The sequence below is a fragment of the Anser anser genome, assembly GCF_964211835.1.
Source record: "Anser anser genome assembly, chromosome: Z".
In the NCBI taxonomy this organism is placed as follows: Eukaryota; Metazoa; Chordata; class Aves; order Anseriformes; family Anatidae; genus Anser; species Anser anser.
Window position 1 is genome coordinate 31,303,688 of NC_139723.1, and position 60,948 is coordinate 31,364,635.

The window sequence follows — 60,948 nt, forward strand, 5'->3', positions numbered from 1 at the left end:
GAGAAATATAAGTGGTTTACGGTAATTGATTTAAAAGATGCCTTCTTCTGCATACCCATTGACAAGGATAGTAGAAAACTCTTTGCTTTTGAATGGAAAATCCACGGAACGGACGAAAGATGCAACTGACCTGGACAAGATTGCCTCAAGGATTCAAGAATAGCCCGACCCTCTTCGGCGGTCAAGTAGCTAAAGAAATAGAAGATTGGATTAACCAAGGACAGATTCAGGTACCAAAGGATCGATATCTGCTGTTACAATATGTGGACGATATATTAATAGCTACCGAAGGAGAGTCAGAATGTATTCAGGTAACTATTGATATTTTGAATCAATTAGGACTAAATGGGTACAAGGTTTCTAAACAAAAGGCACAAATCGCGTGCACAACAGTAATTTATTTGGGATGTGAAATTTCTCAAGGACAAAGAAAATTGGGAGTTAACCGAATACAAGCTATTTGTGAAATCCCCGAGCCGCGAAATTTGCATGAACTACGGGCTTTCCTAGGTATGGCCGGGTGGTGCAGACTGTGGGTAATGGACTATGGACTCATAGCAAAGCCCCTCTATGAAACCCAAAAGGCCTGTACATTTACCTGGGGAAAGCCACAACAAGAGGCCTTTAAGAAATTAAAGGAAGCCCTGATAAAGGCGCCTGCCTTGGGCTTGCCGGACTTATCAAAGGACTTCCAGCTGTTTGTGCATGAGAGACAACAATTGGCATTAGGAGTACTGACCCAGCGACTTGGGAGCTGGAAAAGACCTGTGGGGTATTTTTCTAAACAATTGGATGCGGTAAGCGCTGGATGGCCCTCGTGTTTAAGGGCCGTGGCAGCCACAGTCCTTTTAATACAGGAAGCCAGGAAGCTCACATTAGGGAAACGAATTGAGGTGTTCGTGCCACATATGGTGACTACGGTATTGGAGCAAAAGGGGGGCCATTGGCTATCGCCCAGCCGAATGATGAAATATCAAGCTATACTAACTGAGCAAGATGATGTAATCTTAAGAACTACTAACTTATTGAACCCAGCAGTGTTTCTAGGAACAACTACGGAGGAAGGAGACCTCAGTCATGATTGCGTGGAGATCATCGAACATACCTATGCCAGCAGAACAGACTTAAAGGATCAGCCTCTGGAGAGACCGGATTGGGAACTTTTCACGGATGGAAGCAGCTTTGTGGAAAATGGGACTCGTTATGCAGGATACGCGGTAACTAAATCAAAGGTAGTGATTGAGGCAAATTCCCTACCTCCGGGAACTTCAGCCCAACGAGCAGAAATAATTGCCCTGACACGAGCCCTGGAACTAAGCGAGGGTAAGAACGTGAATATTTGGACAGATTCAAAATATGCATTCGGGGTAGTTCATGTACATGGGGCATTATGGAAAGAAAGGGGAATGCTATCCTCACAAGGGACTAATATAAAATACCAGGAAGAAATATTGAAATTAATAACAGCTGTACAGAAATCCCAACAGGTGACCATAATGCATTGTAAAGCCCATCAAGGAGGGGTGTCAGAGATTGCAGAAGGTAACAGACTGGCAGATTTGACGGCCCGGAAGGTTGCGCGTGAAGTATGGAAAGTAATGGCTCTAATTCCATCAAAGGTAGGCCTCTCTTGTTTTAAATTACCTAAAGACCCAAAGTATTCGGCAGAAGATGAGAGACTTGCAAATTTGATGAAGGCCCAGAAGAATCCTGACAGATGGTATGTGACTACGACAGGACAACTCATAGTGCCTCCTATAGTAATGCGAGAAATCTTACAAATAAAACATAATGAATGTCACTGGGGTGCAGGAGCAACGGTGACCTATTTGAAACGAGGTGTCATCTCGGTACACATGTTAACAATGGCAAAGTCAGTAATGTCAAAATGTGAGCTTTGCTTAAAGAATAATCCAGTAGCGAGGAAACATGCTGAGATGGGAAGAACTAGGGCTGGTATAGAGCCTGGAGATTACTGGCAAACAGACTTCGTGGAACTGCCTAAAGCAAGAGGTTATAAATACCTATTGGTAGGGGTTGATACTTTTTCAGGATGGCCGGAGGCCCTTCACTGTCGCACCAACCAAGCAAAGGAAACGGTAAAATGGTTACTACGGGAAATAATCCCTAGATTTGGTGTACCATTGGGTATTTCTTCAGACAGGGGACCACATTTCATTGCCAATGTGGTTAAGGAGGTTAGTAGGTTACTGGGAATTACCTGGAACTTACATACCCCATGGAGGCCTCAATCTAGTGGTCAGGTAGAGAGGATGAACCAAACTTTAAAAGGACAATTAAGCAAAATCTGTCAGGAAGCTAAGATACAGTGGCCACAGGCCTTACCAATAGCCTTGCTAAGAATTAGAATAAAGCCAAGAAGTGGGATGTCAGTAAGTCCCTATGAAATCATGTATGGAAAACCTTATGAGTCTCCTGAACCGAACCCGAATATGCATGTTATCGGTAAACAGGATGTATATAATTATGTTTTATCCCTTGGTAAGACTTTAGCTCAACTACGCGGCGTTCTGGTGTGGAACCGACCCCTGGCCTTGGAGAATCCAGTGCATGATATACAGCCAGGAGACAGAGTCTACATCAAAAATTGGAATGAGGAACCCTTGAAGGAATGGTGGGATGGACCTTACCAAGTTCTACTGGTAACCTTCACCGCTGTTAAGGTAGAAGGGGTAGATGCTTGGATACATTATACTCGGGTGAAACGAGTACCGAGACTTTGGGAGGCACAGCCACTGGGCCCTACGAAATTAAAGATCCAGAGTATTTGATATGATTGTTTATCAAATTTTGGGAGTGTTTTGGGGTTGGTGGGTACTATAGTATTATAGTGAGACAAATGCTGCTTCTCTGAAAATACCTCAGAAGAAAGAGAATAAGACCGTATATGTCGGAAATAATGCCACTCTGATCTGCAGGGTCAAAAGTGATTCCCCGATAGATCTGTCGAAAGCCCGGATTGTACAGGAAAAGATTCGAGACCCCCCGCAAGACCCCAATACAATTTACAACAACAAGGGCGGGCATGAGGGATTATGGGAACGCTGGAAAAAGAAAAGGTGGGTAAATGAAAAATGTCAAGGGAAAGAAGGAAGTGTAGAGCTGCACCCCCGGAACCTGACTCTCGAAGACCAAGGAAAGTATAGGTGCTTGGTAAGAACTGGCGAGAATTTGAGAGGAAAAGAGGGCTATGGAATTAGGCCTGGTCATTGTTGTAGGTTACAGGGTAACAGTAGAGCCAATACCAGCTGGACAAGGAACAACGATCCAGTTGAGGAGGATGAGAAACACAAGACAGATACAGGATTGGGAGGCCAGATGACCCTAACAATTAGAGGAGTTACCAGGGAGAACTTAGAAGAATATCAATGTTCGTATAATAACGGAACTGCTGGAGGATTTAGTAAGATTACAGTCTCCAAAACCAGAAGGAAAAGATCAATTCAGCCTACAACACCAGGAATGCAATGGGTAGTAAAGAATCGAGAAGAAAATCTGATGATAGGTTTGATTAGGGATTTTGCAAAAATGCAGAATGTGAATCAAGTAACTGCTTGTTTACCTATACCCAAGTCAGCAGGGGACCCTATACCACGGGGCATAATAACATCTTCATTGCCCCAAATTGAGCGGAATAAAACAATTCAATGTAAAGCAGAAAAGACTGTGGAAACGGAAAAGATCGAGGGATATTATAGGGAAAAGATAATTGCCTACTACTCACAATGCGAAAAGAAAAGAAACTATCAATTCACGAATTTAAACACCATGAGCAGATGACTAGGATGGTGTGAGTATGATGAGCAACGTACAAAATCACGGGAGAAAGTTAAATGGGAATGCGAGGAAGTAAGTGAATCAGGAGAATTAGAAGGCTGGGATAGCGCATGGACCATGAGCATACTGCAGAGATATCAATATGGAGGAAATACTCCCTGGTGCATACAGTGGACTGGTAAGACAAATGATAGCCAAAGGGACCAAGAATATATGGCAGATCAGAGGGAAACTAGTAGTCGAGAACGAGTGAAGGCAGTCCCATGGTGGAACTGCACCCAGATCCTGAATTGCGATACGGACCTGAAAACCATACCTTTACTCCCAGTAAAAATAGCTTTAGCGACCGGATGTGCATGTAGGGGACTGCGAGTCAACGGAAATATAACCAGTCAGAAGAGCAACAAGAGAATCAAGGTAAATTGCAAATATTCAACAATACGGAGTATGGGACACTTCGTATGGGCTGCTAATGATGGAACTTGGACAACACACCTGGAACTAGATGGTCCAGCGAAAGAAATAACACTAGGCTTGCCCACCTTGTGTCCGCTCTGGAAGAAATCTCCTTTTAAAGGGAGTTCGACAAACTTGCGAACTAGAATAAGAAGGGAGGTAGACCAAGATGATGACTGGCAAGACCCCTCAACTGCAATCAGGATAGGATGGGTGATAGAATCACTATTTGCCCCAATAGCAACATACCAGAATAGGGAAATAATATATAGCTTAATGGGCCAAGTAAACAGGTTGGCAAAGGTAACCAAGAAGGGGTTCAAAGATTTAAACTTACAATTACAGGCCACAACCAAAATGACCCTGCAAAACAGAATGGCTCTGGACATGCTTTTGTTAAAAGAGCATGGGGTGTGTGGATATTTGAAAGGCAGACTTGATCATTGCTGTGTACATATTCCAAATGTAACTACAGATGTGGAAAATGACATATCCCAACTAGCTCATGTGGAACGTGAGCTAGAGGAAGAAAAGCAAGAAGCTGAGCAAAATTGGTTGGGAGCAACTTTTGAGGGACTAGGCCTTCATCTGGAAGGATGGCTCAAGTCCCTCCTACAAAGCATTGTGCTGCTGCTAATTGTATTCGCTGCAATGGGAGTAATGTTCTCGTGTGTGAAAGGAGAAATAGTTAGGAGTAGTGCATGGAATCGCCGAATAATAAGAGTCCTTACTGGGAATCACCCAGAACACCCTATCCCACTTACTCCACCCCCATCCTATAGTACTAGCGTTAACAAGCAGGCATAGAGGAATCAATAAGATAGTAGACTAACGAAGATGCGTTAAGATTATACTTACTAATCTCTATATCAAGTTATACTCACTAACCTCTACTAACCTGATTCAACCTAATAGTAATGAAAATACTTGCTCTTGGTATGAGTGAAGTATTTTCAAAGGGGGGAAATGTTAGTGTTGGGGAGAATCGAATGGATGTTTTATTAATGTCTCTTATGTGATGGGTCATACAGTATAATTAAGCATTGCCAAATGTACTTACATTATCAATTAATTTATGTATACTGGGAAGTTTAGGGAGTATATTATCAAATAATCTATGTATACTGGGAAACTTAGGGAGTATACTGAACAGTCAAATGAATCTTTGAAGGGGAACCCTGGGAGGGAACAGATACAACCTGACCTTGGATAAGGGCCTGGAAGTGCTGAAATGAGTTGAAGCAGAACCAAGGAGCGGAGGGAGCATGCGTCGAGTGAGAAAGGTGAAAAGTTTAGCAGAGAGGAAGACTCCTTACTTCATCTGGACGACCACCTGGACGACCACCAGAGAGCACCACGCATGTGCAAATGGGAGGAAAGCTAATTAGAATGGAATGCGAGGCTGATGTTGCAACCTGTAATGAATATGTATGCCTTACGTAATGTTGAATGTATAAATAATGGCTGGGAAGTAACGGGACTTGAAGCCAGATTTGGGCACCTGCCCCGGCTTCCAGCGCTGAATAAAGCACCTTCATATAATCACTTGGTGGTTATGTGGTTGCTACGCTAACAAACACAGTGCTCCAGGTGGGGTCTCATGAGAGCAGAGCAGAGGGGGAGAATCACCCCCAGCAAACAGCTTTCGGGTCTTTTTTTTTTTTTTTTTTTAAAAAAAAAAGCTTGATAAAGTAAACTAATGTAGTTATTGTCTGAAGACTCATTTATGTACAGGTCACTTACGCATGTGCAAAGACTTCATCTGCTGATACTATGACAGTTTTTAGGGGATCATGCTACATAGGATTTACAATAACATCTAGGCTGGTTTTGGACACTCTTAAGTGGTGGTGCATTTAGCATTCTTCGTGATCTTCCTCCGTGGCTCCTTAGTATTATTTAAAACCACACATAACATTTCGAACTGGAAGTTGTGAGGACCCATCAGAGGTCAAACTGCCCACTGCTAAGCATGCTAACCACATATACTTCTTTGAAAATGACAGAAGGTGGTCCTCTGCCTTTCCCTAGGCAGGCTTGGGGAAAGCAAGGTGGCTCAGTACCAGGCAGCCGTAGTGCCCTATCTGAAGGGACTACTGATGGGCAAGACACCAGAGGCTGTCTGTGGAGAGAGAGAGACAGATGTCACCAGCCTCAGGGCCATAAATTGCACAGCCTAGGGTGCTGCCCTAAACCATCCGGGGTAAATGGGATTCTTTCTGAAATACAAACATAGTTATCGTATTTATGAAAGCACATAAAGATTCCTCAGTAGGTGGTATATTTGAACTGTAATGTAAGAAGCAAATTTTGAGAGCCCTCAGAAACATTGCTGGGCATTTTCACATTAACTGGTGTAGACAGACTTAACCTTGATAACATATATCAAAAAAACAGCCTCTGTGAGCAACGTCACACTGCAAGTTAGACATGATTTGGTTCCAAGTATTGCCACCTAACAACACACAGATGGAATAGCTGCAGCTGTATTTCCACCTCATTAGGTCCCAGTATTACTTATGACAATAACAGGATTCCTCAGCAAAGGCCGCACTTCACGGCCTGTGTCCGCCGCCGGGATTCGAACCGGCGGCTCCTGGAGCTCGAGCACGCAGCTCCCGGAACTCGAAACGATCCGCACCCACTCCCCTCTGCCTGCGCACTGAGCGGGGTTGCCAGGCGCAGGCGCACTGGAAGCCTCCCCCCACACAGCCCCACGGCTGTGGCCGGGCGCCGCGCAGGCGCAGTTGCAGCCGGGGGCAGTTCTCTCGATGGTTCGTGCCGTGGGTGGTGTTCCCACTGCAGTCGGTCTGGGCAGATGCACACGCAATGCAATTAACTCCTTTAGAATAGAGCGAGGGGTTAAGCCATCACCAAGGGGTAGAGGCTTATTCTCTCTCGATTTTGAGCAGCTAGTGACCTCGTTACCAGCTCCGTGTGCGAAGATCCATCCGAGGACACGCGTCTATATGCAGCTGCCAGGACCCAAAACGGGCTCCGCCCGTCCGGGCGGAGCAGAGGGCGAATGGGAAGGGGGATGCGCATGCGCGGTGTGTCCGCGTGAGGCCCGTCAGGCTTGCGCTGAGGGTGCGGGTGCGGCCGCCATGGGGAAGCTGAACGTGGCCGTGCTGCGGTACCTGAGCGGGCAGCACTTCAGGGTGCTCACCGCGGTGAGGACGGGACGGGAAGGGACGGGAAGGGAAGGGACGGGACGGGAAGGGAAGGGAAGGGAAGGGAAGGGAAGGGAAGGGAAGGGAAGGGAAGGGAAGGGAAGGGAAGGGAAGGCCCCGGGGGGAGGTGATAAGCTCAGTCTCTGGGGTGATCTGGCGCTGTGCCACCCGCGAGCTCCCCTCCTGAGGTAACGGATCCGTTGTTCGCTTGCCCTGCTAGGTGGAAATGGGCATGAAGAACCACGAGATAGTTCCTGCCAGCTTGGTTGCGCCCATCGCCAGCCTGAAGCACGGCGGCTGTAACAAGATTCTGAGAGAGCTAGTGAAGCACAAGTTCCTGGCTTACGAACGGACTAAAAGTGAGTTTGTTTTTTTGCGTTGGGATCCTTCTCTTGTTCCTCCCAGTTTTTCAGCACCGTTGCTTGGCGGAGGTATTATATCTTATCTTGGTACGTTCAAGTATCCAGAGCATTTGCTAGCCTCATCTTGTCTTGGGCCTAGCTTGGGAATGTGAATTCTTTCAGCAACAAATGGCGTTGCTGATTTCTGAACTGCTGGTGCCAATAAAGATGCCAAGCCAAAAAGAAATGAACAGTTAAGGATTTTTTGCTCAGTCAACAAATTAATAGAAAAAAATAAATAATTGTTAGCTAATATAATATTCAAGTTCATGTAGGAATCAACCCAAATGTGTCTTCTAGCAGACAAACTGGAACAGACTGCAAAAGCTTTATACCTTCACCCAGTCAGAAACAATCACTAAATTAGTACTTATTCTGTCCCATTGTGTTAGTAGCGTTGGATTTCCTTCAGTCTTGCACTTCCATCTGGCTTTGCAAGCATAATGTGGGAGTGTTCATGAGATTCATCTCCTTTTAGTCCCCATTTTTCAGAGCATTAAGGCTTGGTGTAGGTCTTTAAAACAATTCTGAATCCTTGCAGTGTCTCTGAAGTAATCATCCTTCAGAGTAATCCCATGCTATTTGAAGTACTGTCATTGCTTGCGTTAGCAAGGAGTTAACAAAATGTCTACCTTTTATCCAGTTAATTTTCGTAAGGCATGCAGGAATTTAAACTTACTGTCAAGTTGTGTTGATACTAGCCGACAGTAAAAATACTATTTGGGTGTTGTGTAGCAGAAGCAGAAAAAAGAAGAGAGACCAAGATGAGAAGTTCTTTTAAAAGAAATGTATCCATAATATGGAATTAAATGTTGTGTCATTTATTTTTATCTAGCAGTCCAGGGCTATCGGTTAACTAATGCAGGATACGATTACCTTGCCTTGAGAACTCTGTCTTCCCGGCAAGTCATCAGTTCTGTTGGAAACCAGATGGGTGTTGGCAAAGAATCAGGTAATTAAAAAAATGTTTTCAGTATTTAATTTTTTTAGAGGAAACATGTCTGTATTTTTGCTAATGTTTTGTTGGAAACTTGGTGAATTTCCCTTTGGATAATCATATCAGTTAATCTGTCAAACACCAAAATTTATGGGTCGCTTGGAGTTCTGTGCGAGTCTTTTGACTGCATTTGAATTTTTCCACAAGTGTTGTTCTACTCTGACTATTTCGTACAATTCTTGGATGATTCCTTAAAAGGTATTTTGCAGACAGGTGACAGTTGTCTCATGCCTTGCGAAGAATTGTGAAGCCTTCCGTCAAAAAGATTAACATCAGATTTTTCATCCCACCAAAAAAAAAAAAAGTAATATGCAGTACAAACTATTGGAGTGCTATCTTGTTTTCTCGTGCTCATATGTTGATTGTGATTTGGCACAGCATGTCTTTTCTCATTAAAGAATGAGCAGAGGATTACTGAGGACAAATAGTAGGAATGAAACATTAGCTAATTGCTAACACTGCTTGAAGTAAGAGGTCCTTTGAGTTTTCTGTCCAGTCAAAAGAAAGAAGTCTTTTCCAGTGTGTTATTAAAACCACTGGAGTTCAGCATTTGCCCTGTGTTTCACTTCTGGGGGAGCTTTTATTTGGTCTGGGCTTTACAGGTAGTCTGGAGAAATACCGGTCTATCCTGAGTATAGGAATGGTAAGTCGGAGAATTTGAATCATCTCAGTTCTTCATTTCAGTTAGTTCTTATCTCGTAGTCTGAAAGACGTTTCAGATCGGATTGATATTTCTACTAATGGAGCAGCATATCTTCAACAATAATTTCTTCTTGTTTGGATCTTTAATGTATAATATACAAGTTTAGTTGTCTTTTCTGTTAGAAGAAGTGTAGTTGCCATTCCAGAAATAGCAGTTATGAGAAGTCAAGTAAGATTTCTCACTGCACTGTTTCATTATATACCTGTCAGATACCATTTATTTATCAGATCTATGCTGCTGTTTTCTCTCGTAGATATTTATATTGTTGCAAATGAAGACGAGCAGCAGTTTGCAATGAAACTGCACAGGCTTGGAAGAACTTCCTTTCGCAGCCTGAAAAATAAGCGTGACTACCATAAGCACAGACACAAAATGTCATGGCTGTATTTATCCCGGCTAGCAGCCATGAAGGAGTTTGCCTACATGAAGGTAGGTAGTTGTTTGCACCATATTAACAAGGATGTGATAGACTGGAACGTAGTTCTCAGATTATCTTCTCATCACTTCGTATTTGCACTAGTAGGATTTATGCTTTTTTTTTTTTCTAGTGGACTTAAATTATGCATTTCAGAGAATGACAGTGCTAATGTATCTTGTATACTTTCAAGTGATAAAATCAAACTTTGCCATGGAAGTCATAGGGAACTGAAGCAATTTCCATGAAATTTCAGGTGAAGCTGTCCAGTCATCTGAGTCTTAATAAAGGCAGTGAATAAACTGGCGTCATTTCACTTAACCTTGTCTTAGAAAAGCAGTGAAGAACATTCCTATATGTTAGGGAAAATTCGTGAAATATCTAGCGGTATTTTAGTCTTGTCAATTTAGATTACTTCCACAAACATAATTACAGAGTATTTGTTAGGGCTGTAAGCAGTGAGTTTCAAACTGGGAGGAGAGCTCACTGAGAGCAGCCCTGCAGAGAAGGACTTGGGAGTTCTGGTGGATGAGAAGCTCGACGTGAGCCAGCAGTGTGTGCTTGCAGCCCAGAAGGCCAACTGCATCCTGAGCTGCGTCAGCAGAGGTGTGGCCAGCAGTTGGAGGGAGGGGATTGTCTCCCTCTGCTCTGCCCTTGTGAGGCCCCACTTGGAGTGCTGCATCCAGGTCTGGGGCCCCCAGCACAAGAAGCACGTGGGGCTGTTGGAGCAGGTCCAGAGGAGGGCTACAAGGATGATCAGAGAGGTGGAGCACCTCACCTGTGAAAAAAGGCTGAGAGTTGGGGTTATTTAGCTTGGAGAAGAGAAGGCTTAAGGGAATGCTAATAGCGGCCTGCAGTACTTAAAGGGGGCCTTCTGGAAAGCTGGGGAAGGGACTCTTTTTCAGGGAGTGTTGTGATAGGACAAGGAGTAACAGTTTTAAACTAAAATAATGGTAGATTTAGATTAGATATTAGGAGGAAATTATTTGCTCAGGGTGGTGAGGCACTGGCACAGGCTGCCCAGAGAAGCTGTGGATGCCCCAGCCTTGGAGGTGTTCACGGCCAGGTTGGATGGGGCTTTAAGCAGCCTGGTCTAGGGGAGGTGTCCCTGCCCATGGTAGAAGGGGTGGAACGAGGTGGTCTTCAAGGTTACTTCCAACCTGAGCCATTCTATGAATCAAGTGAATGATTTGGTAAATATGGTTAGAGCAAGCTAACAGAGCTACAAAATACTATGGCCTACCTTTAGTTAATCTTTAATGTAGTGTAATACTGGATATTAATATTTAAGAAGAAACTTCCGCCTTACTGAAGCTGAGTGTGGATTACCTGACCAGGCCAAACTGTATTTACAAGAACTGTGGAACCTTTTTCTAACACCCTATTCCCAGTTATCTGCTGGTGGTTTCTTAAGCTAACAGACCAGATATGATTCTGCTGTTTTTCTATTCCATTGTGTTTTCCTGCCACATGCAGGATAACTAAACTCTGGAAAATACAGAAGCATATTTAGTAGTGAAAGTTCAGATTGCTCTTCCTTCTTAAGCACATGATTTGATTTTTACAGTTAGCACTTGAATGATCCGTAGGATGCTGCTTCCACAATGATACTGCTTATCTTAGATTTGTAGTTTGTCACGTATGTAATGTTTTCTTAAGGGTTATCTTTTATTTTTTCAATATGTTGTCTTTTTCCAGGCTTTGTATGACAGAGAATTTCCTGTTCCAAAACCTGTAGACTACAACAGGCATGCAGTTATTATGGAACTCCTTGATGGCTACCCTTTGTAAGTTTAGAAGCTTGAAGTCTCTGTTTTACAGAAACCCTAGCAATGATAGGTTCAGTAAGGCAGCAGGGATGGCATTTTTCCTTACCGTATGAGTCAATTGTGACCATGCTGAGTAAAGCTGTCAGGCCCACAATGGCTAGGGTTCTGCCTCATTATATTTGGAGAAACTGGTGAGAGAAGGAAAACTAAAATGATATTTTCTTTGTCCAAAGAGACTGGTGAGATAGACTTAATTTTTTTAAGTACGAATACGTAGAGAAGAGCAATGGGATATAGAGGTTAGTGCTACAACCATTTTCTACACAGACATTGTATGTTCTATATGTTAGTGGTGATATTCAGTATTGACTTGTATATCCTTCATGTTCTGACCCCAGTTCATGATCCATGATGTGGTAAAGATTCAGGAAAGATTAGAACTTGCAATTCTAGAACTTCTGTGTTGTTTTTTTTTTTAATTTATTTGTGTGCATTGAACACCATGTACACTCTGTGTTTTGTTCAAGGAAGATTACTTTTCTTCAGTTGTTCAACACCCAGAAACATGAAAAAACATTGAATTTTATATGTGAATGAATGGCTTGTTTTGTTTCCATAGCAGAATGCAAAATACCTATTTGATACTCTATATCATGTACAATAACAAAGGTTCAGTGTAATTAATCCCAAAGTATACAGTTGAAGAGTTACATTGGAGAAGTGCCTTTTAAGACTTTATCCTGTTTCCCCACCTTTGTTTGTTAAGTAGTTCCACATCTGTCCTGTAGACAGAAAGCTTTAAAGTTACATGTGGGCATCTGCAGGGGAGGTTTGCCATGCTCTCCCTGTTCTGCAGTTTTAACCTGAAGGAGATGCTGTACTAGATGAGAATTATCTCAGATGATCAACATCTCAGAAGATACCAGTTTAGATCACTTCCAAATTCAAAGAAGAAGTGATATAGTTTATGATACAGACCTCTGGCTATAAGAAATGTCACCAATTAATTTTGCTATCAATATGAAAATATCAACAGCAGCCTATTACAGAGCTGCTAGAATTCCCTTGTGCTTTCTGTTAGTATGTGCAACTGATATATTCTCATAACACTACAGTGTTGCATTCAGGCCAAAACATACCACAGAATAGCTATAAATGATGGCTTCTTCTTGACAGTTCCTAGTATAATGAGACAGCTGCCTATTTACTCTGCTTGTGATGTGTAGGTGTGATAAGGTGATGTGTATTTTGCCCACTTCTGGGGCAAAATATATACTTTGCTTTTACTGGTGTATATTCTGGAGTGCTTTAAGCTTTTTTTTTTTTTTGGCTTTTCCTCACCACCAACTTAGTCTTGAAAATATGTTTTTTGTGAGGTATTTGAATACAGGAAGACCTAAGTTACCTAGAACAATCCAGACATAAAAATTTGTGGATCTATTATTTAAATTAGGCAGCATAACCATCATGCATGGTAGGAGGACAAGAGACAAAGGGCTTTAGTTAAAATGAGAGATTTAGCCTGGAGATAGGAGAAGGTTTCTCCCCATGAGGACAGTGAGGCAGTGTGGCGGAGGTTGCACAGTATGTCTCCATCCCTGGAAACTTTTGAGCCCTCATTGGGAATGCTCTGATTAGTCTCGTCTAATCTCAGAATTGACCCAGCTGCGAGCAGAGCATTGGACTAGTAACTTCTGGAGATCCCTTATGACTCAAATTACCCTGTCATTCTGTCAGATGTAACTCATATGCCTTGTCTATATTTTTAAATTAATTCCTTCAGGGTTCAGGACATTTTCTTCTTTATTTAACTTTCCAGATGCCAAGTACACCAAATAGAAGACCCTGCTGCTGTCTACAGTGAATTAATGGATCTAATTGTAAAACTTGGCAATCATGGTTTGATTCATGGGGATTTCAATGAATTTAATCTCATACTGGATAATGATGATCATGTCACTATGATTGATTTCCCTCAGATGGTATCAACATCGCATCCAAATGCTGAATGGTACGTACAAAGTTAAGGATGTATGCAAAATGCAAAATAAATCAGTTAAGTGCTGATACCAACAAATAGTCAACCATGATGTGATTTCATACGCCTGCTTCAAATTGTAATGTTTTCACCATACATTACAAATGCTATTTGTTTTTATGAATGAGTGGAAAACTCCTTAGGATAAATTTGTAATTAATTGCTTCTCAGATAAAATTATTTCTTTCAGTTAAGAAATTAATAGAAATAATCTATATTTATGTATGTATACCTATACGTATGCTTTTTCACTTGGGATCACTGATGGTTGTTAATTTTCAAATAAAAGACAAGAAATGCAGAGTAAAAGTTTGTCATACCAGTAGACTTAATTACCTTGATTATTGCATTTGTACAATCCTGTATATTTTAAACAGGTATTTTGACAGAGATGTTAACTGCATTAAGGAGTTCTTTAAGAAACGCTTCAACTACGAGAGTGAGCTCTTTCCATCATTCCAAGATATCAGGTAAAAAATGCCAGCTGACTCTTAGTTCTCCCATGTTATGGTAGTTATGTTGGTTTTATGAGACAAATGGATGCCTCTGAGAGATGGTTTTAAGAGAAGTGAAGAGGGGGAAAAAGAGCCTAACTATGCAATTTGAAATATTTTTGTCATTCTTACAGTTAAAAGGATCCATATTGTCTTCATGTCTTCATTGGCAGTTACTAAAAGTGGTTTCCAAAGCCTGAAGCATGTCTTAAAATCTTCTGCTGTCTCCTTTGTCTTACCTCTTAGAGCTAAGTGAAGGAGATCCATCCAAAAGCCGTAAATGTTACGGTGACACAGAATTAGTTTCTCTCACTCTTAAAACCATATGTAACAGTCCTGGTGTATCAAGTATTAATTTAGTTTTCAATTTTAAATTTAATTTTCAAAATGCTAGTACATGTGGTGGCTGCCTCTTCAAATATTATCATCCTCAAAGTTCTCTTCCTAATGACATTTGTCCCTTTTGAAAAGCAAACTATTCTCATGTATTTTAAGAGCAAAGCTGCTTCAGTTAAAAGGGTTTTATACCACTCTGAGCCCTTTCTCAAAGGGGAATTGTCTGTGTGTGTGTCAACGTATCCTTCATTGTTCTGTATGCACAAGCATAATTTAAGTATTATATTTGTTAAAATCAAATTGTTTACTTTCAGTAAGTGCTGATTATGGAGATGGAATCATCTTGTATGAAAGTTTGGTTCTGTCAAGCCACATTCTGCTAACTACCCAAAGCCCTGCACTGTAATGTGTTGCCTGTGTTCCAATGGAGTATACTGTCTTTGTTAATAGCATGGTAATTATAGTCTAACTTGATAGTATTTTTAATCCAAAATCTAGCATAATGATTTGATATGTTAAAAGAAAGTTCACTTCTATTTCTCTCAGGAGAGAGAGTTCTCTTGACATAGAGATTGCTGCTAGTGGTTATACAAAAGAAATGCAGGAAGATGATGAACTGCTTTACCCAGTGGGTTCTGATGAGGATGATCATACAACAGAGGAGAGGGAATTTGTAGAAGATGCTGAAAGTAACGCCAGCATCCTCAGCCAAGATAAAGAAAACAATGCAGACTTCATATATGAAGTGGTTTCTGAAAGCAGAACCTCTGAAGACTTGTATCACAGTAAAGATGCTGAAGCCCCTGAAAGTAGTGAAAATTCACGAAGACTGAGTGTGTCAGAGTTGAGTTCAGCCTTAGAAAAGGTTGAAGGGCAGCCTGTGCTTTGGAAGTCCAGTGAAGATGCAGAGAGTTGTGCAATTGGATTTTCTGAGCACAAAAGAATACCTGAAAATGCTGCTGAAAATCAGATGGGTCCAGGAGAGGGCTGCAGTGGTAAGGACAACGAAGATGAATGCCCTGATCTGGTTGACTTGTCAACTTTAAATAAGGAATTGATGCCTTACAGGTAAATACTTATATTTACTGTCTAGGAGTGTGGTGAATTTTTCTTCCTTTATTTCTGGTAATAATGTGAGTAAAAGATTCGTTGATATTAAAATGCTGCTGCTGCTAAGTGACTTCTATGAATAAGTTTATAATTAGAATGCTCTTTCTCAGCCTCTGCTCCTCACTCATCTGAAAATAGCAAGAACAAACTCTTTGCAATATATTATTCAAATATATTTTCCTGAATGTCATACCATTTGGCTTTTAATGCCTTTACTGACACACTTGGAAATTCTTGCTTACCTTTAGGCTAACTCCTTTTTATATGAAATTCAAACTATTAGTTAGCAAGCTCCCCCATGTACCTGAATGCATATACAAAGTTCATACACCCTCTTTTCTTTTTGCATTTTTCCTTTTTCATGAAATTCTATGCCTAGGCAGTGTACAGAATCTGAATTAATCTTTTTAGTGTTCTGAAGCTTCTTTTTCTTACACTACTTTGTGTACTATATATGTGGCTATTGCACTATAATCCTTCCTGTCATAATAAGTGTTTTTTGAACTAGTGTTAATATTTCAAATGTAAATGTTGTGTAGTACTCAAATGTTCTGCTAGCAGTTTTGAGTATATCTCAAAAAATTGACTAAAACATGATGGTCATAAAGGGAAATGATGTTTATCTCACTAAATGGAATAAAACATTAATTTACGTATTTTAGAAATGAAGACAGTATGGTTCATATTGCGGAGCACAGAACAAGAACTAAAAGTACGTCAGCCAGCAGTGTTGGGAGCTGTTCAACCATTCCACCGGTAATTATTACCTAGTTTACTCTGATACCGTCCTGCCGTGTAGCTGTTAGTAGGTATTTGTAAAAATATCTTCTAGCAGTAACTGTGTACTGCGTACCTCTTTGGTTTGTAGTTCCTTGCTCACAGAAAAATAGGTCTGATACTTTCTAAGTGTTTACAAGTGAATTATATCCAGTGCTGTACTTCATGTGTTGCTCTTTGCTCTTTCACAAAAGCTCTACTCCAGCATTAGCAACTTTAATTTCGTTTTTGTTGCTAGAAATGAGTTCTGTTCCCCATAATTAATGTTTTTGTATTTTAAATGTGCGTGCTTGAGTAAAGATTTACCTTGGCCTTTTTTTGTCTGTCTTTTTAACGCATCTCTTAACATGTTTCTGAAACATATATATGAATTCATTGTAGTCCTAGTGTCTTTGGCAATATGAATTTGACTTTCAGCATTATATAAACCAATACTTTGTGGCAGAATTTTACATCTTTCTTCATCCCTACTCAGCATACTATCCAGTATGGCTACCTCTATCACATTTTAACAAGTGTATCTAAATTTTAAATGGAAGAAAGGCCAGTTTTATGTATAAATAAATGTGTTAGGGAACAGCATGTTTGCAAGTTGTGAAAGACATTTTTACAGGACTTCATGTGAAGGAAAGAGAGAGACTTTGTTAGTCATCCCTGTTCTCACTGTAGGACATGGCCTTGTATCTTCTTAAGGAGAAAAAGAATTAGCCTTGAATTATGAACTGAAGTAAAGAAGAGCTAGGATGACAGCTAGGAATTGCCTGGCTTCTGATCCACACAATATATATTTTTTCCCTTTCAGTTTGCTAACCTAAATGTGTAGGATTTCTTTTGGAATCTCCTATAGATCTCTATTTGAAATTATATTTCTGTACACCAGGAGGTGGTAGCAGTGGTCACTCACTGTAGAAACCTTCCTGATTGTTTAGCAAATGCGTGTTTTTTCTGTAGGCAGACACATCAAACGTGTTAAAATATTCAAATGGCATTTAAGTACCTAATATTCTGTTCTAAAAGAAAGATAAAAGCAGAAGCGACTTTTGAGAGATTCAGCCACATAAACATCCTGTGTCAATTTACTTTGTGTAATCTTTCCATTTACACGTTCTTACGCTAAGTAAAACGTTTCTGCCCATTGTTAAATCTTATTTGAAGTTTTCAATACTAGAACTAAAGGAAGGATATGCATGATGAGCTATTTGTAACATAAGAACGTGATTGCAAAACTAAAAATACAAAAGGCACTGCAGTAAGTCCCACTGAGCTGCTTAGAGCCAATGCCTCTTATTGCTTCTAGCACTTCTCTGTTGTTTATACAGCTTTCTCAATGGAGAAACATATTAAAACATAAGGAGGTTTCCAGATTAAACACACAGAAGGAATTCATATGGGCATGTATAAACAATAGTAGTAATAGCAGTAGGTGCAGTCATAGCTGGGTGACTGTGCCAGAAAGAAAGCCTTACGAGTTACAGACAATAAGCTATTCCAGACAAAATGAAATGTCTTGTTGTGCTTGTACAAATCTTTGTAGGGACTGCTGTAATTTAATTATAGGAAATAATGCGAATTATGCAAAAATTTAAATAATAAAAAAAAAATTGTATATTCATTTTGCTTACAGTCAGGCTTAGGATGATGGAGAAACTAGTGAGACTTGCATGCTGTGATTGAGCAGTAGCATTTTGTGAATTTACATTTTTACATAGTGAAAATATCTGGTATTTGTATTGCAAAATTTCTTCTAGCAAGCCTTGTATGAACTGTGAAGGAAGTCATCTGTCCACCAAAGTGGGAGAAGTAGAGAAGCCTTCTTTCAGAGCTCTGCCTGTAAAAAGCAGAGGATGACAGTTGTTTTACTAACAGAAGAAAAACATCAGTGGACCAGTTTAAACCAGTTCTTATCAGCTTTCTACAGGAATTTCTTCAGGAATATTTTTAAAGAGCATTCACAGATTTAATTTCCAAAATGCTGTTGGTTAAATACTGAGTTCTGCTAAATTTCCAAGGAAAGAAGGACAGATCATATACTACTCTTTTTATTCACATTTTTGATAGTCAACCTGCATGTGGTAAAGCTTAGGAAACTACTGTTCAGGTGAATACTATGTAATTACTACAGCATTCCTACTGAAATCAGGATTGGGTACCTGGATTTATTGACTACCTTGCATTTTCTTAATTTAGTTGTATTAGTCACAGCAATTTTTAAACAGTGTAACTTGCCAAAATAATTCTTTCTGGTTCCTGACTTAACTACCAAACTACTACTTCATGTGCTGCACTGAAGTTGAGCTGACACTATGATAAACTAAAAACAAGGCAACAGAAATTGGGGTAAATGCAAAAGAAATGTTACTAGATTGTGTGGTGATTTCGCACCGGTAGGTAACTTAGGTCCTCCATGCTTCTCTTAGCCCCATCCTCAGGTGGAAAAAGGGGGAGAAAACATGACGACATAAAAAATATTCATGGGTTGTGATAAGGACAAGGAGATCACTCCTTGTGCTGGAGCAAACTGCTCCAGCACGGGTCCCCCACGGGTGGGCGGTAGCTCCCCACAGACCCCCTGCTCCTGCATGGGCTCCTGTCCACGGGCTGCAGCTCCGGCCCGGGGCCTGCTCCTGCAGGGGCTCTCCATGGGCTGCAGGCGCCTCCTCCAGGCCACATCCACCTGCTCCACCGGGGGCTCCTCCACGGGGGGCTGCAGCGTGGAGATCTGCTCCGTGTGGGACCCATGGGCTGCAGGGGGACAGCCTGCTCCACCAGGGGCCTCTCCTTGCACAGGCCGCAGGGGAACTGCTGCTGCCTGTCTGGAGCACCTCCTGCCCTCCTGCTGCACTGAGCTCAGGGGCAGTCCTGACCTTAATGGGAGAGTGCCTCACAGCAGGTGAAAAGCAGAGGAGGGATTCCACATCACTGACTGCTGCTCTCTTAGCCGCACTTGTGATAGAGTTGTTTTCGGTTAGAATTGTACTCAGACCATTTGTAACCCAAGTATTGTAAAATCAAGGTGCTAAAAAAATGTAGCCACAAACCTGGTAATTATTGTAGGGCATAAAATACTCTCTTGGTCCTTTTTCTACGTACAAGATGTTTGTCAAATCTTCAAGCACAGGACATTATCATTTTTGTTGAAGGCATGTATTTTGCACTGAAAAGTACTAGTTCATTATGATTCCTGTAAGAAAGGCACTTAAACCCTGCAAGATATCACCTAAGATGCTTTTTATTAGAGCTAACACTAAAAGAAAGAAAATAGCACAGATGATCGTAAACCCCTTCAAATGCTGGAGCCCTGAACATGACTCCAAACCGCATACCAACAGTGCAGACCTTGTCTGTAGCAGAGGTTCTCCCCTTTCTCTCAGTTGAGATAATTATATGATTTTCTTACAAGGAAACAACTCTACTTCTACTGTCAAGCAGAGGTGATGTTCTCATGAGAACTTCTTGCTGCTCTGTTAAAGGCAAGACCACAGAGCAGTGGTAATCACTGGTACCAAGCGGAAGCTGCCTGCAGGCTCCTCTGTCACAAGGAGCTGGAAGGAGTTGACTGAGTTTGCTTCAGGCCAAGGGATTTGTGCAGCCCAGCACAGGCCTGCTGGCCACACAGTCTGAGCAGCACAGCACAGGGCAAGCCTGGGCAAACTTGAGTTAACCCTGGTGTGGATCACCAGCTGCTCAGTGCATGGTGGCCTTCTCGACAGGTTCACTACTACCACATGTTCATGTTAGTACTGATGATACAGTGTCATTATGATATGTCTTAGTACTAAATGATCTTCAAAAAGTTCTGATACTGAATTGTTTGTTTATTTGTAGGAACTGGTGAAAAGGAAGATAAAACGCCAGCTGACGAAACAGCAAAAGTCTGCTCTGAGGCGACGACTACAGAAAGGAGAGGCAAACGTTTATACCAAACAACGTCGAGAAAATATGCACAACATTAAGTCAAGCTTGGATGCAGCTAGTTTCTGGGGATAATTTATCATAGCTGCCACAGAACATGAGAAAACTCACAGTACATACAGCTGAAACAGTTACTTAATAACCAACAATCCTTTTATACAGTGGAGGAAAAGTTCTTTACAACACAATGTATTTCTGGAAATTAATAAACATCACTGTGGTTCCCCCGATTTTGTTTGCATGATTTTGTTTTGTGTTTCTAGTTAAAAATTATTGACTGTAATTTAAAATAAATTAGTAGCACTAGGTAAGATCATATAAATACAGTATTTCCAACAGTATCTTAAGTCAATTTTACTGTTTTTGTATAGATTAAGAATCTTCTACTGTGCAGAGGATCCCTCTTTAAAATTTTTCCTTTGTTCCTTAAACTATTTTTTGCAATGACATGAAATTTAAATTTGAATTCTGCCCTCGTGTTACAGATATTTGATTTAATTAAAAATCACAAGAAAATACAAACTGATAGCTTGTAGTACCCTATAAAATTTCTTTTGAACCTGTACGAGGATCATCAAACAATATAATACACATTCTTTGAACCAAGCAATTGTTATTTTTCCTTTCACTCCAAGATCTCGTATAGATCTTGTCCAGAAAGAAAAGAAATAAATAAGTGCTGTACAGATCTGGCAGTCACTCAGGTTTTGAATTTGCCTGTGCAGTTACCAATAAATTTAATTCATTTAACAATTTACATGAAGTGGTAAGCATTCTGAACTCTTTTAAAAAATATCACCATGTATTTTATTATGTTATGTCCTGGGTCTCTGAAGACCTAGAAAAACAAGTACCTTGATGTATCTGTGATTTAGGTGAAGTAAGAGCCTTCCTACCGATGTGTGACATGGTAAAGTTTGTCATCAGTCTATAGTTTGCAACGTTTTAAATCTTTTACTTGCTTGGGGAAATGAGGAAGTTTGGATTTTGAGGTTGATTTTATACTTACACCTGATACTATCTATTCTACTTTGCCCGAACTGAAAATCAGCTTTTAGTCTATTGAGGAGTCACAGCCTCTGTCCTGTCTTGCAGCATACTCTGCTTTGAAAGTTTTTAACTTCTGTCTTCTTGCTGTTACTGTAAAAAAACTAGTCTTAGCTAGCAGCAGTATACATTCTTAAAAGCATGGCAGGCCAGTGCAGAGATGCGATAGGTAAGTGTTTCTTTTAGCATCAAAGCTGCAGGAAAGTCTGGTGACAGAATTAAGGAAGTCCAACTAAATCTTACATGTAAGAGATTGTTATCTAGGTATGTAGGGCTGTTTCCTGATGCAGATAGCTCTTTTTAGCACGGGCAGAAAAGCAGCCTAAATGAATTTATTTCCATTTTAAATGTTAAGGGAAAAAACATCTTTTTATGTTTCTACACTCATCTGTTAAGAGGTTGTTTCAGTGACTGCTTAACAAGATTTCAGTTGCTGCTCTTTGCATAAGATGTGCACGCACTTTCTGGCTTCTAATTTAGAACTTTTCACAGTGAGTGAATTCTTTCTGGTGCATGACCTTAAGTCTGTCTTGGTAATGGGTTCCAAAAATATACAAAGCCTGTCCCATTTGATTGTGCTCCATGAGAATAGAAAGGATGGAATGATGGAAATCTATGCTGTTTATTTTCAAAATGTTCCTTTAAAGCATCCATTAACTCTTTTAAAGGTATTCTAATGGATAGCTGTAAGTTATCATTTTCATTTATTCTGCCAGACGAGACTTTTCAGAGAGTAGAGTTAGCGAGGGAGTTACAGCTTAATATATCTTTATTAAGCTTTTTTTTTTTTTCAAAGCAGCAGAATTCCTGAAATATCTGAAGTCATCAAAGGTCGCAACAAAGTTTACACATGGAATGAACTTTAGAGCTCTCTTCAGAGTGAACTTAGGAAAATGCAGAGGTTAAGACAATAGCATTATTGACTGTCTTAGCAAATTCACCTAGCAAGGAATGTATGGGTTATAACAAAATGGGTTTTACATATTTTAGTAAGTGTTAGTTCATTATTTGTTAGTTCATTATTTTGTAAACAAAACCTGAAGATAAAGAGCAGATACACATTGTACAATGCACACTCTATAGATGAAACAGTATGTATTGAAACTTGCAAGTGATGGAGGTACAAGGTTGTGTAGCAGTTTTCCACTGCTGCATCCTTAAAAATAATAATAATTATAATTATAAAATAATAATATAATTATAAAATAATAGTAATTATAAAATAATAATAATTATTATTATTATTATTACTGTTTGGGAAAGACTGCACAGTAATTAAAGAACACATCCTTGCTTTTGGATTTTTTCCAGATCAGGAAGACTTTACTGGAATTGAAATAAAAGTAATCTGAGCAAAACAACTAATTTGTACAGCTTATGCCTCTTAAGAGAAATGTGTATAACAGCAGTGTATTTGCATTCATGCTTCAAGCTTTTGCCAGTGCATCTGTGTCTGTCTTGATTGGAGTGCCTGTTCAGACCTCTGCACATCCCACAGGTCCTTTTATACATAAATAGTTTAATTCACTGGCATTTTATTACATTTACTGTATAGGGAGTGGGAAACTGCTTTTCAGTAAAACAGATTCAAGTTGGGTTAACCTAATACATCACAAGTTTAACTTTGCTAATTGGATTAATTTTCCATTTGCCGTTAATATCGTTCTTCTCCTGTTACATAGTTAAAGGAAGAAAAAAATCATACTTTTTATTGAATTTGTTTTTTTTAAACAAATCTGCACACTACCTTCATGCTATCGAGTTTAGTACAGCTTTACATCTTAATGAAGTATTTCCTTATATTTGCAATATTTTCGTACACTTTGAGAGTCTTGGTGAGCAAAGGAGTCTCTTTATTCACTTGGTATGAGCCAGAGCAGTCTTTGTGGCAGCACATTGTCAATAACCTGATGAAACAAACTTCTTTCTCGTCGTGATTAGCTTCTCTCCCTGGCCTGTAGGTGGGTGTGTTTAACAGAAGGAAGGAGTAGGAAAGAGCCTGTCAGTCTGCCTTTACAGCTAATTAGCTCAGCATACAGCAAAGATAAGCAGTCCGGGGAGGCGGACCCTCCGGAGGGTCGTGGAGGTTGGGGCAGTGCCTGATTGGGAGACGTGGGGAGATTCCTTAGGAATCCAGCGCATCAATGAGCTGCAGAAAGTTGGTACAGGACTTGCCTGACTCAGGCATGAGGGCAGCGTGTGGCTGCTTTCTGGAAAAGCAGAGCAGAGATGGACAGAACCTGGGAGTCTCTGCAACTTGTAATTGCCCACGTTCTGCCTCATCGAGACCCTGCCCTGGTATTTAAAGACTGTAAGTACTAAAGATAACTGTTTTACTTCCTTGATAGTGAATTTATTTAATTCAAATGTCTGTTGTAGCCAAAATATTAAGAGAGAGAAGTAATTAATTTGTTTGTATTTGTGTGCAAACCATGAACTATTTTTATTTTATCCTGCCTATTGAAGGCAGTGTTGCTGCTTATTTTTTAAGTTTGCATTTCAGAAAACTGATTCACAACCTTTTCTTAGGATATTTAATTACATTCTAGTAACATGGTAAAAACTTTACTGCTTGACAATTTTGGAAAACTGTATGCCAACTCCTTTTCTGTGGTTAGTTTGTCCTATAAATCTTTCTTAAGTGTCTTTCTTAACTGTAGAACTGCAAAACATCAAATATTACAATCTTTGTGTTTACACAGATACAGTGCAAAATGCTGCTTCTCAAGCATAAGATGTTTTCCTGCAAGTATTTGAAATGCGATTTACCTCCCAGCCCTGTACCAGACTTGACTATGGATGCACTTTTTAAACCTTGCCAAAACTCCTCACTTAATTATTCTCTTTCTCTCTCATTTTAAAAACTGTCCCTTGTGAAATGTTCTGAAGTACTTTTCAGTAGGTGGCACATAATAAACTGGCCTGATGTATCCCTTGAAACAGAGTTCAATGCAACTCACATCATGGAAATATGAGTATTTAAATGTGAATTTATGATTTGAGTTGGGCTATGCATGGAATGAAGTGCTATTTAATCAGCAATTTCTTAGAAAATACATCCACAGATTTCATACAACGGAAAAAAAAAACCAACTCTTCAACAGATCAAATGAAACAATAGTTAAATTCCATTGTTCTCACAGTTTTCTTCACAGGTGAATGAGATCTCTTAATCTCATGCCCCCAAATCCCATACTACATAAACATTTTGATTGTAAAATTAGTATTTTGCTGGGTGCCATTTCAGTCTGCATCACTTAGTCAATCATTTAACATGCAGACAATGCTGGAGCAATGTTAGATTTTTAGGAGGGAGTTTTATTTATTTATTTATTTGACATTCACTTCTAATTGTAATCTGCTCTGTGACCTAAGGTACACTGCAGAGACATTTATTTAATCTCCACTTCATTCATTTGTCAACAGCTCTGTTAGAGTTAATAAAATCAGTCTCATACAATCAACTGTTCCCTTTTAAACATGCTATAGAAGGAATAAAGACTTCAAGACATGGCTAGTGAGGGACCTAGGGGAAAAACCCATGTACATCTGCATTAAACAACTCCATTTGCCAGATTCTTATGCTCATAGCCACACTGAAAAGTCAGAGGCTGACCCAGTAGTTCCCTGGGACTAAGTTGGATTTACTATTGTAGAAGGATGCTACTCTTGTGTGGCTGTAGCATAAGGCTCTGTCCCAGAGTTTAAGAGTCTGACATCTGTTTCTCAGGCCACCCCACAGGAGGTTTTTATGCTGCTGGGTAGGTTTGTATTACTGTTGCAGTCTTGGGACCTCGTGGTGCAGTCTGTGAATGTACACACATCACAGGAACATAGAATTTGATCGGGGTGCAGTGTGGGGGGTGGGTTGGAGTAGAGGGGCATTCCCTTTCATAAGTTTCCACTGGTAACCAGTTCCTGCAGATCTACTGACAAGGCTTTTATTGAAAGTGTATGTACAAGCTGCTTGGACAATGTGTTTGTGACCACCCACAGATCTAAGGGAGGGAGAGATGATTAAATAGAAACAAAAGTGCAAGTGGCTTGGAGTAATTTTTTTTTTTCTCCTTTAGATTTTCTGAGGTATGAAAAGAATTTTGAAGGCATTCTAATATAAGTTTAGCCTATATAGGCTTGAAGTTGCTGTATGTGCCACCAATTCTGACTGGTGACAGACATTCATAGTGCTTTGTCTAGAAGTCAGATGAGAATTTACATGCATTCTTTTTATCTTCAGCAAAAAGCCATCTTTAGATTTAGATGGTGACCATCTCTGACTTTTAATCAGATTTAAAGGAAGCAAGCAAGTATTAGACTGGAAAGAAGATAAAGGCTCATGTTTCCCCATGGGACCACGTCCACATCTCTTACAAACACATTACTTTTAGACCTTATTGGAAAGAACAAAATAAGAATGAAAGCCATTCAGGATCTACTTTGCTGCAGCAGCATCTACCTTTTTCACAATGTGGTCTGACTCAGTATGTCAATAGGACTGAATTTTGCTAGGGCAAGATGTCAGAGCAAGTCTGCTTGTCACTGCTCAGCACCACATACACTTTTTGTTCCCATTCCAGCCAAGGGGTCTTTGCTTGCTCTGGCCCAATGTTTTGTTCTGTTGGGAATGCCTCCACAGAGGGCTTTCTTCAGCAGCAGCAGGGAGAGACAGGAGGTTCAAAAGTCCCTGTCCTCCTGGATGCAGCTTGCAGGAGCAAACACAGTGAGTGGTGCTGTGCCTGCTGCAGCAGTGCTCCTTCTGGGCTAGCATCTCCCCAGCAGAGGCAGAGATGATGGGATTTGGGAAAGACGAAAGACCATGGCTGTGTGCCTTGGCAACAAGACAGCAGGGACAGTTTGTTTCTCCCAAGTCCTCCATGCCATTAGAATGCTTCATCCTTATAGTGACAGGCAATCTTTGGGAGAAAAAAAAAAAAAAAGAGAGAGAGAGAAATTGAAAAAATTTGATCATCTTTCCTAGGTTATCCTGTCAATCTATAAAACAGAGAGGTGAGTAGGCAGTTGCCTTGCCTATTAAAATTTTGTTCTTACTGTCTGCACTGAGCCCGAGTGTTTGAACTGGTCATGTTCACACTGAAACTTCCAACTGGCACTAGATTAAAAAAAAAAAAATTACCTCAATTTAACAAATTATTCATCTCTCTTTGAAGAGCTGTAGTCCATGATTTTTGACAAGATCTTGTGGTTTACCAGCACAAGGGACCTTCTGTAAGAGGATGTGAGTTAACCACATTGCTGGTTTTGGAAAAATCTCAATTAGCACGTGTTGAGTGGAGACAATCCTCAGGTGTGAAATTCCTTTCCCTGATAACTGCCTGTCTGCAGGGAGAAACCGTGCCCTCGCAGTGTCTCTGGGCTGCTGTGAAGGAGCACGGTGGCTGCAGGGGCCCTCGTGTCCCTGCACAACCACGCAGTGGGCAGGGCCGCGGAGCCAATGGCGGAGAGCAGGGGTCTGGCCAAGGCCCTGGGGTGCAGGCCTGTCACCAGCCCACCCATGGGGGACAGCGAGCAACAGGCTGCAGAGGGGCTGGCAGCTCCAGCAAGAATGAGACAGGCAAAGACATGAAGGAGGAGGAGGCCAGAAGAAGGAACCCAATGCTCAACTCGTGCTACTGCAAGAGTTGTGTTTGCTTTTTTGTGCATTTCCCTGAACTGTGCTCTTTATGTAGCTCCCATCCCAGGTAACAGAAATCCTAAAGATAATGCCTTCTACCATGCAGTCCCTAATTAACCCCAGCACTGGTCTAACTCATATGCTGACCTTATTAAGGCTTTTTTTTCACATCAAAAAATATTCTGGTATCAGGTAGAAGTTACGATACAACTTGGGAAAAAGCTAAGTACTTCCAGAAAGTCTTTTTAACCCCTGACTTGAATTCATGGTTCCTAGCTGGATTGCTACTTGGTTGGTTTGTGAACATTTAGCAAAGTGATTTTGCATCAGCTGAACAGCACTGTCTCTCCATTTCTTTTTACTGGCAGCAACAAATTGTTTCCTTTGCACGTTTTACCAGCAGAGGTTTCAGGTCAGCAATAGACGGACAGGTTAGACTGTAGATGTTTTAATAAGAAAGGATGTTAACTTATGGGGATCTGTCCATAATTTTTAGTAGAATCAGCCCAGCTCACTTATCTTCATTTAACTTTGAAATAGATTTGTCAGTGGGTACCATGTTAGCTCTCTGATGCAAGCTTTTAAATTGAAGTGCAGCATAGCCAGAGTAAGTCAGTTGCCTTGGAGAAGTATTACAAGATTAAAAGTTTTATCCAACAGTCTTTTCCTTTCTAGATTACTGTTATTATTATTATACTGTTCCTGTGCAAGTCAGTTATACTTCTGATTATCACAAGAGATTGGTATAATTTCAATATCTGAAAATAGCAATAAATAATTATAAATTGGTCAAAATTTTTATCATTTTTCCCATGTAATGCTAAATAAGAATGTCGACCAAGCTAAGCTGCTCAGCAATGATTAACAGTTGTCTTCAGACTGTCAACTTGAAAACACCTGATTTTAGTACGCCTACTTATTCTGTTCCAAGTGATAACCTACTTACTCAATTCATAACACTGCAGGGATTGACTTTTTGCCTCAGTCCAATGGTGGTGTCAGTGAAACCCTCCCAGCCGCTACCCTTCCTTTCCCTAGCTGCATCTAAATCTGCTGTGACTATGAACATACCAATGTCACAAAACCTACACCATTCTCTGAGCTGCTTACTTCCAACACCTTCTTTCTTCCTTTACTTGGTAACACGTTCAGAATGGCTCAGGAGGCCATCCAGTTCATTTATTTAATTTTATTTTTTTCTTTTTCCAAATCCTTGAAGTCTAGGAACCGCCATTCAGTGCTGGATTTAAGGGATTCATTACCAATTAAAGATGTTGCTTCTCACAAATGGAGTCTCACCCCACAATCAGATCTTCTTTTCCTGAAATAACATCTTGCTACTTTTTGTGCCTTTTAAGGGTTTTAGACGAGACCATCTAGCAATCTGCTGTTAGATCAGCTCACTCATCTAGCACCCAAGTCCATTATGGAGAAGGAAGAAGGCCCCCAAAGTCCTCTCAGCATATTGTTGGTGTCCCAGTATGTGATATTTGTTAATGTTTTTATATATATTTAACAATATGCCTAATTTCATTCTGGTTTAGTAGGGATTTGGGGCTTTTTATTTTTGTACATATACATGGAGAACAGAAATTATAGCATACGGACCAGAATATCCTAATGAAATCACTGCTAACATGCTAATATATAACAAAATATGTATGATAAATGCATAATAAGATCATGGGAAAATTAATTGATATTGCCTACTCACATTTGTACCTCTTCTTCCTAAAGCTATTATTTATATGTTTAAAAATATGCAAAATGAATCAAAAGAGAAGCAATAAAACCTTCCCTCAAAACAGCTGGATCCCACTCCAATTGCTGTCCTTTTTTTCTAGAGGTTTAAACAGTATCTCTTTGCTAGCCTGAGCCCAATTTAACAGCTTCCCTAAGATGTATGCATTAAGTTACAAGCCATAATAGGCTACAGCTGGGGAAGAGTGCACTTGTAACTTATGAACTTTGTTTAAACGATATAGTTTTACTGATTATGTGCCACGGCTTGATTTAAGACATGTAAGGCAACTTTACTAGCCTCTCACTGAAGAATCTTCTTTAATAGATTTCATATTACATATTTCTTTCATTCAAAAAGCTTGTATTTTTCCTCTGCATTCACGTATTAAATTAAATCCACAAAGGCAGTTAAAAGGACTTTTAGAAACAGCTGTTTTAAGTTTTAAAATGACAAAGTAGGTGGTTATCTTGTGTGTGTTCTTTATACTCCACTCTCTCGGCAGTGAGACGTTGTCAAGTATATGACTCCATTCCACTTCAGTGGCAGAGTCACTTGGCTCCCACTCCCATTAGCCCTTGCAGTCTTGGCCAAAATTCCCCCCTCCCAGTTGGCCAGCCTCCTGTTTACGGCATTGTTTGTTTGCCTTGGTTGAGGTGAATGGCTAGCCAGTATTTTTAGCAGTAATTCACAGAAACCTGGAGCTATTTTTTTTTTTTTCTGGCATCAGTGTAGTGCAAACTTACTAACATAATCCAAGTTGGAGAGTTCTGTTTCCCACTTAGAATGATATTTAATTTGACCCACAGAATTCCTTGAGCAGAGGGAAGACAGTTGCTACTGAAAGTTGAGAAATTGTCTGGAAAACAATGCTGTGTTATAATATGCGTTATCATTTAATCCTCTTCCAAACACGGTTCACATCAAACTGTATTTCTGAACTCTGTAAAGAGCTCAGGGTTCATTTAGGGTAAATGCAACAGAATAACCCACATATTTGTTGTTCCACAGAACTTAAAGCCTGTCCCACATTTAAAAATTTGGAAAAAAAAAAAAGTAAAAAATAAGAAGTCCTTGGAGTCTAGGAAAACTTCAAGCAGTCTACCAGGATTTGCACTCTAGGACAGCTTCACCTGGTACAATGCTCAGCCCCTGGGCAAGAGGCTTTTCCGGCTGAGTAAAAAGCAGAGTAGAGAAGAAAAAATCACCTTCTCACCTCTTAACTAGGCATTACAGCCAGCATCAAATAGACTATTGTGGGACCCTTAATATTCACAGATGGGAGAGTACTAAAGGAGGTTATATGGAATTTTTGCTCTTGAACTTGGTGATGCACGTACTACTATGAAACTCTAATTGAGAAAGATCTGGGGTATAAAGTGGATAAAATATTGTCTGAATGGGGTCTTGGCATTGCCTACAATAAAATCAATACTGTTAACTAATTCAGCAACTGACAGTGTACAAAATAAATTGTTTGAAAGTATGGATGATTTAATCCTGAAGAAAATTGTTTGTCAGTGCATACAAATACTGTAAGCATTATCTTAAAAACTCAACCACTTCATAGGCATCTTTCAAAATACAAAAGTCAATTACAAGAATGAGAGAATGGCCTTTCAAAATGAGATGTAAATTACAGTATTCTGCTGCATTAAACCTCTCAGATAAAAGCAAATCTTGCTGTTTCATTTTTGTATTTCTGAAAATTCTCATTGTTTTCCATACTGCATTTTTAGACTTAAAGCCAGTTGGATGCAAAATACTGATATACAGCATAGAGATTGAACAACATTCTGCCTGGAATGTTTAGAAATGAAGGCAAACAATGCATGTTATTACAGGAAAAATGAATATTGAGAGATCTTAATATAACATTAGTAATCATGGTACTATCTTAGAATAGTAACTTAGTATATTTGATTGTGCATCTGAACATATGTATACATTTTTCACATCTTCCTAAACAACTACAAATCTATGTGACATATAACGAAAAAAAAACACAAATTAGTGGTTGTCAGGCTTAAATAAAATCAGATTTTTTTTAGTAGAAAACTACATACTCACACACGCACAGAATTTTTACTAGTTTAGCTGAAATTGTTTTAATTATATATTTGAAATTGATATGCTGTTTTAATTTCATGATGATAAACATACTGATTCAAGCTAAACAGTTGAATAAAATAAAATTAATTAAATCAAAACATAAAGAACTCTTGGAAAAAAAAAAGTTTGAGACTTTGATGTCGTGTCTGCATTTTGTAGTTTAACCTAATGCATCTTCATGTTCATCATTGTTTTGAGGTGCTAGCTTTGGCTAGGGTTGAAAAAATCACAGCAAAAACTGCAGTGATAATTTGATGCTGCTACTACATATATATCAGCAAGTATTTCCTGCTACCATTCTCACAGCTAAGCCAGGTTTTATGTTTATCCAATTCAGTACAAACCCAGGCACCTTTAATTACTTAATTACAGAGATATCCAACTGCAATGTTGGATAGACACATAGTTTTCTTTTGACAGAAATTCTAACCAGAATAAAAATGATGCTGCTCAGCTACTGTTTCGGTGTTAGTCGTATTAATTTAATCTGTAGCAGCTACTCACTGCTTAGTAGTCCTCTGGTAAAATATTGCTTTATCTGTGAAATTTGAGACAGCTCAAAGCATGTTTGAGGATTTCAGCAAAAGGAGGGAAATGTATTTTTGCTGGTGTACTGCAGTGAAAGGAGATAGCTCTCTATAGCACTAAAAAAGTCTTTTGAGTAGTAGTTTTCAGAGTGGAAACTTTCAGCCAAGTGAGAGATGCAGGCTGTCCAAATGCTGAATTACCATCGAAAGGACTCATGAACAAAAATGGAAATTAAAACAGAAATTTTACACTGTGAACTCTTAATTTCTGTAAAACTAACAACAAAAGAGAAGCAAGGGTCAGACACACAGCAATTTAGAAGGTCACGTCTTGCTACCATTGGTACTAAACAGTTTAAATACCTGTTTCTTTTATAGACCACTATACCAGTATAATTTCCTCTCGGTAAGCAAAAGCATGCATGATATTTATGGGTAGTTCCCCCCTCCATCAATGAGGGGCATAGGATGTTAAAATCTAGGGACTTGGACTGGACAAAAATTGATCAATAATGCTTGGGATTTCCCTGTGCAGCTTTGCCAATTGCAGTGTACATCTTCTTAAAAGACTCAGCAGTTTATTATCTACAGAATAATCAATCTCATCATGATGTGGGAGAAATCAAGCTTTATTAAAATTTATTTGTTAATCATTTTACCAAAAGTTGTAGCATACAGGTTGAATGATGAGACCAGAAAGAGTACTGTGGGTTACCTAGACCACCAAATTTGTTATTCCTGTGGACTTTGCATTATTGTTTTTAAAGTCTGCACTCTTGGACAACAGTTGTTTCAAAAACCAAAGCACTTTATGGAAACATCCTAAACCAGGGGTATTCTTAAAGCTGATACATTCTGTTGCTATCTACTTCAATACCAGTAAAGGACTGAATGTCACCAATACTGTTCCCTTACTGAAGTAACAGCGTCTACTGAATTGTCATGTTTAAACTTGGAAATTTTACATTCATTAATTTTATGTTCAAATATCAGTTTTCACTCAATGGGTTTAAAATTAGGTTGTTACCCAATATGTGTGTGCATGCTCTGTGGAGCAGAAGGTCTCATAAAAAAAACACTCAGATGTTTACATCAGTGAGGTACTCAGCCAGAGACCAGTTTCTGAAGGTGGATTACCATTTAGAGTCTGTACTGGTAGCAGTTTCCCTGACTAGTAGACCAGTTTTTCTCCCACATTCATCATCGTTTAGAAAAGCAGAAGTCAGTTTTTGTGGTTAAGAGTTCCTCTGTGGTTAAGAGTTCCTCTATATTTCAGTTTTTCTCACAGCTGCACCGTGACAGTGGTTATCCCAACGTGTTTCCTGTTACAAATACTTTTATTCAGGTAGCTTTCTTCTTTATGGCGAAACAATATTCCAATGCCATGAGAGTTCTGCAGTTTTAACCGCTCAAAATGCCAGAACTGGTAGGGGCCAACACTGCTGCTGCATCTGTGACACCATCCAGTGGCAGACAGCAGTGTGCTCCAACCACCCTGCCTCGCCTCCCCAGAGCTCAGACCACGCTGCCTGCACTTCCTCATGGCTTGAGCACAGCAAGAAGGGAACTGGTGATGACCACACTCTGTTCGTCTGCCCTTGTCATGGCTAAACGCCAAGAAAAGCTGTTGTGCCAAGAAAAGCTGTTGTGCGGCTGCCAGAAGTAAGGAAACAGGCGATGACAATATTGGAGCTCACATTGCTCACCCTGCAGCAAACAGAGCAATGCCCTGTCCATAGATTGCACGTGAGCTACCACCAGGGTGACACTGTCTCAAAATTATTCACTTTTCCATTATTCCACAACTAACAAGCTCAGATGAGATGAAGAAAGGAGAAAATTATACGAGGAAAATTATCTCTGCCAGTGATTCCTGTATGAACTAATACTTGATAGCATCATGATACTGAACCAGTATCAGTACTCTGAAGTAGTAACATACTGTTGCCTAGGGCTTCCATACTCCACTGGAAGGTCCAAAGTAAGAAATATAGTTCTTACCTTCTGAATTTAAATTTTCAAGTGAGAAATGATGAACATCATACACAGCTGTTTGGTGTTTTTGTTTTGTTTTGTTTTTTCTTTTTTTTTGCATAGTGTTGTGGTTTAACCTATCAGACAGCTAAGCACCATGCACCCATTTGCTCACCCTCCTCCCTCCCTCTGTGGGATGGGGGAGAGAATCAGAAAAAAAAAAAAAAAAGCCTGTAGGTTGAGATAAAGACAGTTTATTTGGACAGAAAAAAAAAAAAAAAGGAAAATAATAATGATGATGACAACAGCACTAATACCACTAATGTATACAAAACAAGTGATGCACAATGCAATTGCTCACCACCTGCTGATCAATGCCCAGCCTATCCCCAAGCAGCCTGTCCCCCCACCCCGTCCAGCATCCCCATATTAATTGCTCAGCATGACACCACATGGCATGGGACCATCCCTTTGGCCAGTTTGGGTCGGCTGTCCTGGTCCTGTCCCCTCCCAGCTCCTGCTGCACCCCCAGCCTGCTCACGGGCAGGACAGTGTGAGAAGCTGAAAAGTCCTTGGCTTAGGGTAAGCACTGCTCTGCAACAATTAAAACATCAGTGTGGTATCAACATTATTCTCATCCTAAATCCCAAACACAGCACCATACCAGCTACTAGGAGGAAAAATAACTCTATCCTAGCCAAAACCAGGACAATAGACTGGTTTCTATGGCAAGATCTAAAGAAAGACTGGTAGCTTTGACAAAGGTAAAATGAAAATATGTATAGTGCTCTTCCTTCTGTAGTCATTTCCTAGAAAAGTAACTTATCTCTAAGCTACAAATGGCTTTGTAAAAGGAGTCTAGATAAACTACACCTAAATTCTTTTTGAGTCCAAACCAAAAAGTGTTGAGAAAACTCCACCACAGAGTGTAAAACTTTGAAGCCCTGGCTCAATAAGTCATGTCAACTGGATTTCTGGTTTTCACATTGCTATTTTCACATTAGCCTGCAACTATTATCATCACAATATACAACACCTTTTCCCAGCTACTTCATAAAGTTTTGCATTAAAAGTCAGCTACTTTCCTTGCATGACCATGTGGGGTTTTTTTTGAGAATGGATAAAGAGAAATTTGAGTATAACATTTTCTCTTGTTTGAAAGTGAGCAGCTCAATGGCTGCTGTGATATTAAAGTTCCAACATATTGACTTAATAGTACAATGTTGCTGACCTGCAATTTATGTTCTACAGTAGCCTGTAATCCCAGAAAGTCCAAAACTGCAACAAAATCATATTTTCACACCAGCAGAGACAATCACAGACATTTTATTATCGATAATGGTGTATAAATGCATCAAGCTCATATGTCTGCATTTCTTGTGTAACACAGAAAACACTAAGATCAAGGACTTGTAGTGCATCCTACATTCAGCATTTTTATGTCTTTGACAGTGAATGTCGTAGCAATATTGCAGGAATTCTGGGAAAGCAAACAGAAGCAGAAGGCCGTATTCCCAAGTGAAGGCATCATTGTGTATGAATCACTGAGCTCCCTGGGCCCACCATTTGTGAGCTATGTTACCTTGCCGGGAGGAAGTTGCTTTGGTAACTTTCAGGTAAGTGTCAGCTTCCAATCTTTGCCGGGGGAATTTTATCTATTTATTTATATATTTATTTATGAAAATTGTTTTGCTATAAAAGATACAGGGCAACTACTTCTGTAACAATGAATTCCACACTTGACTTCTCCAATCTCTTTCTGTCCCAGCCCTCACCGATTTGAGAGACAAGGTACCAGAAGGAAAACAACACACAGTTCTAGGAATAAATTGAGTATGGAATGATTTTACCAGTCTTGTCTCTGGTTTCCAGTCATATCTACAGCAAAGGGAAACATTATGAGTAACTCAAGCATTTCTGTCAGTTGAATCTAAGACCAAAGTGTGTGTAGTTTCTTTCCTTCAGAAAATAATAAAATCTTTTATGGTAGAGAAATAGCTTTTTTTTTTTTTTGTGTGTGTGTTTTTTAATTAAATGGGAAGATATTTCTCACCATAATGTAATATGCAGCATCCGATCCATGCTAAAGCTGTGCTAAAATATACAGAACAGGGAGAAAAACTAACCAGATACAGATCAAATTTCACTTTCAGTGAAATAACAATTGAAGCTAAATTTGACGCCTTCAGTCTCCAGGAGGAGGAAGGTTGTCTTGTAAAGCACTCCACCCTCTATCTTCCTTTCAGTAGATAACAATAGCTTAAACTTTCACTCCATCAGTATTGACACTATGAAACACCTACTTACTATGCAGGAATTAGGCCTGCACAGAAGGTCTCAGAATAGCAGTTGAAGAATAATCTTCAACTACCAAATATTTGACACAGAATTAGAATTCTTCCCAGAACATCAGTTACAATTTTAGTAAACTACTTCAAAGCTCCCCTTTTTCACTAGGAAAATAATAGCCTCTTCATGGACTCTTCTGAACATTCCAGGCCTATTTTTCCTAATGATTCAGCCCTCACTATGAAACTGTTGGAAGCACAGTTCACAGAGTTGCTCCTAGAACTTCCTGAATACCAAACATTTCAGGAATATGTGATGACGCCAAAGCAAGATAATTGCCGTTATAGTCTTTAAACTGTGATGTAAGAAAGGAAAACAGCATTTTTTTTACAATTTTTCTCTTTGCTAAAATCTTATGCTGCCTTGTGTGTCATTGACTTTATACATATTTTGCCAATATTTTATCAAGACCAGCTCCCTCCTTTTTTCTTTTTCTTTCTTTTTTCTTAAAAAAAAAAAAACAAACACATATTCACTGTGCATTACAAAATGCTGAATCAGGTATTTCTCTTATATAGCTGCACTGTTACATTCAGCCAGGAATACAGTTCAGAAGCATCTGACTGACACAGAAGCCGAGGCAAGCCGGCTTGACAGTGCAGTTTCCATGCTAAGCTATTGCAGACAGACATTAAGAGACTGGTCCTATTAATGCTTTCAGGAAAAAAAAAATATATATATATATTAGGAACATACAGAGGGGTCTCATTGAAAATGTCTCAACAAAGACATGTACTGAATAGGTTTAGAACAATTTAGTAATAAATTGCCAATATCTTAATTTAGAGATATAAAGGATTTCAGTGTCCAGATCACTTAAAAAATATTGTAGTTATATTTACGACATCACTAAATAATGGTAAGCAACACAACACAGGACAAAATACAAATGTCCCTGCTTAAGTCTTTTTTTAAATAATCCTTATAATAATAATGTTCTGAATCCTTATCCCGAATGCTTATCTTGCCTAAAGACAAGCAGATATGTATTACATTATATACTTCGTGGTACTTCACAGTCAAAATTGTTCATATGCTTAGATATTTTAAAGATTTACTCTCCCGTTTTTGTTCTGGGTACTTAATATCAGGAATCATATACCATGACTAACTCTGAAAACTGCAATAATTTTCACTTATGACAAAGGGACCAACTTAAGGCCCATCTAATCGGCCTCTGGCTCCCCTCTTGCTGAACTCAGGCATCAAACTGCTCATGGTTTTAGCATATGTTTTTGTTTTTAATACCAAAGGGAAATATGTCGAATATTTTGACTTTATAAATGCAGTGAAAAGGGTTTGAAAGTCAAGCCTAGCTTTCATCTTTGCAAGTGAGATCATCTACAGCAATGAATTCTTTTGAACAATGGGTTTGTAGCTCACCAAGGATAGAAGCACTAAACATTCCCTGAACTGATGATTCAAATATCAAATTATTGTTTTCTTATGTACTTGCTGGCATTTCTCTGCTACTATTAATCAAAATAAGCTTTATAATGAAAGATTATATCTTTTATTAGACTAGGAAATATAGCTGAGAGCAAAAAATAAAAATTACAAGATTCTGAGTGCATTAGCACTTCTTGAATCTGGAGGACTTGAATACACACAGGTGTATGCAACTAAAATCTCATCCTTTTTTTTTCCACTTTAGTGGAAGTTTAATTGATTAAATAGAAGGTCATTACCTAGTGAATATTCCCTCAATTACATCCATAGATTTTGCTCACAACAATATTAATACTATCAAAAGTACTACAAGTTTAAAGTAGTACTACAAGTTTAAAGTAGTACTACAAACACTACTTTCACTAAAAGTAAAAAGTACACAAGCTTCAAAATGTATGTAATGGTCATTGGTGACATTCATGGTGGTACTTTCAACTCTTCATCAACAACTTGTGAAGAAACTGGTCATAGCTAAATACAGTGTAGGAGATGTAGAATAAACATCCCAGACAGATATCTGGGACAACACATCATTCTTTAAGTTGAAGATTGTTTTGAGCTTCCCACAGAGTAAAACAAAAGTCTCTGTGACAGTGTCACATTTTTCAGCTTCACAACCAGGAGGGTAAGAAAGTCACCTTTTATTTATCTATCTTTTAAAGAAAATACAAGGCTGTATTATCTTCTCAAATACTAACTCTTCAACAAGATACATTATGCATGCCTCTGCATTATTTTAAATTTTTAAATTTTCGTATCCACTTTTGCCACAACATAAATAGTTTGCAAAGAAACTAGAATACGAGTCTGGAACATGGCTTCCTATGCCTTCATCAGTACAAAAAAAAACACCACAACAAAACAAAAAAAAATTGCTTTTCCTAAGATCCCCATACTCTTAAAATAAGACCTATTCATTTACTAAGAACCCATAACACCCAAGGATTGTCTTTTGTCTTTCCTGGGTCCCCCCGACTTGGTCCACAGCTTCAGTTCTGTAATGGACTAACCCACCACCAAAGTAAAGTAGTCTTATTCCACAAATGACCACACACAAGAGATGATCCTTTCTCTACTTTTCAGTGAAGCAAGGACTACAGGACAAGAGCTCCATTAGCTTTTCTATTAATGTAAAAATTATCTAAATTATCATCAGCAAAGTGTTGGACACTTCTAAAAGAGTTGAGAGTCAAAAAGAATGGAGACACTTATGAATTTAAAAATGAAAGAACTGCTAACTTCAGAAATTTAGAATAATGTTGTGGTAGAAAATCAGTGAAAGTTTAAGCTTTATGCATCTATTATTGTCTTTGGTTTGAAAATACCACATGTATTGCAAAATAGGGAAAACGTTATTCTTCTGCAAGCTCATTAAAATATTGACACCCAGAAAGTGCTGCACAGCTAGTGAAAATGGCTGGTAACTAGTATTTGAGCTAGAACACTTTGCAAGTGCTGGTGTGAAGACAGACATGAACTCTATATATAGCCAATATAAGAGCTATATAATAGCCAATGAATTTAGAACCTTTTTAAGTCTCAATAAACTGGAATTATAAAATTAAATAACTCGAAGGAGTTATAAGTAAACAAAGTCTTTATTGTATGAATAGTACATGGTTTGTGATCTGGCCTGAATATTATTATATAATCTTAATTTAAATAAATTATGACTTCATATTTAATTCAAACATTCCTAACACCTTCCTTGTAAAGCCTGAGCAGATCTTAGCTTTAACAAGGGGTCTGTTTAAAATACTGTCTACTGTCTAGTAAAGTTACTTTAATGCTGGTCATTTCCATCTGGAGACATACGAAAAAAGGAACACCATTTTTTTTTCCCCCTGAATTGATGTACTCTATGATTTTTTTGCACTTTAACAATCTGAAGGACGTTAGTTATATGTTACTAGCACTCCCAAGTGATATATAGCCGAATTAACAGTTTAAAAGACCACCACCACAACAACAACCAACCAAAAACCAGAAGAACCATATCTTCCTACAAAGGACAGAATATTTACTTCTATACCCAGCCTTCATCCACACATACTCTGGCTGACTCTTTACCATGAAGCAGGGTGAAAGATGGGAACATCTCTAGGTAGAAAAAGAGAGTGCAATGGTGATAAAGGACATTAAAAAAAAGAAGGGCAATGAAGAAGCCAAGTAAATCCATAAAGCTCCAGTGCTCTACTTCCCTCCCCAGCTCCAGGCTACAAGTTTTTTTCTGAAATTTACCCTCATAAAGTTATGACTAAAAATAAAATAAAATAAAATATAAAATAAAATAAAACAAAATAAAATAAAATAAAATAAAATAAAATAAAATAAAATAAAATAAAATAAAATAAAATAAAATAAAATAAAATAAAATAAAATAAAAACACCTTTTCGTGCAGCCTGTGTGATGTCACTAGTTAAGGTCTCAGTTCAATTCTTGTTAAGGGATTTAACAAGGGCCAAAAATCAGCCATTTAAAATCAACAAGTACTGTCTCCCTGATCTTAAAGGTTTGAATAATTCAGTAGATGTTTCAATATTTTTTTCACATGTGTATAAATAAGACAGCAAATATGGGGCATGAGGAAACAGCGTAAATAGCATAGTGTTTGTTACCAGTATTGCCTGCAGTCAGCAAGGACCAATTAGGCTCGCTCACTGTGCAGCAATATAAATTTGATGTTTGTTACAACTTGCTGTCCAAAAGAATTACATGAGGCACAAGCCAAGGTAAGGCTAGTGTCTAAACTCTGAAACCACAGCACTACAAATGGACAAGGAAAATGTTAGTTTTCCTAAAGTCGCTGGCTCATATTGGGGATTAGGTAAAGAGGCCATGAATTCTTCCCTCACTGCTGCCGTAACAGTGCCAGCAAATACTTGTGTGGGCTTTCAGCTGCCTCAACTACCAAGCTGTCCAAGATGGCTGACGTAATATTTGGGAGCTGCAGCAGTTCCTGTCCTGGATGTCAGGGTTAGGGAAGATAGCAGCAGGCAGGAGGGACTTCCTTTTTGCCATTAAGGACAAGTGGGACTCCTTTTATTCATCCAGGTGGACACAGCTGGATAGCCAGCCCCTAGAAACAAAGGAATCACTAGAAAGACTATTGAAGCAGAGGTAGAAAACTTCACAGAGGTCAGGGGAAGTCTTCTGGGTCTGAAACATTACGCCCAATGTTTTGGTCTAAGTGATTGCTCCCCACACTTTATTGTCCAATGTCAGTTTTTTAACCTCCCTTTACAGGCCTTTTCCTCTTCTTTGCATCACAGAATGGTTGAGGTTGGAAGGGACCATCTGATCCAACTTCTGCTCAAGAAGGCCCACCAAGAGCAGGTTGCCCAGGACCATGTCCAGGCAACTTTTGAATATCTCTGTACCTGTCTGGGAAACCTATGCCAGTACTTGGAAACCTGCGCAGTTGAGAAGTGCTTGTGTTCCAGACTGTGACCATTACCTCTTGTCCTGGTGCTGGGCACCACTGACAAGAGCCTGGCTCTGTCTTCTTTACACCCTCAGACCACCTCCCCACTGAGCCTCCTCTTCTCCAGACTGAGCAGTCCCAAAACTAGTTTCACTGGTTACAGGGATGATGCTTCAGTGTTTCAAGTCCTGTCAAGCATCCAGCAGAAGGGGAGGAGACAGCCAGGAAGTACCTGGCTTTGACTGTGATCCTCTAGGGTGATTTCAGGTCTTGCTGTGACTGGCAGCAGGAGGCAGGTTTTATCACAGTGCCCCAGCAGTGCAGCAGCAGTCTGCATGGAGCTGTCATGGGATTAGACGAAGCCAGAGCTGACTTGTGCACTTTGCATGTGCTCACATTGCAGGGGGTAATTGACCAGCAGAAGTGCATTTTACATACGCAGGGTTTGGCCAGTAGCATTAATGCTTACAGCACCATGGCATATGGGAGGTAAACTTGCTGTTTAAGACAGATAGCAATTATCCAAGTAGGAATGGGTTACAATGAAACATTCATGCTTTTTGAATATACTCACCTACTGAGAACAAAACTATCATCTTTAAACTGAATGTTACTTTCCTCGTTTTCTGCTTTTCAGAAGTACTGTGATGTACCTGCTTCATTGGGTCTTGCTCATTGCCAGCCATATTAGCCCAGTCAACGTCATCTTTTCCCTGTGGGGACCGAGGCTAAGGCTTCTTTATCCCTTTTCAGTTAAAATATCAAAAGTCCTAAAAAACAGCATGTTAAGAGTGGGCATGACTACCAATATTTCAGTATGTGTTATAGCATAACGTCACAGAAGAAATGTCCCCTACCCTATCTTTTCTGGAGGCTGAAGCTCCTGAAGAGCTAGATCATTGGTATGGCTGGCTGTGAGATCTTCGCTGCATTTTCCACCAAAGCTTCAGCTTTGGATAGTGCAAGGCTTCTTTGTAAAACTGAGCCAAAGAGTCATTGAAATCTTTGCCCTCTGAGAAAATATGTTAAGATTTTACCATTTTATTCCCCAGCAAAAATGAGCTCTAATCAGTTTCATCCTTTTAGGACTGAGAAAATAATATATAAATTAAAAGAAAAAAAAATCACGGAGAAAAGTCATGTGTCATCACTTTAAAATATAATCTCCATTTTTGGTTTAGTTCTTATATCTCCCATTAAATTTAGTAAATCTTAAGGTGTTTTTTTTGTTTGTTTGTTTTGTTTTGTTTTGTTTCACTTCTTACAGATTTGTAAATCTCTTGATCTCTCAAGACTTACCATTTGCCTATAAATATATGCAGACTGCTTTTCTGGTCTTACTTAAAAGTGAATAGTATTCTTTTATCTGTCATTTTACTAGTTTTCATCTGCACAAAGATGGTTTAAATCCAAATTCTTTGGCTTGGTTTATATTATAACATTTATTATTGAAATCACATAAGTCCATGTTCTGTTCTCAGATTTTTGGAAAACAGAGTCATGTGCAACCTGCAAGAGAATCTTTAAGGATAATGAAAGAAAAATACACAGTGATGAAAGACTTGACCTGGGCATCTTTAAACAGCTATAAAAGCATTAGATATTTTGCAAATTCAAGGAGACAGCAGCTTCTGAGACAGCATGATAGGAATAAAATTAATATAAAATAAAATAAAATAAAATAAAATAAAATAAAATAAAATAAAATAAAATAAAATAAAATAAAATAAATAAAACTCAATTTTCTTCTAGAAAACAAATTTTTGTGAATAAACTTGTAAAAAATATTATTTTAAATGGGATGGTAAAGTGGTTTTCTTTAAAATGAAGAAAAATATATTTTACCATAAAATACAACAAGCATTTTAAACTTTACCATTACTTGTTTCAGAGTATTATGCTTCCATTTTCACTGCATATAATACAATTAGCAGTTTGTTTGATGGAAACCAACGATTACATCATAATTAGAAGCCTCCCAGTAGTAAGGCAATACAGTGTATTCACACCTCTTATTAAAGTGGATAGAAGCAATCCAGCAGAATTAAATAAAAAGTTTTAGCTACTGAATATGTTAAGGCCTGGAGGAATAAATAAATCATACTAGTAATAAAAAAAAAAAAAGCTTGTAGAAGAATCTGTAGATATTGCTGTAACTGAACACAGAAGAGTATGCAGTTTATCATTTCAAGCATTGCAAATGAAAATGGATAACTAGTTGATGTATTAATTAAAGTAAGATAAAATCTCCAAGTCCAGCACAGCTTGCCAGCCATGAAGAAAGTTAAACACTCGAATTGTAAAGGTGTTTATCAGTGTTTCTTGCCATCTGAAATACATTTAGGTATTTTTAAAAGATTGCCTTCCTTCGTGTCTAACAAAAATGTAATCAGGACATCTTTACAAAGACAGCTTTGGTCTTGATAACCATGGCAGGTTCTGATTTCCCCTGTTCTTTCACTCCATTCATAATATAGTAGAGGAACACAGTCATACATTGACTTAATTATATCCATAATACTTCATTTCTATATTAAGACAATTGAAATCAAATGTCAATTAGTTGTTTTGAAATACTAGGAAATTGTTGTTATAATTATTATTATTACAGTAAAATATAATATTTTTCTCAGCCCATTCCCAAATGAATTATTGTGTATACATGCAACTGGTGGGGTGGAGAGGCAGCAGCTGGAAGAATGGACAAATCAGATTTTGAGAGTGACTGCTTTTCATTGCATCATCAGAGAAGGGCCCTGTCTGGTACTATGTCACCAGCCAGGACAGAGCAGTAACTTAAAACAGCACAGAGCATCTGCACTCTGCTCTCCATCTTGAGTGCCTTACTTGCTTGTTCAGGTCCATACTGTTTACCAGATTTGAGATTCCAGAAAGGTTTTACCCTTTGGTCAGTTTAACATAAATCTTTGAAGGCATTTTTAAGCCTGCCTGAAAGCCCGGGGTGCAGTTTCATATGGATTTAATTCCCTGTAGTTGCTGAGACTCAGGCATTGTTGGTACCTTGATTTTTACTTTTAGCTGTCCATGGACACTATTTAGTCTTGTAAAAGCTGTGACATAATTAAAGTCTTGGGCTTGATGTAGGGTGTGTGGAAGAGTCCTGATGACATATGTAGTGCAAGAGGTTGGGCAAGATGAAGTGGGGAAGTCTTCTGACCTTAGACCACAAAACTAGCAGTGTGACACTTCGTCCAGGTCACCCCACAGAGTTCATGTTTAAGAATTTCCCATACCTCCTAAGTGAAAAAATCCCAGCCTTAATAAAATTATGAGCACATTGTTTGCTTGTTGAAAGAACTAAGAATTTTTCATACCATATTACAAAACCAAAGAAATTTAACGTGAGCTGGAACTTCTGAAGATTAGACTAAATTAGTGAGTAGCCCCCTGTAAGCTGTGCAAGGACAGCAGCTACCAGCAGCTGGTAACACAAGCAGCTGCTAGTTTAAGGAGCTCTGCAGCAAGGTGGAGTGAACAGTGGGTGACAACTTTGTTACAAAGTTGTCCCTTTCCAGTGGTCAGACCTCCTCAAAATTCCTCACATAGGATATTTGGTTTAAAAGAAGCAAAGCACAGAATCACCAAGAAATTCAATGTCACTCTACTTTACAGATGGCAAAGCAGACTCTTGTTCTGAAGAAAAAACAAACAAACAAAAAAATTTAAGATGCATTTTCACTGGAATATTTTTTTGAAATTTAATTCACTCCCAACATGGCTGTTGGTAGAAAGTTTGATAAGCAGTAAATTGATGCAGTAACTATTTCAGTAACTATTTAAAAATTCAATTAAAAGCTTACAAAAATTACAGAATTTTGATAAAATAAATTAATATTTACTCAAGCCAACAAACTTTATGAAAATTTATGGTAAAGCTCTTTCCTGCTTGAAGTGTTGGTTTTCAGAAGTCAGATTTTGTGAGAAAATCAATTAATGTCATAGAAATCATTTTTTTTTTTTTTTTAAATCTAATTTATCTTTCTGGTACTGAAAGACAAAAACCACACATAAATGCAATGGGAAATACAGACTTCACCTGAGACCTGCAAAATTATTTATGTGCTTTTTCAGAGCTGCTTAAGCAGAGCAGAAGCAAGGCGAGATGCTGCGAAAGTGGCACTCATCAACTCTCTCTTCAATGAACTTCCCTGTCGCAGGATCACAAAGGAATTCATCATAGAAAGTGTTCGGGAGGCTGTTTCCTCAACCAGTGTAAGTACAAAAAGAATAATAAAATAAACCAGGAGAGAAAAAGCAAGTGAAAGTATGTATGATCTTGTAGATCATCAAATCAAAGCTTCACATACCCTACTATCTTTTCTCTACCAATGATCAACAGATAGCACATGAGAACAGTGTTAATGAATGAAATATACATGATTATTATTCTCCAAAACTAGTGGATTTTTCACCAGCCAACAAATAAGGTTTTAGTGATTTTTTTCACCTTTGTGGTAGTAAAGATTGTCCAAGTCAATTTTGTGTTTAATGTAGTCGTATTAAAACATCATTTTTGAAAAGCTGTGTTAGTCCTTAAAGTCTGCTCATGATTTGTTTTCTCTGGTATACCTAGATAAAATATTTACAGTTGAAAAAAAAAAATATTCACAGTTTAGAACACTACAATGTAGCAAGTATCATCTGAGGGTATTAGAAATCTTTTAAAATGAAAATATTGATTTGCTAAAAGGCATGTATCATAGATTAAGGAAAGATTAACTTATTTTCTCATATGTTTGCAGAAGATATTTCTGATAGTAAGTGTGGAAGAGATATTTAAAATTTTAGAAGCATCACTATTGTATTTTGTGACATGATTGTAGTGTTCACCTTCTGAGCAGAAAGTGTTGTAGTCCCTCATGAGATGTATTTGGGGAACGATGTAGAAACAGATGAGTGTAAGGAGGTCTGGTCTGTATCTGTTTTACAGATGAAAGAATGTTTTTCTTTCCCAGTATTGTGAATTTTATACATTTTAGAGGGACAAAAATCCATAAAAGTTAGGAAAAGTAGAGCATGATTTATTTGCGTATGCAATTTAAAGGGAGTTTTGATTCAAGTAATTTATCATTTTTTATGGAAATTTTCGAGGTAAAAGGTTATATGCTTCACAGAGTTCTGCTTGGATTTCCTTAGGGATATTTAAAAGCCAGCATAAATATTGCAGAAGTGGTGTGTTAACGCTACAGCATCCAAAAGCCATAAATTTACTTGCAGTTCAGTGGAACCATATTGGGTAGAAATCTGTTTAACTTTCTTAAGTTGCCATTGAACACCTGGGGTTATGCAAAGGAATCTGTCCAAAATTATCTCATTCCTTTTTCTAGGTTTTCCCCTACAAAAGAGAGGGAAGAGAATGAATTTAAGTGAAACTCAGCCCCTTGCTCTACCTGGCTAATTCATATAGCTTTTGAATTATATTGAAAAATTAAATGTAAGACTATGGACCATGTCATCATGCTTCATCAGTATGGTCACAGATATACTTTATTAAATGTACTCATTCTATAGACATACATTATGAGATACGAAACCTACACAGTCAGCATTTGGGTATTAGCATTTGGGTACTATTTGGGTACTAAGAATTTCTTAGATGCCTGAATCTAGACAGAACTGGTTTAATTGAAGGGGCATTTTGTTGACTCGCCTCAAACAGTTATACTTAAGGCTTTAGATGGATGAGCAACAGTACCACAGAGATTAGTAAATCCTGGAGCCAGGAGATGCCTCTCCTATCAATAGAGCACTGGGACTTCAAAGATCAGTTAAAGGGCAGCAGGGTATTAATGTAAGAATATTATATACGGCTGAGCCACCAATCACTGTCAGTTTATTTCAGAAGTGCTCAGGAGGGATGCTGCTTTGGTTTATAAGAAAAACCAAGAACTGCTTCAAAAATCTAGTCCCTCATTATAGTCCCATTACAGTCAATTTATGTTAAGGCTGTCAAAGCAAGAGAGTATTTTATCTTTTTGACTGAGGAGGGAAAAACAAGTCTGGACAGAACAATAACAGATTTTTTCCCTTTCTTTTCTGCATCTTTTCCTTCCCCAGTCTCGTATTTCCTTTTGTCTTTACACCTAGTATAAGCCTTTGTAGGAGCTTCAGGATGACCAGTTACTTCACCTATACAATTTTTCTTTTTGTAGAGAAATTAAAGCTTCCTAATGGCCTTTTTTCTCCCAAAATTATATGTCTTCTTTACAATAATGCCATTCTTTTTTTGGGGAGTAGAAATAATCAGACGAGTGGCAGCCTGGCTAGACAGAAATGAAAGAACTCTTGAGCAGGTAGTGTGAAAATCACACCCACGAGGAAGGGCACATCAGATAAACTATAAATATATCAGCAGAAAAAATATTTAAGGGTCAGTAGGAGCTGCATTGGAGGCTAGCTAGGGAAGCCTCTGGAGTGCTAAATGCTTACTGCAAAGTAAACATTAAAGCATTTCTGGTTAATCCCACAACTTCTTTCCTCCTACCGGTGACCAACGGGTCATTAGGCACTTTAGCACTCTGATTTTCTGTCACTCTGGGAAGACCCAGGAACATGTGAAGGCACTGAAATCTCTAATGCTAAATTCGTCAGTGTTTAAGGAGAAAGAAACCAGAGTTTACCAGTTGCCAGGGTCATTTCACAGTAATCAGATGGTACACAAAACGTTGGTGAAAGCAATAACATCCAAGGTAACTATGTTTTACAAAAACAGACTCCCAAACAGTTTGCTGGGGAAAGGAATGGAAGGGCATTAAAAATGACTCAGGATTGCAGTAACAAAACATGTTAATAACTTTAAAATATGCATCACATCAAAAAGCAACCACTTGCATTCTAATCACATTCTCTTGTTTCTTCCCTAAGGGTAACCTAAAGGATGCTGATGACCCCAGTACTAGTATTGGAGCCTATCATTACATGCTAGAGTCAAACATTGGAAAGACAATGCTGGAATTTCAGGTATCAGGATAACAGTGCGGCTTCTGCATCATTCACAGCTGAATGAAGCAACTTAATTTCATTACTAATATCTAAAAGAACGATAAAATGCGCTCTTTTATTCCACATCCTGATGAAAAATATGAAGATAAATATATATAATTTGAGAAAATACGCTGGACGCTAAACTTATACTGGATGTATACTGGACTGGTGCATCCTAGTGAGAGAGCACCTGACTTCCTGCACTGGAATTTGAAAGAGAACCTAGAAATATTGTAGGAAGTGGTTGAGTCACCATCCCTGGAGGTCTTTAAGAGACGTTTAGATGTTGAGCTTAGTGATATGGTTTAGTGGAGGACTTGTTAGTGTTAGGTCAGAGGTTGGACTGGGTGATCTTGGAGGTCTCTTCCAACCTAGACGATTTTGTGATTCTGTGAATATGGGTGAATGAATTGTCACACAGTGCCTAATGTAACATCTAAGTGCAAATATTCTTGTAATTCTGGTCATTTCAATGGAATGTTGACCACTTCTGATCCTCTGTCAGAACCTTTTCAAAATTTTACACCAAATTGAAAAAACCTTTCAGAACTGAAAAAAAACACTTCAGAAAAGACTATCAAGACAATATCAAAATATCAATATCAAATATCAGGACAATAACAAAATCTCCAGTTGCTTTTTTGCAGCTTTCTAAATTAACCAAACCGTACGTAAAACCTCCATCCACAAACAATTATTTCATATAGGTACCAATGTAGGTACATATTTCTATGTTTGCTTTTCCTCCATTTGATGAAATATGAATTGGGGTGAAGTCATATAAACCTTAAACAGCCTGCAGTATACTGTAAAGTTTTGCCTGAGGTTAACAAATAACACAAGGTAACTGGAAATAGGTGCTATGTTATGGGGGGGCCAGTCTGCTTCACCTTACTGCTGCAAGAAAGACACAGCCACACACAAATTTCAAATGAGTGGAGAGGGGGAGCAAATTTGGGAAAACAGTATGAATATTCCTAGAGCATGCCCATTTTGAACTGCATTTTTGCAGAAGCCTATGCATTCAAGCTGAGTTACAAGTAACATCTCATTGTGGCATATCTAACCCAGAGTGAAAAATGTCATCAAGGGAAAAGCTGCCCTATTTATTTAATATCATAAATAATGATACTGCACTGGAAATAGTAAACTTTCAGGAGAGTCGCTGTGGCTTAAGTTACATCCTTCTGATGTCCAGTCTTACCCCTTCTCCTGTTCCCAAGATGCACTTCATGCAGGGGTGGAAGCCAACAGGAATTTGAGAAATGACTTTAAAAAATCGGGCTTTGAGAAAGAACACACTCAAAATGCAACCACATTTAAAGGAGTAATATGTTGTGGCCTACAAGAAGAGAGTTTTGTGAAAGAAAATATGTTTATAAATCCAAATCCAAAATTATCCTAATTAAAATTTAGTGTCTGTTCCTCACCACTTTGACAAGTAAGACAAGAAGCTTTGAGTGACTCATGGTGAATGGAGTTAAATCCATTTGGAGGCCAGTCACTATTGGTGTCCCCCAGGGTTCAGTATTGGTGTCAGTTCTCTTCAATACCTTTATCAATGATCTGGATCAAGTGCACCCTCAGTAATTTTCCAGATGACACTCCATCACAATGAAGGTTAGAAAGTAAGTAATTTAAAGCTCTAAATACCACAGCGCTATGACCACAGGCAAGGTTGTAGTGGTCACCTAAAAGCAAGTAAGAGCTTCTTTGCAGATCACTCTTAAACCTATATTGCTTAGAATATGATTACGGGTGGCCATCGTGCGTGCCTGCAAGTAATTGCATTCCTGGAAACCTTGCATGTTTCACAGCAGGCCCCTGAATGTACACAGTTGTTTAAAGCTTCCAATGTGGAAAGAGCAGGTGTCTCCCTTTTTGATTCAGGATCCTCAGGCAATCCTCAGGCAAAACATTCCTTTGCATGTAAAATGCCACCCACTTGGCGGTCACATTTTTTAATTGACGGCACATCCTGCATATATGTGAAAATGTAACAGCCTGCTCAGACGTAGGAGATCTAGACCCCCACAAAGATTTAACTACCTGGGAGATAAATCCCTCAGTTTTAAGTATTTACATCCCTCACCCCCACCACCAAATTTGGCTTTTTCAGTGCTGAGCTGCACTGCCTGTTTGATTCCTCCACAAGCCTGGGAGGATAGCCTAAAACTTAGTAGCATGGTTTAGTGGTGGACTTGTCAGTACGAGGTTAAAGCTTGGACTAGGTGATCTTGGAGGTCTTTTCCAACCTGAATGACTCTATGATTCCATGATTTTTAGTACTCTACTTGCATCAAAAGAAGAAATACTAGCTGTCAGCTCCCTGGCTATAAGCCTTTCATTTTCTAATTCTTCTAATGGGATTTGGATTAATATTATTCCTTTATGTCATCACTTTTAAACACCGAATCTGCTCTATTTCTTTTTTCTCTTAAGCAAAAAGGTGTGTTTTTCAAAAATTTCAATCTGTAATCAGTATGCTTCCATTTTGCAGGAGCTGATGATTGTCTTTCAGCTTCTACATTGGAACGGAAGCCTTAAAGCGCTACGTGAAACAAAGTGCTCCCGGCAGGTATGACATAACTAACATCTAAAAGTTGGCTGTGTGAGTGGGCAACTACCTGAGGTTAAAATATGTAAATCTATATACTTTCTGAAGTTCTGAATTAATGTATTTTTACTTTATTTTGATATAAGCGGGACTTCAGACAAAGCTAAATTTTAAAATACATTTACATGTTCTGTATTTGTCCCTTGTTATCACTGCAAGAAGCCCTGGACTATTTTCAGTTTTATCTATCAAGAAACAGGTGGAAAATTGACTGGAGAAAAACTGTTACCCCAGCATGGTTTGACTTCCATTTTTGGGAAAACATTTGTAAATGCATTAGATTGAAAAATTTCAAGATATTTTTTAACTTCTGAAATTAAGTTTTGTACTGTACTACAATCTACAGAAAAATATGCATTCGGAGTTTTCCAAAGGGAAGAAAATTACTTTTAACATTTAAAAAGTCACCTCTCTTCAAGAAAAATCATAGGCAAATTTAGTTCCATCTTAGCATTTTAAGCCTCTTATAAAGTAATTCAACATTTGATGGACATTTTATTCCCTTGTAGTGATCAGCTTATTAAAGATGTATAGAATGTTACAAAAGGATTGCTGTGTAATTTTTGCCCAGCTGAATTGTTCTTGAGGAAACTGTTGGGAAAAAAAAATAAAAAATTGTAACTAACTTCCATAACTGTTGTTACTTTCCTGAATAATAGGAAGTAATTTCCTACTATTCCCAGTATTCCTTAGATGAAAAGATGAGAAGTCACATGGCCCTGGACTGGATTATGAAGGAGCAAGAATCTCCAGGAATTATTTCCCAAGAGCTGCAAGTGGCTCTTAGGGAACTGGAGGAAGTCAGGAAAGCCGGGCAAGAACTGAGGTTCTACAAAGAAAAGAAGGAAATACTGAGCTTAGCACTGAGTCAGATCTACAGTGATCAAGTTACCACTTCTTCATGGGATGATCAAATGAGCTTGGCCCTACATGGCTACCAGTAACCTTGAAGAAGGTGTTTGACTTCAAACTGTAACATATTTGTCTAGGTTGAAAATACCCCATGTGTAAATTGGTAACGTTCTTTTCCATGGATGTTTTAATTTCTGTATCTAAAAGCACTGATGTCTTTTTTTGGTTTTCATTTTTATTTGGTGGATAGAAATATTCTTCAGGTCACGCCAAAGCTACCACGAATATTTGATGTAGTACTGGTACTAAGATATATGTAAACCTAAATGGAGACAAACCACAGAAAGGTTTTATGGTACTCTGGATTTTGAGTTCTGCGAAAAGGCTCTATATTTTCTTTACTGAAGATGTAAAAATTGTTGTCAGAAACCTACAGACTGTTAGCAATGAAAGACAAAAAGGGCAGTTTAGACACTGGTGCCTTTTTACTCTCAGACTCCTTCACAGCATCTGTGTGTCCTCTTGGCAGTGTTGAAGTTCATTTATTCTGTTTATTCAAGGGTAGCAAGAACCTTCCAAGCAGAAAAAAAAAAAAAGTTGCACACAACTATTACTCTGGATTCAATGTGCTTCAAAACTCTGTTGCAGCCAACAAGATGTTACAAAGCTGTAAAAACATAAAGATAAGCAAAAATTAGTAGATTGACCAGGTTCTGTCTAGTATGGACAAAAAATGGTATGTGATAATAGTCTGCCAGTCAGACTTTATCTGCCTTTTCAAAGAGATTTGACTTACTTGCACTGCAACAAATGCCTACTGAGATTCAAGATCTTTCCTTTCCCCTTTCTGACTGTGAACATAATTCCTCTGCCAGAAGGTGCTGCTCCTGGAGCAAAGTCAGCAGCATATGGCTGCATCAGGCAAGGGCTCATAATAACCGGCATGTTATTTTAGCAGATGATGAAGACAGAAAGGTGCTAAGACACTGGACAACTAATTTGAGCTAATTTCTTTCTAATTCTGCTTCCCAGAAGCTTCTGCCAGAAGAATGGACACCTGGCAGAGCTGTAATTTAAATCAACCCAGTAGTATCAGAAGTAATTTGTAGCATTATTACAATTTATTTTAAACTTTGTATATTTTCACATAAAAGAGCCAAATAGTTCAACTGGAAGAGAAACAGGCTGGGAAAAAAACATTTTTGTCCCTTGTGGAACTGGGCACACAACTACGTCACGTCTCATATATATAAAAAAAAAAAAAAAAAAAAAGCAAGGAAACAGGTCAGCAGTAATAATCCTGCTGCAAAACTGTTCACACTACTGCTAGGGAAGTAGTCAGCAATAACAATTCTGATGCAGAACTATGCACACCACTGCTAGCGAGAGGATGTGGGACGGCTGTACAGTACAGATGCCTAGCACAGGGGGAGCCAAGCTGCCTTTAGAGCCTACCTACAGAAATCACAGCTTGAAAAGGAACAGGAGTAGTGCAGAATTTGAGAAAATTGTAATGGAATTTTATTTCTGAAGGAAGAAAAACAGACATTGCTGTGTTCCTCCCCGCCCCCCCTTCTTGTCTACTGTACATGAATTTTCCAGAGGAAAGAAAAGAAAGCAGCCTCCCTCCACAGCAATCTGAGATCTCTGCCTAAGATGATAGTGGCATGGACTTTAAGAGTCTTGGATTCTTTCTTTATGCCCACTGAGGAGGGAAGAATCTTAATTTATTGGCAGGAACCAACAAGTCCCAAGAGCAGAAAATCATTTTGAAGCAATATTATTATGTAGGATGAAAAATGGAAAAAAAATGGATATTGAGCAATATACTAGTTAATAGGAAACTTCATTTTTTTTTTCCTTTTGAATGACACATCAAAAGAGTGTACACAGCTGGCTGACTCTGTTACTCAAAAACCATGTTTTATTAACTGGAGGAGTAACTTTTTCTAACTTTTAATACTTTGACAGGACCGTTTTAAACATACTCCTCTTTCAGGACATTCCAGATGTACAACAATAAAGTGAAAACAATTTTCACATTGCATCAACAGATTATACATACTACCTTGTGCATTTAGGTTGAGTAATTTATGTAATGGTTTGTCTCCCATCAATGCAGTATCTAAATTATTTAAAACAGCGGATTATACACAAAGTACTGAGAAAAAAAAAAGGATTTCTGTTTGTTGATCAGATGAAGAAATAAACAATTACACTACAATGGACTGACTGATACTTCACCATTCAAGCTTTATTTTTCCTATTAGCTACTTCAGCTGTAAGGATTTCTACATAAATCAACGCATCAACACACAGACAAATAAGTCAGAAGCCACGTCCCAGCTCTCTGTGCAGTCTGAGCTAATGCGAAGACACAAACTAGAGGCTGCCTTTGCCAGGTTGCATTTAACAAGTACTGCCTACTTTCCCATTTGCACCATCCTCACCTCACTCCTGTCTCTCCTCACCATATTTTTATCTTAATATAAGCCTTAGCACGAGATAAGCCCAGTTGTCGTCAGCACAAACTATGCTCAGGTACCTAGCAGAAGATAAGTGAAATGTCCCTTTGGATTACAAAATGTACATGTAGCATGGATTACATGGGTTACTCTGGCATTACCCTCAATAGATACATAGACACCTGCAATTTCTGGAAGTAACTATGTGTTGAGGGAACCAGACTCAATCCCAACTTTTCTGTAACAAAATACACCCATTTGCCAGTTGTTGGGAAGATGTATAGCCATCTTACTGTGCAACCACATCATTCCTTCAGAGGGACAGTCAGGTAAAGGATGCTTTGAAGTTTCGTAGAAAAAATTCCTGTTCAGGGCAGCTGAGAAGCAAAGGTTATTGTAGTTTCTAATACGAGCCCTCTGAAGTGTTGCCCCTCTTGCTCTTTATCTTAAACTCTTCGCTACTTGAGAAGAGAATGGTACATGCGTATTTCATCTGTTTACATCACAAAGAGATGAAGTTGTATCAGGAGATGTAATGCCATGAACAGGGTGGAATGCATCCAGAAAATTCAGAAGTGATGACAAAAGTTTGCTAAATAAACCAGCAGACAGGGAAAACCAGAATCCTTTGACCCCTGATGCACACTCCTGTCAGGAAGCTTGTATCATTTACTTTGGATTAAAATTGGCAGAGAAAGCTCTCCCACCAGGCTATTTCACCATCTGCTTGTGAAAATATCCAGAGTATTTTTGCCTTCACCCTATTAAAGAGAGGTATATGGAAGCTCTGCTTTGCCACATTTATCCTAGGTATTGTTGTTCTCACACACATTAAAAGCTGGATTTTCAGGACCAAAACAAGTGGCCTGAAAGAGGAAAAAAAGAAAATCAGTGTAAATGTTGTTGCTCATGGTAAGATGCAGCAGTTTACTGTGCCTTAAAACTTAGCTTTATTTTTGGTATATCCCAGTTAGTGCAATATTAACAACAAAGAACAACTGTAGAAAAAAAAAAAAAAAAAGCCTAACACTTTGAACACATTGGATTTAACAATCTGTCAGACATTTGACAACAGAGGTTGCCAAAAGCAGACACCAGTCTTTTGCTGCCTCTATTCAGATGGATGTTCACTACTGTCATCTACAACCTCAACCCTTTTCAAAGGAAAACACTGCGTAAGACTGACTGATGATCTCATCTCAATGAAACCAAAACTCTGGGCGTATTTGATAATGTACCAAGTCACTGTCACTAAACTTGGAGCACCTGAGCCTGTTCCTCCTGGTCTTAGATTCATTAGCCTTATCTCCCTCCCCACTCCCCCCCCTCCCCTTTTTCTTTTTCTTGAAGTTTATTCTTTGTTTTCTGTTGGTCAAGGTATTTCCTAATTTAAAGGAACAAGTAAGTAGGGGAAAAGGTATGTAAAGGTATGTAAATCACAATTATTTGTACTCTCTTTGTGTGTACTTATTGTATTAATCTTTTAATTATAGCTGAGCTTTAAAATTACATATTTAGCCAGATTCTTCCTCCTCATGTTAAAGTGCCCTGGTTGTAAGATATAAGACATTGGCTTTTTCACTCTTCCGCACATGTAATTTTAGCTCTGCCTTTTATATGCATCACTTCTATTCACAGCTTCTCCACAGCTTTGAGTTCCTGTATGACACTTCCTGCAAATCATGTATGGAGAAGTACATAGTAAACTCTAACTGTTTGGTAGGAAATATAGATATAAAACCAGGAATTATTTCCCGTGATCTGGAGGCCAGTTAGATTCACAGCCTACTTGGTTATGACAGCTATAAAAAGTTGTGGTACTGATTTAAAAAGCATGTACATTGGATTAATATTGACAATATTACTGTAAAACACAACTCAGATAAAAAAAATCCATGTATTAAAAAGTCAAGAAATACAAGTAATCATTGTGGCCATTACAGACATAAAAAAATAGAGATTCTGTACAACAGTGCAAACAGTAAAGAAAAGGGTTTTAAACACACAATAAGTGAATTAGCCCAAGACAGCAATTGTAACCATTATTCATAAAGTGGCAGAAACCATCAGTCAAGGACCAAGAAGTCCCTGTGGAAGGCAGGGTATAATGTATAAATGTATTACACATTTATCTATATCTATCCATATATGAATATAATATATCTACATACCTATCTGCTTTTGTTTATGAAATATTTATAGTTAGGAACATATAAAAAACGTTTCATAGATTTTTGATTCTGATCTGAATTGTTACATGTAAAATATATAAGTTGCCTGCAAGGCTTTGCAGTATCTTGTGCTCTCCTCCCCTACAGATCTCCTGAAGGATGCAACTTTTCTACTAAGGCAGTCACAGATGAATGATATTCCCCTATGCAAACTTTAAAACACTTAGCTACCCATCTGTGCCTTCTGGAAATCTCCTTTTTATTTTTTTTTTCTTTTGCACTGATTGATAAGGCAGGTAGAAAGTTTTATCATATTTCATTGACCTGCTCATCAACTGACCAATTGCAGAACACTTGTAATAAATAAATAAATAAAGCATGGTCCTAAATGCACTAATATGAAACTTACCTTAAAACCAAACATCAGTATGCAGATGCCCTCCAAAAATGTCTTTTATCACAAATTTTGGAGGGAACATCCTGTCCATTTAAAAAATAAAAAATTAAAAAAAAATAAAAAATAAAGGAATTTAGTTAATCTGTGAATTAGAATTTAGTTTCCTATTTTCCTTCTTTATATTATACAGGTATTTTACCTCAAGACTTGAAGGATGGAGAAATTGTAAATCCACTGTGAATCTATTCCCTTACTATAAATGTAATTAACAGTATAAATTGTCTTACTGTTACCTGATTTGCTTCTGAATCACTTTAAATGTAATACAGTTGAATCAGTAGTGTCTGTGCCATATTATGCCTGTTTTGGAATATGTAGAAATATCAAAACAGCTCTCATTCCCAGAACACATCTCAAAATATGGACTTCTCAGACAGCTGTCAGATGCAGACTGGTCTGAGCTCCATGGAATATGAAGAAGGAAGCCTGTGAAATCTAAATACATAGCATATTGACTTAGCTTAATACAAAGGGAGCACAGGGAATTCTTACAAACAACGTGCAAGTAAAAATAACCAGTAAGTAGCAGGAAAATGTTAGCTTCTTTCTTTCATGCTGATCTATTGTAAGCATTACTCCAGTCATCCCTTAATGTTAAACTGAAACAATACTGCTGTTATTTTACTCTCTGCAACAGAGAAATAAGAGTCTGTAGCAGACTGCAAAACAGGCACTTGTCAGCGAATCTCATACTGCAGGCTGACTATCAGTCATGATTTGATCTGATCTGATCAAGTGCCACTGTAGAATGTATTAAGTTTTGCCCTCACCCCTTGCCTCCTACATCTCTTTGGAAGGTGATATGAAGCCCTTTTTCAAGACAAAAACATGAGCAATTAGAGGTATGCAAAATATGATATGGAAAATAAAATTCCAAACATTCTCCAGTGTAACTTCTCCAGCTTCCAGAACCTACAAATGGAACTGGCTGGGAATCTTGCAGTGCCTTTTATTCCTCCACTCCCCACTCCCCCTCCCCCCCCCCCCCCCCCTTAGAAAATGTTTCTTAGTTCTAAAAGGAGATGAAAAGCCACAAAACCTGGCTGCTTCACCCTATATAGTGTTGCAAGTCACTTCTAACAGACAACAAGAAGACCCCATGGTGTCAGCCAAAAATGAGGTTACTCAGTCCAGAAAAGGATAAAAATGAGACCTCAGTTTATGCACAGGTGAATCACTAACTTCTTCTACAAAGCTGAACTTTTCATAAAGATGAGTTATGACAAGTGCTTGTCAAAAGATTTCAGTGTTTAGGATTTGCTTGGCTGTGGAAACTGAAAATTTCAGCATACAGCTAAGCTTCAATCTCTCATTTCAGAGGTGGATTGTCTAGTATTTTTGGGTTACTATTTGTGACTAGACAGAGAAAAAGAACTCGAAACCAACATTTTATATCTGTAACAAATTCATATTCCAAGATAAATTGAGTCCAGATTGATATTTGCTTTGCAACTTCACGTGGAAGAGTAGGAAAAACAAAACAAAAAGAATCCTTCAGCACTCACTGAATACAGGCTCTAAGAGAACTAGAAAATATATCTGAATTCAAATCACAGCCCCAGACAATTTCAATTATAGATAAACCATACTGACAAATCCCACAGCTTTCAAGACAATATGCATTTAGATATAACTATGCTTACATCCTTTTCTTAACATCAGATCTATCCATCAGTTATTGCCTTCTTATATGCCGGGTATAAATTGGGCCCTGCATCTGGGGTGTAACAACCCCAAGCAGTGCTACAGGCTGGGAGATGAGTGGTTAGAAAGCTGCCTGGCAGAGAAGGACCTGGGAGTACTGGTTGATAGGCAGCTGAATATGAGCCAGCAGTGTGCTCAGGTGGCCAAGAAGGCCAACAGCATCCTGGCTTCCATAAGAAGCAGTGTGGCCAGCAGGGCTAGGGAAGTGATTGTCCCCCTGTACTCGGCTTTGGTAAGGCTGCACCTCGAGTACTGTGTTCAGTTTTGGGCCCCTCGCTACAAGAAGGACATGGAGGTGCTCGAGAGAGTCCAGAGGAGGGCAACGAAGCTGGTGAGAGGTCTGGAGAACAAGTCTTACGAGGAGAGGCTGAGGGAGCTGGGGTTGTTTAGCCTGGAGAAGAGGAGGCTCAGGGGAGACCTCATCGCTCTCTATAGGTACCTTAAAGGAGGCTGTAGCGAGGTGGGGGTTGGTCTATTCTCCCACGTGCCTGGTGACAGGACGAGGGGGAATGGGCTAAAGTTGTGCCAGGGGAGGTTTAGGTTGGATGTTAGGAAGAACTTCTTTACTGAAAGGGTTGTTAGGCATTGGAATGGGCTGCCCAGGGAGGTGGTTGAGTTGCCATCCCTGGAAGTCTTTAAAAGATGTTTAGATGTAGCCCTTAGTGATATGGTTTAGTGTAGGACTTGTTAGTGTTAGGGCAGAGGTTGGACTAGATGATCTTGGAGGTCTCTTCCAACCTAGACGATTCTGTGATTCTGTGATTCTTCTAACGTATTTCAAAACTGTTACCAACTGTTAGCATATATCCGAATTTAGCCCTCATGAGATGATACAAACCCATGTCCTTCAGTATTTCCCTTTTAAATCTCTGATGACCCTTGTTATTCATCCTTTAGACTTTTTCCAGGAAAGACACATGCTAATTTAGTGTAGCATCAGAAGCTGTATAGAGTGGTTTTGTCAAAACCTTACCAATATAAAGCAGAACAGTTATTTTCTATGTCTAATCTAGAAAACTCCTGCGTACAGATCAACTTGAAGCTCAGTGGGCAGGAGTTTGCAGCTGGATGACATTCTTGGGTGTTCTGGGTGTCCACTGGCTGCATTGTAGGTACCTCTAAATAGCATACAGTGGCTATAAACACCTAATTTTAAATCTCCTGCAGGCTGATGGGGGAGAAAAATGAGGAAATAAATCATTCCGTTACAAAGCTGTCATCCCCCCCCCCACACCCCCAATATGCTGTCTTTTGTAAATTATTTCTGTGCTGGGAGTAGAGTACTGTGCTGGGAAGGACACATTTTTGTCACTGTGCTGGGAGTGGAGTACTGTACTGGGATGGAGCTAATTCTTTTCACGGCAGCTCATACGGTGCTGTGTTTTATATCCATGACCAAAGCAATGCTTTATAACACAGCAATGTTATCAAGCAGTGTACCAAGTCACAGGTTTAGCTCATGTGTAGTAATGCAAAGTTCTGTCAACAACTGAACTCAGGAGGAATAATTTTCTTGTGGACTTCGTTCTTAGTAGCTTTTTTCATTTAGAATAAGAAAATTTTCAAAAAAAAAAAAAAAAAAGAAAAGATACTCAAAAAGTCCTCAAATATAACTGCTTGAGATGGTTACAGAGTATAGGAATTGTAGATAATGTTTTCCATGAAAGGCATAGCAATCAGATCTTTTTGTATAACCTGGCCTCCAAAGATTTGGTACAGAACTCTTGTTTGCTGGGCATCACCTGCAGTACACATTGAAACAACAGAATAATTAAAGCTTGTTGTGGTTTGACCCTAGAAGGATGCTTAGCACCACACAGCTGCTCGCTCATTCCCTGTCAGTGAGATGGGGAGGAGAATAGGAGGAGTAAAAGTGAGAAAAAATGTGGGCTGTTATAAAGACAGTTAACTAGGTAAAGCTGAAGATGCATGTGCAAACAATACAAAATAAGGAATTCATTTGCTACTTCCCACTGGTGAGCAGGTGTTCAGCCATTTCTAGGAAAGCAGGCCCCATCACATACAGTAGCTACTTCTGTACTATATTTTCCACAGTGAAATTTTGCGTGATACTTAATTCAGTAATGACGCCTCAGAGCTGCAACTTTTGACAAAAGCTGTTCCACACCACTTATAATTTAAGAAGACACATTCTTTAAAATAATAACAATAATAATTAAAAATAATAAATAAAATTAAAATAATTTTTAAAAATCAGAAGGTAGACTCCTCCCCAGAGGACATAGGACAACATTATAAATCCTATTAAGAACAATTTTAAGTCTACATGTATTTGACAAGTTGATGCTATCTCTTTCAGAGTTATTTTAAAAGTTGTTTGGTGATACAGCTCTAAATAATCAGTATCATAGAGTCATAGAATTATAGAATCATAGATTGGCTCGGATAGGAAGGAACCTTAAAGACCTGGTTCCAGTCCCCCTGCCATGGGCAGGGACACCTCCCACCAGACCTCGTTGCCCAAAGCCCCATCCAACCTGGTCTTGAACACTTCCGGGGATGGGGCATCAAAAACTTCTCTGGGCAACCTGTGCCAGTGCCTCACCTCCCTTAAAGTAAAGAATTTCTTTCCAACATCTAGACTAAACCTACCTTCTTTTAATTTAACACCTTCCTCCCTTGTCCTATCACTTTTATGATAGGACATCTTATTTATAAGGTCCATTAAATATTGAAAAGCTGCAATGAGGTCATCCCAGCCTTCTCCGTGTCTGTCATTACCCCTTCTCATCCACCAGAGGGGGCACACTCTCCTTGGCCTTTCTTTTCCGGCCAATGTACATGTAGAATCCCTCCTCGTTATTCTTTGCATCCCTTGCCAGGCTCAGTTCCGTCTGTGCCTTGGCTTTCCTCATCCCACTCCTGCACATCTGGACAGCGTCCCAGTCCTCTTCCTAGGCCACATGTCCCTGCTGCCACTGCCTGTGCATTTCCTTCTTGTGCCTCAGTCTGACCAACAGGATCAGCCATCCCAATTTCCCACCCTCCATGCTTGCTTTCTTACACAGCGGGAGGGAGAGCTCT

The 60,948-nt window shown here is 38.8% G+C and overlaps 2 protein-coding genes across 4 annotated transcripts; both read left to right on the forward strand.

Annotated features, from left to right (window-relative positions):
* Nucleotides 1-7,267: 7,267 nt before the first annotated feature.
* Nucleotides 7,268-20,604, forward strand: LOC310889497 (serine/threonine-protein kinase RIO2-like). 2 transcript variants are annotated; one of them, XM_083817036.1, is made up of 10 exons: nucleotides 7,268-7,424; nucleotides 7,645-7,783; nucleotides 8,661-8,777; nucleotides 9,779-9,954; nucleotides 11,639-11,727; nucleotides 13,529-13,720; nucleotides 14,125-14,217; nucleotides 15,124-15,645; nucleotides 16,350-16,443; nucleotides 20,290-20,604. In XM_083817036.1, the coding sequence occupies exons 1-10, from the start codon at nucleotides 7,359-7,361 to the stop codon at nucleotides 20,449-20,451; spliced, it is 1,650 nt and encodes a 549-aa protein (XP_083673162.1). In that variant the 5' UTR covers nucleotides 7,268-7,358; the 3' UTR covers nucleotides 20,452-20,604. The 2 variants fall into 2 exon arrangements, with proteins under 2 accessions (XP_083673162.1, XP_083673163.1); XM_083817037.1 differs by having other exon boundaries at nucleotides 8,664-8,777.
* Nucleotides 20,605-23,467: 2,863 nt separating this feature from the next.
* Nucleotides 23,468-52,387, forward strand: LOC310889500 (protein limb expression 1). 2 transcript variants are annotated; one of them, XM_083817043.1, is made up of 6 exons: nucleotides 23,468-23,734; nucleotides 34,862-35,025; nucleotides 44,725-44,865; nucleotides 47,518-47,613; nucleotides 50,138-50,215; nucleotides 50,938-52,387. In XM_083817043.1, exons 1-6 carry the CDS (start codon nucleotides 23,653-23,655, stop codon nucleotides 51,196-51,198), a joined length of 822 nt encoding a protein of 273 aa, XP_083673169.1. In that variant the 5' UTR covers nucleotides 23,468-23,652; the 3' UTR covers nucleotides 51,199-52,387. The 2 variants fall into 2 exon arrangements, with proteins under 2 accessions (XP_083673169.1, XP_083673168.1); XM_083817042.1 differs by having other exon boundaries at nucleotides 23,469-23,734; nucleotides 50,914-52,387.
* The last annotated feature ends 8,561 nt before the right edge of the window (nucleotides 52,388-60,948 follow it).

Coding starts and splice junctions, on each gene's coding strand:
- LOC310889500 (XM_083817042.1), top strand. CDS start 23,653: ATGGACAGAACCTGGGAGTCTCTGCAACTTGTAATTGCCCACGTTCTG. Junction 23,735..34,861: donor TGCCCTGGTATTTAAAGACT/GTAAGTACTAAA, acceptor TGTCTTTGACAG/TGAATGTCGTAGCAATATTG. Junction 44,866..47,517: donor AGGCTGTTTCCTCAACCAGT/GTAAGTACAAAA, acceptor TTCTTCCCTAAG/GGTAACCTAAAGGATGCTGA.
- LOC310889497 (XM_083817036.1), top strand. CDS start 7,359: ATGGGGAAGCTGAACGTGGCCGTGCTGCGGTACCTGAGCGGGCAGCAC. Junction 7,784..8,660: donor GGCTTACGAACGGACTAAAA/GTGAGTTTGTTT, acceptor ATTTTTATCTAG/CAGTCCAGGGCTATCGGTTA. Junction 14,218..15,123: donor CCATCATTCCAAGATATCAG/GTAAAAAATGCC, acceptor TATTTCTCTCAG/GAGAGAGAGTTCTCTTGACA.